Here is a 72,089-nt window from a genome sequence, read left to right on the forward strand (position 1 = left end):
TGTGTAACCCAAGACGAATATTACATTAGAGAGGCATTTGTTTTACATGAGAGATCAGAAATCACGGGAAACATTTGCAGCTTATATAACTGACTTGAGAAATAGAGCTAAAACATGTTGGTTTGGTGACTTAAAAGATGAGATGATACAGGACAGGCTTGTATGTGATATTAATACTGCTGCTGTGAGAAAGATTTTACTTCGTGACAGTGATTAAGCAAAGCCATAAAGATTTGTCACATCCATGAGGTGACAGAAAAACACACAAGTATGCTTGCTAGTGAAAAGAGCATGGTTTCTGTTGGCTCCAGAGCAAATGTAGATAGTATGCAACATGTGGCAAACAGAAGCAGGCCTAAGCACATGGCAGCTACAGGGTTTCCTGGGAAGGCATGTGGCTTTCCAGAAAGTTCTAAGAAAGCAGCACATTCAAGCTCTGTATAATACAAGCATGAATCAGCAAAACCAAAGTCTACCTTTATTGTTAACTGTCGCAACTGTGGTGCAAACCATGAATCTAAAAGAGAGAAGTCTTTAGCATTTGGCCAGCAATGTCACAAGTGTAAAAAATGGAACCATTCCCAAATGTTTTGCAAATCAAGTAAGCCCCACAGAGTTGCAAAGAAAGGTCGCACAAAAAATTGATCAAGTAGAGCTGAAGCAGTCAACTTTCTATGTAAATGGTGTACCAGTGCTTTGTGAAAGAGTTGATGCAGTGAATTTATTGACAATGAGTGAAGTGTTTGTATGGTCCGGATTAATGGAAAATCCACAGAGCTCAAAGCAGACCCTGGTTCAAAGTGTAATGTTATATCAGCAGGCACATTTGCTAAAGTGAGAATGAATGAACAACTCAATGTGGCCAGTAGTGGGAGACTTGTTGCTTATGGAGGTGAAGAAATTCAAACCGAAGGTTCCATGATGCTTTCATGTTATTTGGCTGAGAATTATTACAACTTGTTATTCTATGTAGTCTGAAGACCAGTGCAAGCTTTACTGGGTCTTAAAGATAGTTTAAGAATGAATCTGCTTTCTTTTGCTAAAGAAGTCCATCACATAAGTGCATTTCCAAGTTCTAATTTTTCTGAAGCCATTTTCTCAGAGTTTGTTGATGTTTTTGATGACGGGTTAGGCATACTTCCAATTGTATATTCCATGAAGTTAGACCCAGAGGTCACTCCCATACTTAGACCAGCAAGAACAGTTCCGATAGCTATGCAGCATAAAGTTAAAGCTCAGTTGGATAAAATGGTGCAGCAAGTGTGATTTGCCCAGTCACAGAGCCAACTGAATGGGTGTCATCCATGGTAGCTGCTCACAAAAAAGGCTCAGAAGAAATCGGAATATGTATTGATCCAAGAGATCTAAACAATCCATTAAATACACCGTATCACCCAATACATACAATCGAAGAAGTTGCAGCTCTAATCCCGAATGCTACTGTAGTTTCTGTCTTGGATACAAAGAATTCATTTTGGCAAGTGATGCTTGATCACAAATCCTCATTTCTAACTACTTTTGGTACTTCGTTTGGCAGATACACATTCCTAAGGATGCCAATGCCATTTGGAATACATTTTGCAAGTGAAGTCTTTCATCATGCAATGGAGCAAATGTTTTCAGGTTATCCTTTTGCCATAAGAGTAGATGATTTATTGGTTGGAGGCAATAGTCAAGCAGAGCATGACAGAAATCTCAAGAAAGTTCTAGACAGAGCACGAGAAGTAAACTTGAAGCTCAATCCTCTGAAGTGCAAATTCAGACTTCCAGAAGTTACATATGTAGGTCATTTGTTTACGAGTACAGGCTTGAGACCAGACCCGACCAAGCAAGCACCTATTCTTGAGATGTTAGCACCAGATAATGTACAAGCTTTACAGCATTTCCTAGGCATGGTTAGTTGACAGCACCTTTAAGAGAGCTAACATGCAAGCATGTTGCATAGTCATGGTTGGAACAGCACCAAAAGGTATTTGAAGATCTCAAGCAGAAAATTTCCACCCCACCTACATTAAGATATTATGATGTAAACAAACTTGTTACTCTTTCATGTGATGCTTCAAAATTTGGTCTTGGCGCAGTTATACTTCAAGAGGGCAGACTGGTAGCCTATGCATCTAGAACACTAACCCAAACTGAGATGCAGTACGCTCAAATTGAGAAGGAGCTTTTGGCAATAGTATTTGCATGTTCCAAGTTTCAAGATTACATTTATGGTCGAGCTATTCAGATTGAAACTGACCACCAACCTCTAGTTACTATTCTAAAGAAGCCTATGCATTCCACTCCAGTGTGATTACAAAGAATGATGCTCAAATTGCAAAAGTACAATTTCAAAATGATCTACACAAAACCAAATTGCTCTATCTGGCTGATACCTTATCCAGATTTCCCAGAAATATGACAGAACAGCTTGATGCAGAGAATTTTGACTTTGATGTGATGTCAGTGCATCATTTTTCCACCACTAGACATGATGAGTTAAGAGATCACACTCAGACCGATCCAATTTTGCAAAAGCTCAATCATTACATTAATGTCGGATGGCTGTCAAAGCACTCTAGTGTACCAACTGAAGTGCAAACCTATTTTCCTTACGGAGATGAATTGTTGATGGAAGATGGCATTATTTTCAAAGGTCCTAAAATTGTTGTTTCTGCTTCCTTACAACAAGAATATATCCAGATTTTGTATTGTGGTCACCCAGGATCCACATCCACTAAGAGAAGAGCTAGAGAATTAGTATTTTGGCCTTCATTACTGAAAGACATTGATAAGAGTACTTTCTTCTTGTTCAGTATGCAATAGTACTATACCACATTTGCAAAGAGAACTGCTTCAGCTAAGTTCAGTTCCTGAGCTTCCTTGGTCTACTGTAACAAATTATATGTTTGAGTGAAACAATCAATACTACTTGGTTTTGGTAGACTCATTTGAATTGGTTTGAGACTGATCTTCTACCTAACCTAACATCCACTGCTGTTTTTCCTAAGTTGAAACATAATTTCTCAGTTCATGGTAGTCCACACAAACTTCTTTCTGATAATGGTACTCAATTTACTAGCCAGTTGTTTCAGAAATTTGCAAAAGAATGGGACTTCATACATGTTACTAATAGTACTGAATGTCATCAGTCATATGGTCTAGCTGAACGTGCAGTGCAAAGTCAAAAGCAATTACATGAAAGGTCAAAGTGTGACAATACCGATGTGTTCTTGAATTTGCATAATCTCAGAAACATACCCCGTGACAATATTCTTGGCTCACATGCTCAAAGACTACTTTCCACTACGCTACTCACCACTTCTAGTTTATTGAAGCCTAAACCTAAGAACAATAAAACCATCAAGGTTCAATTGTTGAAGAAGCGTAATATCCAGAAATTTAGTTATGACAGATCAAGCTGATTACTTCGTTCATTGAGTGAAGGAGATATGGTACAAATCCACACAACAAAAGGTTTTGATCGAATGGATAGATTATAGTCATCTGTGCCAAGCCGAGATCCTACCTGGTAGACTCCAAGGGTGTGGCGTATAGGAAGAATCATAGACATCTTCCTGTACCAGAATCATCATCATCACCATCACAACATTGCTTCTGTGATGTAGACTCCAAATCAAAGAATGAATCAGACACTGTTTCCGTACCAGACTGTGTTCAAAATTCTGATTCCATTCCAGCAAATGATCCAAACATTCCACTGGTCAGCCATTTTGCAGAGAAAGTTCCAGTTGCTAAATCCCATTCCCAGTGTTATGTCACATGATATGGGCAAGTATCTAAGCCTAGTGTGAAATATGCAGCAACGTGGACTTGATTGTATTTATCTGTGTATTTAGTATTGTATAACACATGACCAAGAATTACTTGTGAATTCTGCATGGTAAATAGCCTTATAACGTTGCATGATCTATTTCTCAAAGATGGAGGATGTAGATCAGAGCGCAAGTGATGTGTATGCTGTATCTTTAAGAAGCATGTCAAGGCTATACATGCACATATAAATTGCTAACACGTGCAATCCCTAGTGCCATTTTGAAAGAGCAGCCAGGGAGAGAGCATACAAGATCACAGTTATTAGTATGTATATAAGTTGCTTAAGTTAATTCAGTAAACGTCTATAGTGATGCGTATGTATAAAGTAAAGCTGCTCAAACAGAACCCACAAAGACTCTTCTATTGTGTCCTAGATAGGATAGTGACAGGCACCAATCATTTGTCTGCAGTAACCTTGTCTGCAGTATATTAACATCATTGGAGGACTCAATGATTGCTCCCAATTTGCAATTGTTAGCAAACTTGGTCAGCCACAGGCCATCCGAGTTGCCTGGACTTTGGAGAAGTAAATTCTGAACAGTAAGGGCCCAGGACAGAACTCTGTGGTACACCACTGGTGACTGATCTTTTGCTAGAAGTGAAGTCACCCACTTTGACAGTATGTGCCTTGTCTGTGAGCCAGTTGGCTACCCATCTAGAAATGCTGGGGTTAATTCGCAATTGGGAGAGTTTATGTATAATACCAAAGTGGGGGGTTTGTGTGAAATGCCTTGGATAGGACAAGATAGGAGGTGTGCACTGTCTTTCCTTTGTCCAGGGTCTTGCAACTTTCTCAAAGAAGTCAACCATGTTTAACAGGCATGATCTACCTTTAATGAAGCCGAACTGGGTTGGGTCCAGAGTTTGGAGATTACCTATGTCCTTGATAATAAGGTCAATAATGATTCTATCCATGGCCTTGCAGATGAGGCTAGTCAAGCATATGGGTCTGTAATTCCTGGGGTTGGTTGATGGTCCCCTTTGTGCAGGGGGATTCATGTTACTGTCCTCCATTCCACTGGACCATACCCAGTTTGCAGTATGTGGTTAAACAGGGATCCAAGTGGATCTGCTAAGTCATGTTTTCAGTTGTTTAAAAGGCAACCTGGGATGTTGTTTTATCCCATTGATGCCATGTTTTTGGCATTGAAGAGTTATGAGATGACCTGCTAACTTAAGATGATAGGCTGAAAAATGGTGGCAGGTGTACTTTAGGGGATGACTGGAGGGGACAGGCGGGCGAAGTTACCTCCAAATCTGTCAGCTAGCGGGTTGGTTATTACCTCTGACTTAGTATGGGTGGTGCCATCCACTACCAATTCAGTGCATAGCTGGGTATTCCCTTTTAGATTTCAGATGTAGTTAAAGAATGCCTTGTGAATATCCTTAGCTATTATTCTTTGTAATTAACTTTAGAGGACTTGACAAGATCTCTAATTTGTTTGTTTAAGCTAGAGAGGGATTTTATCCTCTTCTGAGTAAGTTCCCTCTTGTTCTTAGACATTAGTTTCTTAGTCTTTTTGTACAGCCTGTTTATACAAGGGATCCACCAGGGTGGCTTGTTTTTTTCATAAAGACCTGGTTTTAATCCGGTAAGGTACAACTGATTCTATCCAACTGCTTAAGTGATTATACAGGGCATTGGTGCAGACTTCTGCAGAGGAATCAGTATTATCTGTATTTGAGGGGGCTTTAAAACTTCTTATGCCATCACTTAGTAGGAGGTAATTTGTCTCTGAAAAATTCTTAAGTGTTTTTGAGTTTGATGGGTACTGATTCATGGTCCGATCTTACCAGAAAGGACATCACATGGTGGGTGGGTGGGGGGTGCAATGCTCTCCTATGTTAGTGAGTACTGTGTCCAGGATATTTGAGCCTCCTGTGATTGAGCTGACTAGCTGTTCCAGAGCATTTGCTTTGACAAAGTATAAGGACCTCTGAGCTAGCATATTTGTGGTCATGTATGTTTCCCAGTCAGTGGTAGGATAATTAAAATCATCCATAAACAAGGTGTTGAGCTGTATGCCAAGTGACTCCAGTAAGCCCAGATATGCAGTACGCTTTTCTTGTTTCATGGTGGGGGACCTATAGCTAGTTAAGATGTGGTAGGGGGCTTTGCCCTTAGTTAATTGGATATGGACTAGATCAAGAGTCATACTGTTTGACCAGTCTCGAGGTGTAGTTATCCTTAATGAAGGTGGATGCACCTCCTCCTTTGGTTCTTTCACACTCTGTGGTCTGAACGTATGGAAGGCAGTGTAGCCCTGCATGGCTGGGGTGATTTCTGCACCTTTGAACCATGTGTCAATAGCTATACAAATGTCAGCATCTTCCAAAGTGAGGAGTGCTTCCAGGGAGTGCAGTTTCTTGTTTCGACTCCTAGCATTAAGCAGCAGTACCTTGAGTTTATCTATAGAGGATTTTGTTATATTGGGAATTTGGTAATTTTGACACTACCTAAAAAATGTACGATAGGGGTGGCTAATGCCTTTGCCAGTATTCAAAAGCATACAAATAAAAATATGTCCACCAAACTGGAGTGGATACATTACAAGAACAGCATCATTAAACTTTGTAAAAGTATAGTGTCATGTGCTTGAACCTTTTGATTTGATTGGTGCTGTTATTGTATTTTAAGCCTGTTGTTTTATGTAGGTCTGATGAAGTGGAAGTGCTGTGAAAGCGCTAACCTGTTCCATTCTCTTTAGCTTTGTTTTTGACATTAAAGTATATCAATATCTGCTCCAGCCTGGTGGACATCTTTTTATTTTATGTTTTGTATTTTTGGATTCGGTCCTTGGTCCTGTAAAGCATTTTTATTTTGTCACTATCCAAAAGCCTAGAGGAGACAGATGCAAACCATTTCTGACAAAGCAGCATGTCCTGTTGACCATGTCTTCCTAGGCTGATAGACATTGGATCCCCCTGGACAGACACCAGAAGCTAAGCTAATTGTTAAAGTCTATCAGTTTTTGTTTGTATTGTGGCATCATCCTTGGAGAAGCTAGAATGCTGCTTGAGGCTGGGTTTATACCTGCCTGTGAGACACATCTGAAAGCTCAGTCATATCTCTCTTCATTTAGTCTAGTGAGGAACATCTCAAGTCATTCACCCCCCAAATGGAATATCATGGAATCATACCAGTACTTGTGGTTGAGTGACTTGAGTGCTTGAGTGACTTGATGGATCCTGGCACTTGACAGGCAGCTAACCATAACCCGCTCCTTATCCAGCCTGGTGAGGGGAACATCCTTCTGTCTCACAATGGAGTCACCTATGACCAATACATTAGGTTTTGTGGTGTTATGACTTATGGGCTTATTTGTCAAGATACTGGTGTGTGTGTTATTATGTCCTGTGGTTGTTTTTTGCATTATTATGTGTGTAAGTGGTTTCCGTTTGGGAGGCCTCTGATCTTTTGGTAAGTTACTAGTGAGTACCTCCACATATGTGGGTTGGGTTTATGTGTCGTGTCCTTATTTACTGTGGGAAGTGTGTGTGTGTGTGTGTGTGTGTGTGTGTGTGTGTGTGTGTGTGTGTGTGTGTGTGTGTGTGTGTGTGTGTGTGTGTGTGTGTGTGTGTGTGTGTGCTGAAAACCTGTTTGGCATTAGATTTGCCCTTATGTGACAGTCTTGCCTCCAATTTCATAGTGTAACCAAATCTCTTACATAAAGTATTTGTTTGTTTCAGGAGTAAGTGGTTGTCAGTAAACATAAGACAATTGCTACATTGCCTCAGGATGCCCATGTCTATCAGGCTGACCAGAGAGATGATGGGAAACTGCCTATCCATGATAGCAGGCTCTTACTGTATGTTTTATTAGTGATAAGAATGGGTTAATTTGAAAGGACTGTGCTTGTTGTGCCGAGACTACAAGAAGGACCTATACCTTGTGTAGGCTAAGGAAGACAAATAAGGCAACACTGCTCAGTGTGCAACTAAGCTGCTACTAGAGCAGCAGAAAAACTTGGAAGGGTTTCACTGACAGCTGTTTAAGGTAAAACTGAGCTTCTAGGCTTTTGCATCTATACAGGACACTACTAACTGCTGCTGCTTGAAGAGCTGCACCACACAAATGTGAGGCTTAAATATGAGCAAAGATAAGTTTTAAGCTAACTACCAATCAGGAAAGCACACAATAAGCCTTCCTTCAGCTTATTATGCAGGTAACTATTTTACAAGAAATGAAGCTAAGTCTTAAAGTAATGGAAGGGTTGGTCATGGCAAGACCAGGTTATTCTGTGAAAAGGGTGGTATTAATTATTTTTCATGCCTCCCTAGGGTACTCCATATTGAAATCATGGGCTACAGTAAAAGCAGTATACCCTCTGCCAACATTAGGAAGTTATTATGCAGCTGATGTAGATGATCAGGGCCGGGCTTAGACCATTTGAACTGACTGGTGCCAGAACAGAAGGTTAAAAAAAGTCCCCACTCTCACCTCTCAACCCCACCAATCCCATCAATGAGAGAAACTTTATGGATCCATGGTAGCTGGTGCTTTGAGGTCTTTTAGAAAAGCTGATGGAGAGAAGAGCAACAGTATGGAAGCTAAAATGATTCTGCAGTGAATTTCTGGTAATAATCTTTTCATTTTTTTTTTCAGAAATGCTATTAATGGTGTGTGTGTGTGTGTGTGTGTGTGTGTGTGTGTGTGTGTGTGTGTGTGTGTGTGTGTGTGTGTGTGTGTGTGTGTGTGTGACTACTTGGTTCCTGTATCCTAGAGTACTTATAATATAAAAGAAGGGATTGGTTGCAGCAAACAGGAAGGTCATCATATGAGGCATGTCTTTTGGGTATGATCCTTGGTTTCCTTGGTTTCTTAACTGTTGAGATTGCATTTATTATTTGGCCGACAGCATGAAGTCTATGAGATTAACATTAAAATTTTAACTATGAATATATTTTTAATTTAGTTTTTTTTTTTTTTTTTTTTTTTTTTTGCAGTCACACAGCTGTGACATGCAGTGGACTTCATTCCAAAAGGCTTGATCTCAGTGCAAGTGACCATTTAGACTGAGAGCAAGCTGAGAGCAGGTGTTTTGGAATCTGGCCCCCAGTGTAAGCCTGTTGATAGCGAGGCCTTATGCAGAAATTCATAGGTTCGTAGGTTGTTACTAGGCTAATGACCACTAGGGCTCTTACAAGCCTACCCTCCCACCCCAAACCATTTGGGTTACAAGTATCATGTGCATCTATACAGGGGGTGATGTTATTAGGAAGATCACATAGGATTTGTGGGGAGGATGTTAGGATAATACTTTTCTTATTGACAACCTCTGTCCATAAGGGACATAGGGGCCAAACTGAGGTTAAATTTACGATTTCCCATCCAGTTGTCAAGATTTCATTTGAGTCAGGGATGAACTATGTTTTACATGGATAGGGAGCCTATTCAATAGTGCAGGGATCCTTTGGGATACATATCCATCTCTAAAGCATGTTCTGCTTATGTCACAAGCGAAGTTCAGATCCCTGGGTATAGTGTTTCTGGTGTTGTTTCTTTTCACATGTTCAACAGATCCATCAGGGCTGGTTCTGAGGAATACCTGTAAGCCAGGCAAGGATCTCATCTTAGCAGCATGTAGAAGATTAAATATAGAGACAAAGCCTTTAGGTGACCAGTGTAGAATAGAGTATTCATGCCCTGAATTCTCCTGGTGAGAAACCTTTGTGGGAGTTCTGACTGTTTCAAACGTGTGGTTAGATTCATGCCACATGGGGCATTATATTCAGTGATAGGTCTGATAAGGGCCTAGTAGAATCATACTATAACTTTCTTGGACCTGGATGCCACACCCTTACACATAAGTTGGGCGACATAGAATGATTTTCTTATTATCTTAGCTACCTGTTGGTCAAAGGCCAGATTGCTGTCTACATATGTTCTCAAATCCTTTACTACTGAGTTGACTCTTAGGAGTGTTTTATTGATGGAGTAATTAACTTGGGTTGACAGTTTCGTAAAGAGTATTTTAGTGTATTTTTTGGAGGGGACAGATCAATGATGTTGATGTATGCAGATGATGTGGCATTACAGGCAGACGCTTTGCAAGAACTTCAGCAAAGGCTAGGGGAATGGAATGCAAAACTAAAGGCACATGGGATGAAAGTACAGCTTCGACAGTGGTAATGGCAGAAAATTGGGAAAATAAGAAGAAGTTGACAATTGAGATTGAAGGGAAAACAAAGGAACATGTTAATAGCTTCAAATATCTGGGAGGGATGGTTGAGGAAAACGGAAATCTGAATGAAGATACCAAAGCTAGAATCAGAGGGGCTGCAGCCAACTGGCATAGATTGCCAGATGTAGCGTATGACAGAAGAATGCCAAAGAAACAGAAAAGTAAGATATACAAACAGTGGTGTGACCAGTACTACTATATGGTACAAAAAACTGGGCAGTAAAGGCAGAGCAGATGAGAAAGCTGGAGGTGATGGAAATTACGTGCCTGAGAAGGGTGGTAGGATGCATACTGCAGGACAGATGAAGAGATGAGGACATAATAGCAGAAACCAAAGTAGCTCCAATTACAGAAAAGATCAAAGAGAACAGATTACGGTGGTTCAGGCATATGTGCAGAAAAGCAGAAGGCAATCTGGTGAAGAAGATATGGGACAGACAGGAAGAAGGCAAGAGGAAATGAGGGCATCCAGCAAAGTGGTGGAAGGACTGTGCGAGAGATCTATGCAGTCAGACATGAGTGTTGAAGAAGGCAGGAGTGTGACACTGAATCGAGAGAGATGGTGACAGTTAACACAACACCCTGACCCCATGTAGGAAAATGGGGAAAAAGGGGGTTGATGATGATGATGATGATGATGATTTTAATGCATTTTTGGTGTACATTTTAGGCCATGGTTTTGGCACCAGTCATTTGTCTGTATTAAACCCACTGGCAAGATGTTGGTATCCTGGGGAGGATCTATAATAGCTCCCAATTTACAGTCATCTGTAAACTTGATGAGACAGAGGCCTTGAACATTAACCTTGACTTCTGAGAAGTAGATTCCAAACAGGGGCGGGCCCAGCATGGAGTACTGGGGTACACTTCTGGTTAACCAGTTTCTTGACAGAGATGGTCTTACTGATCCTGACTTCTTGAGTCCTGTCTCTGATTCAGCAGCAATTCAGTGAGTTATGTAAGTGTTTGCACCTAGCTCAGAGTGCTTGTCAACAACATCTGAGGGGGGTATTGCACTGAATGGCTTAGCTACGTCAAGATAAGTAGTGTGCACTGTTTTACCCTTGCCTATTGCTTTGGTGACCCTCTCAAAGAAGTCTGTAAGCATGGCCTTCCCTTAACAAAGTCATATTGGGATCATACCTTTCAGTCTCTTAGTGTAAGAAATCTGGACAAAGCCTAAAATAATGGGGGGGACAAAGGCCCAATAATAGGGACAGAATTTATATATTGATCTATAAATGTAGACATTTACTAGCATAACAGAATTGTTAGCTTGCATTTTCTGAAGGATATGAAGTTCAAAATTCAAATGTCTGTCATTACTTAGTGACTTCAATCTGCAGTGATTTGCCAGAAACCATAAATTTTATGAGGAACATACCAAATATATGAGGCAAAAATCTGCACATTCTGTGAAAATCTGGACATTTGAGGTCCAGTGTCTGTAAGTTGCCAATGTTCTTGGTTACCATTTCCATGAAAATTTGTTCCATGGCTTTTCCTGTTATGTGAAGTAGACTGATGAGTCTGTAGTTTCCTGGGTCATTTGATGGTCCACCCTTGTGGATGGGAATGACTATCATGGCCCTCCATTCACTTGGAAGGGAGCTGATGTGATGATGTGGGGTAGTGACAGCTATGCCAGACAGAGTAGGGCAGTGCATGTGTAAAATATACCAGCATAGCTAGCTGGAGTTTTGTAAAGAATTTTATGTCTCTTGCATTTCAAACTGATTTGTATACATGCTTATGTTAAAATGTATTTGTAAAGCTGCTTGTGTTAAAAATATATCAGCAGTGGGTCCTGTTGGACAGAAAATAAATATAATATAATAGATGTGTAAAGAATCTCCATAGCAATACCCAGATTTGCACTGAGCTACTGTACAATGGTACCTCCTATACTGAGCCAACAGATATTGCCAATATACTGGCCGACAGATTCAGTGCTGACTTTACCCCCCCAAAAGGACCTATCACAATACCAGTAGATTGCCAGACAACCAGAATTACTGCTGCACAGGTTAAAACAGCACTGTCCAAGGCCAAGAATACAGCTTCTATGGGACCTGACAATATCCCTGGCTGTGTTCTACATGCACTACAGAGTGAACTGGCACCTCACCTGTGTGCCCTGTTCAATCACAGCCTCATCTCAGGCTTTGCCCACACCAAATGGTGCACTGCTACAGTCATCCCTCTCCACAAAGGAGGAGCGACTACAGACCTCAGGAATTATCACCCAATTAGCCTGATGAGTCTCATATGCAAAGCTATGGAATGCATCATCATGGACCTAATAAACAAGGATATAGGGAATCTCCAAACTCTGGATCCTACACAGTTTGGTTTTGTGAAGAGTAGATCATGCCTGCTCAACTTGGTCAGCTTCTTTGTCAGTCACAAGAGCTGTGAATGAAAGCAAGGTGGTTCATACAACCTACCTTGATCTGGCTAAGGCCTTTGATACCATTCCTCACTTAGGAATCATAGAAAAACTCACTAAGCTAGGCATCAACCCAGATATCACTAGGTGGGTTGCAAACTGGCTCACAGATAGAACCCACAGTGTGAAAGTAGCTGACTTCAAGTCAGACTGCTGACCAGTCACGAGTGGAGTCCCACAGGGTTCGGTCCTGGGTCCTCTCCAGTTTGGTATCTACTTCTCTGAAGTCCAGGCCAACACGAAGGGACTCTGGCTGACAAAGTTTGCAGATGATTTCAAGTTGTGAGCTATTATTAACTTCCCAAGTGATGTTGACATCCTACAGAAAGTCCTCACTGAGACCAACGACTGGAGTCAGAACCATGGCCTTAAGCTCAATGCCAAAAAAGGTGTCATCATCCCCTTTGGGAAAAACCCAGTTCCCATGAATTACCATATCTATGGTAGATCACTGAACACAGAAGACGTTATAAGAGATCTGAGAACACAGGTTGACAGCAACCTCTCTTTTGATCACCATGTTGCCACTGTGGTCAGAAAGTCCATCTATGTGGCACATCTCATTACGAAGGGTTTTGCATCCAGGAAGAAAGAGGTCCTTGTGTCCCTTTACTCTTCCCTCATTAGGCCAGTCATTGAGTACAATGCCCCATTTAGCATGTAACTAATTAGACACCTGCAACAACTGGAGAGGCCACAAAAGTACCTCACAAAGAAGATCCTAGGCCTTAAATACTTGCCCTATATGGACAGACTCAAAAAACTCCAGCTATTCTCTATCTCATATCACCTACTTAGAGGTGATCTCTGTATGACTTACAAAGCCATGTCTGACCCAGCTCTGTTAGAAATGCTACATCTAAAGAAATCCCAAGCCTTCCGCACCACACACTCCAGAGACCTCAACCTCATTACCACAATCGACAGAACATGCTGGAGGGACAGATTCATAACCCAGAGACTGCCCATGCTGTGGAATAGACTTCCCATACATGTCAAGCAGAGCACCTCACTGGCCTTCTTCAAGAGAAATCTTGATGAGGGGATGGGAAATAGAAAATTCACCCCAGGTATCACTTCAGTGGCTCTACTCGACAGAGGCACTAGGAACTAAGGTCAGGTGGCACGATGCCAGAGTAATCCTATGGGCTAGGCTTGTAAAGGGTCCAGGGCCGTTAGCCTAGTACACACCTATGAACCTATGAACATTTATAGCAGAATGTACTATTGTACCTGAGAAAATGTATATATGTTAACAGAGGATGCTGGAAGGAAGGGGTTAAGCTCAGCCCATCTTACCTCAAGAAAAAATAGCTTGAAATTTAAATGACTTTTTATCTCACAGGTTTGAATACAGCCAGAGACAGAGGTCTGGGATCCTGTTCTTATTGTCCTTAGTGGTGAACTAATTGCTACTCCAGGGTGCCAGAGAAAGGCTGAGTAGTCTCTACAAGAAGGATGAAAGTATTGGAATTGTTTTGCAGTCTCAAAATGCCTTAAAGTAGCTGGCTATTGACTTTGAATCTGCCTTATAATCTGGGCAGAGGGGACATAGCTGGTAAATCTGTGCCAGCCTTTTCCAGGTGTGTGTGTGTGGTGTGTGTGTGTGTGTGTGTGTGTGTGTGTGTGTGTGTGTGTGTGTGTGTGTGTGTGTGTGTGTGTGTGCGTGCGCGCGCGCACGCGCCAGCTACTTGGAACAGGAGCACAGAGCACTGATTTCTGCAGAGAGAAAGGTGAAGTCTCATTTGAGACCTGTTGAGAAAAACTCAGTCCTAGGACTGAGTGCGCTCCCTGTGTGCTCTTAAGGGAAATTCTGCTTGGTGCAGAGAGCTGCATCTGAGAATACTGTGTGTATCCATTTTTGTTCTAGGTGAATGTCCCCCACTGGTGTCAATGCTGAGGATTGAGGCTCCTTGATTACTGACCCAGAGGAGGGATGCCACAGTTTGTTTCAAGCTTGTAATTGAGTACCTCAAATGGTCCAGATAGGTCATGTTTTAGACTGTTCAGGAGGCAACTGGGGATGTTGTCGATACCCATGGTGTCAGTGTTCTTGGCTTTTGCTGCCAGCACCTGGTCCTTGCTGATAGCTGGGGAAAGCATGTTGGAAGGGATTTCACCTGCTGGAGCTTGGAGGCAGTGGTGGGTGAAGTTTGATCAGGTTTACCAGCCAGCAGATTTGCTATGTCACCCTGACTGGTGAATGTAATATCATTCACTACCAGTTCAGCACACTGCTGTGTTTCACTTCTAAGTTTTCAGACATAGCTGAAGAAGGCCTTCTTATTTTCCAGAGTTAATGAGGCTATCATGACCTCATAGTTGGCCTTGCTGGACTTAATTATACCTCTTAGTTTCGTGTTTAGTTGTGTAAGAGAGCATTTGTCTTTAAGGGAGTTGCTCTTCATGAGTTTGGCCATGAGTGCTCTTCTTTCATTATATACTCATTTAGTGTTTGTTTTGGGTTTATTTATGATAGGTACAGCACCCTCTATGTAGCCATTCACATGTTTGTATAGGGACTTTGTCAAAAATTCTGCATAGGTAGCTGTGGTCTAGGGGTTGGGGGGAGCCTTTAATTTTGACAAACTGTCACTTAATAGGATGTCATTTTCCACTGGATAGTGACCCTCTCAAAGAAGTCTGGATTAGCTGGCTTTTCTGGAATGATTTTTTTCATTAAATGAGACAGCTTTGTGATCCAACATGACATGGGGGTGGGGGGTGTAACACTTTCCCATATTGGTGAGTAGCAAATCCAATATATTTGATCCACTCTTTGGAGAGAGTGTTCTATCTGATCAAGGGTGCTTGTGTTAATAAAGTCCAAGAAATATTGTGCCTGCAAGTTTGAGGCAGTGTACATTTCACAGTCTCTAGAGGAGTGGTTAAAGTCGCCCTTGTAGAGTGTGTTTGGTTGGATGATGGGCACCTCTAGTAGGTTTATGTAAGGGTAGTGAGACTCTAGGGGCATAAATGGTGACCTGTAGCTAGCCATGATATAGTGAGGGACCTTATCTATGGTGACTTGTAATCAGATGAGCTCTATGGTTTTATCCTGTTTAACCAACCTAGAGGTATGTTCATTGCTAATGTAGATCGAGACACCTTCACCTTTGGCCCTAATCTGTTTTGTTGTTGGTCTAAATGTGTGTAAGGCTCTGCAGTCTTGCACCTCTGGAGTACTTTCTATTGCTTTAAACCAAGTCTCAGTCATGGCACAGATATTTACATTCTCCAGAGTGATGAAGGCTTGGAGGGTGTGGAGTTTTTTGTTTAGGGTCTGAGCATTGAGCAATAACATCTTAAGATTGCGTGTAGACTTTTTCAATATGTTGGTCATTTTGTCTTTTTGACATTGTCTAAAAAGCTCTAAGAGGGTGGATAAGGTTTAAGCCAATATCTGAATTTCTGGGGGGGGGGGGGCAGGTGCAGCCCATACCTGACAAAGCAATGTGGTCTTTTAACCATGTCCTCCCATGATGACAGATATTAGATCCCTCTGGAGTGACACCAGATACTACGCCAGTTATTAAAATCAATCATTTTATGTTCATACTGTGGCATCATCCTTGGTGAAGGTTGAATGGTGCTCATTGCAAGACTCATACCTATCTGTGACACATATTCTGAGAGATCCATTATGTCTCCTTTCATATAGTCAGGTGAGGTATGTCTCAGGTCATTTACATTAAACAAGGATTAGCATAGAATCATATTGCTACCTGGGGTGCAGTAACTTGAGTACATGCATGATATTGCACATCTTGGTTCCTATTAGGCTACTAACCATTTTCTTCTGTTTGTCTAACCTGGTGAGTGGGAAAGCTGTTTGTCACAGAATGGAGTCTTCACTGACAACAGTATTAGGTAAAGTATATGCTTGCCTCATGGGTTTTGCTCTTGGGGGACCATTGGGTGTAGGCTTATGTTTGGCTTTGCTTTTGGTGTGTTTAAGTGATTGCTGAAAAGCAGTGTTGTTGTTAGATAGCTCTGAAGGTCATTGTCAACTGTTTTAAACTGTTTAAAGTTGTTTTTGCACCTGCGCTTTTAAAGTTTGTCCTGTTTGTTGCATTACCTGTTGAGGCTACACACTCAAGTGCGCTAGCCTGTGTTACATATTTATTGCATTTTCCTACTCTTTGCTGCCAAAAAGAAAAAAAAAATTATCCTTGTTTCCCGTCTATCCTGACCTAGAGTAGTCCAAATGCAGGCTTTGCTGTATTCTGGACTTTTGGAAAGTTCCTGTGTTGCCCATTTCCTTTCTTGGATAAAGGGAGGCTTCTTTGTTCACCAGTGGCAGTGGGGAGCTTAGAGCAGCCTATCTATCCCTGGAGGAGTGTTCCCAGCACAAGAATCTGGTAATCTATTGGCCGTTTTGGGCCAATTCCTAGCTCTTTCAAGTCCCCCTGTATAAAACCCGCTTTAGCGTGGCTTTGCGCGATTTTGCGCATAGCGCAGCATTCGGCAATGCCGCTTAATTGGGTTTAAACCATTCTCGGCTCCACAAAGTCTGCTCTTCACTTTTTCCCTTAGAACTGATCTAGTTCTCATAATAAACACCCTATTCCTACTCTAAAGCCTGGCACTTGCTCACTAAATCAATTATATAAGTCAGCACTAAAAAATTAAAAGCACTACACCCTCACAAACACCCCTTGAGTACCTTGTTCCCCACTGGCCCTTTTTTCAATTATAAAGGAATTCCCAATACTATTCTAGCATGTCCAAAGGTCAGTTGTCAATCTCCTCTCCGGTCCAGCTGGTGAATCTGGGAATCTTGAGGCAATGTTAAAAATGCCTCATGTACACAGACAACCCTCTCCTCCTCCCAACAAATTCCAACACATGTGAGAGATGCAACCATATAGCCAAACTGGAGGCTAAGCTCTCTCAACTCAGTACTGGCATAACCAGTCAGGAGGAGAAGGAAACCACACTCACTACAATTCCAGTCTCACATAGACCTACCATGACAGCAAACCAAACACATAAACACACAAAAACATACTCGGTGGCTCTAAATAAAAATCTGCCTAAGCAGCAGAGACCTCCAAAGCAGACACCCAGGTAACCGCTACCCCAAAACAAAACACGTGCAACACATATCTCACAAAGCCAGTGTGCCGAACAGTCACAGCCCTTAAGGCTAAACAACACACCTGATACACTTGTAATAGGTGACTCTATTGTCAGGCACACTGACGTCCCGCTCACCAGGCTGAACAAGGAGAAGGTCACGGTGAGCTGCCTGTCGGGCACTAGGATCCGCCACATAACACAAGCACTCAGGTCACTCCAAGGCAAGTACAAATATGACTCAGTCATTGTCCATGCTGGTGTGAATGACCTGAGACATACCTCCCTGGACTATATGAAAAGAGACATAGAGGAGCTCTCTGAGCATGTAGCCCAGGCCGGTATGACCCTGACCTTGAGTAGCATCTTACCCTCACCAAGAATGATGCCACAATATGAAAACAAGACAATCAATTTCAATAATTGGCTTAAGTATTGGTGTCATTCAAAGGGGATCCAATGCCTGTCAGCCTGGGATGACATGCTCGACAAGCCACGATGCTTCACTAGGGACAGCTTGCACCTGTCACCCCTGGGCTTTTGGATATTGGCAAAGGATCTTGCCACCCCCATAGTGCCTTTTTTTAGGCAAGGCTCAAAAGACAAACCCACCTCCATAGGTATCACAAGGGATAAGAAACTAAGAGTAATGCTACTCAATGCCAGAAGTCTAAACCTCAAGATGCACGCACTCAAAACTCTCCTTAGCATGGAGAACATCGATATCTGTGCAGTAACAGAAACCTGGTTCAAGGCTCCTGAGAGCACCACAGCACTACCAGGTTATACCTCATACCATGTTTTTTGTCCCCAAAACTTGGACCGAACCACAAAAGGAGGGGGAGTACCATTATTCGTCAAAGGTACCCACACCTCCAGGTTGCTGGCACAGCACGAAGCATCAGAGACTATTCACGTGCAACTAACAGTGGGTAAAACTGCCTTCCAGTTTATAGCCTGCTATGGACCACCCTCCCAAACCCAGGAACCCCACTCTGCCTTCCTGAGAACACTGGAAAATATGAAGGTCTCTCCAAACACCATTATATTGGGTGACTTCAACTACCCAAACATAGTCTGGGAGCATTACTCTAGCTCCAACACCCTAGCCCAAAGGTTCCTAGAATTTATAAACTCAAATGCTATGGGACAACTTGTTACCACTCCCACAAGAGGGGAAAACATACTGGACCTGATCATCACCAACATGGGGACTCTATGCTCCAGACCAAAAGTGTATCCCTCACTGGTAAGATCAGACCATAAACTAATCTCACTAGATATTCACATCCCGACCCCAGCCCCTGCCCAGAAAACCACAGTGAAAAACTTCTCTAAAGCAAATTTCACACTCCTCAAAACCTAGGTGGAATTCTTCAAAGCCCCCGGGCCTGTGGAAAATACGGCCCAGACCGCAGAATCCTTTATAAACGCATTCTATGAACAGCATCAGGAATGCATGGATCATGCAGTCCCAAACAAAACCAAGACCCAATCCTCCAAAGGCAGGCATCCTGTCTGGTGGACCCCAGCCATAAATAAACTATACAATAGAAGGAGGAAGCTACTACATGATAGAGCAAAATCCCAAAAAGGGAAGGCATCGCTGATCAGTATTAGCAAAAAACTACGGGCACTCATAAAATCGTCTAAGGGTAGCTTCGAGAGAAAAATTGCACAGGACACTAAGGATAATCACAAGGCTTTCTTTAGTTATGTTAGGAATCTGGGTGGGAATTCCCAGATATGCTCAGAATTAGTCCAAAATGACAAAAAATACACCGAACCCACAGACATTGCCAACATCCTAGCTGACAGGTTCAGCGCAAACTTCTCCCACCTTCCCCACCAAAAGGGCAAATATCTATCCCAGCAGAGTGATGCCCCCCTGACATCTCAGATGCTCAGGTAAGAGCCACCCTCTCCAAAGCAAAAAACACAGCATCAGTGGGAACAGACGGTGTCCCGGGCTGCATCCTACATGAACCCCAGAAAGAACTAAACCCAAACATAAAACTACTGTTCAATCTCAGCCTTATTACAGGATATGTACCCAAAGAGTGGCGTACAGCAACAGTGGTCCCTCTCCACAAAGGTGGTGCCTCAACGGATCCTGGAAACTATCGCCCCATAAGCCTGACTAGCTTGGTCTGCAAAGCTATGGAAAGGATCATCATGGACCTCATAAATAAAGATATTGGGGACCTACAGACACTGGATCCTACCCAGTTTGGCTTTGTTAAGGGCAGTTCCTGCCTCTTAAACCTGGTCAATTTCTTTGAAACAGTCACCAAGGCCATTGACGAGGGGAAGGTGATCCACACAGCCTACCTGGACCTTGCAAAAGCCTTCGATACAATACCCCACTCGGGCATTATAGATAAGCTCACCAGCTTAAATATAAACCCCTATGTCACTAGATGGGTTGCAAACTGGCTCAAGGACAGAACCCACATGGTTAGAATTGCTGGAGCCATGTCAGACTCCAAACCAGTTACAAGTGGCATCCACAAGGCTCAGTCCTGGGACATCTCTTGTTCGGTATATATTTCTCGGAGGTACAGGCCAACACGGAAGGACTGTGGCTGACCAAGTTCGCAGATGACTGCAAACTGGGCACCATAATCGACTCTCTAGCCGACACAAGCATCCTACAAAAGGGCCTCATAGAAACAGACAACTGGTGCTAGAGCCATGGCCTCAAGCTAAATGCCAAAAAATGTATAGTCATCCCCTTTGGCAAAAGCAAAGTGCCCACAAATTACCACATAGGTGGTAATCCATTATGTACGGAAGAAGTAATTATGGACCTGGGGACCCAAGTTGATAGCAATCTCTCATTCGACAACCACGTGGCCAAAGTGGTTAGAAAAACATTTTATATAGCCCACTTAATCATGAAGAGATTCACATCTAGATCGGGGGAGGTCATCGTGCCTCTTTACTCATCCCTCATCAGGCCCATAATTGAGTGCAATGCCTCTTTTGGGATGTACCTTACCAGACACCTGCAGCAACGGGAAAGACCCCAAAATTACCTCATCAAGAGGATCAAAGGGCTCAAACAGATGCCATATGCTGCCCGGTTAAAGAAACTCCAGCTCTACTCAGTGGCATACCACCTGCTCAGAGGCGATCTGTGCCTGACGTATAAGGCCATGTCCAACTCGGAATTAATGGACATGCTGCACCTCAGAAAATCCAAATCCCATCGAGCTACGCACTCGAGAGACTTGAACCTCAGCACTGAAATAAATAGGACATGCTGGAGGGACAGATTCATAACCCAGAGGCTCCCTTCTCTCTGGAATAAAATCCCAGTCTAGGTTAGGCAGAGTCCCTCATTGACTCTCTTCAAGAGGAATCTTGATGAGTGGATGGGAGATCGTAGATTTACCCCTAGTATCACTTCTGTATCACTAATAGACAGAGGCACAGTATACTGACCTCGAAATAGGGCATAGCAAAATTCATTTAAAATGGGTGGCGAAAGCCAAACACACTCTGGCTAGGCTTGTAAATGCCCTAGGGCAGATAGCCAAGTATGAACCAGCCAAGTATGAACCTATAAACCTATGAGATTTGGGAAGGTTTGTTTTAAGCACCTCAGCAAAGAAATTCTGTGTGTGTGTGGTGAGCCATATGAGTGTGGGAAGTGGTGTGGGTATTCTTGACAACTTCATTTGTATGAGAGATTTTTGCCTCCAAGGAAGTTGTGTAGTTACATCTCTTGCTTATTTTTTTTTCTTTAATGATTAAAATGCTGTCTGAAAACATGAAATGATTGTTTAACTGCCTTAGGATGCCCAAATCTACCAAGATGGCCACAGAGGCATTTGGAGATTACATATTGATGTTGTCTGGTTCTGTAATAGGGTGGGTTGTTTAGGATTAAGGACTAGGTTTTTATAGCAGTCTCCTAGGGTAGTTCCTAGGGTTAAGGGCAAGATGTTATATAATTCTAGAATATGTTAGTGTTATTCAATGCACAAGGTGGGTGCTCTAAGCCTCTTTCCACACATTGCCATAGTGTTTAACAGGTTTCAGATATAATCCTAACTTTATAGGGAAATTTTACTATTTAGACATTTGCTACCGTACAGGGCACTAGAAATCATTGCCTATTGGGCAGCTCTGTGCAAACTTGCCCGATTTAGAGCAGAGAGAAAAAAGCTTGAAAACTGACTTCTATGCCCTCCACTTAATAAACAACTACACTTTGAGCTACATGTAGTACTTCCTAACTCAGAGACCAGGTAAACACCTTCTGCCATGAGATGAACGATCCTGGAATTTCTTAATGTAAAATCACAGCAAAAGCAGCTTTCAAGCGCTGAATAAACAAGCAATTAAGTCCCTGGCTAATTTTCCCTTCTGCGAGGAGATTTGGAAGCAAACAGAACTAGAAAAAACAAAACCAACATAGGTTCATAGGTTCATAGGTTTATACTAGGCTATCTGCCCTAAGGCATTTATAAGCCTAGCCCAAAGTTTTGTGGCTTACACCACCCCTTATGTTAAAAAATACTGTGCCCATTAGTTTGTTGTGCCTCTGTCCAGCAGTGACACAGAGATGATTCCCGGGGTAAACCTACGATCTCCCATCCACCGGTCAAGATTTCTCTTGAACAGAGCCAGCGAGGTGCTCTGCCTCACATGGACCGGGATTTTATTCCACAGCATAGGGAGTCTCTGGGTGACAAATCTATCCCTCCAGCATGTCCTATTTATATCCGTGCTAAGGTTTAAGTCGCTTGCTCTAGTGGATCTGGTAGATTTGGATTTTTTGAGGTGGAGCATGTCCATTAATTGGTTGGATATGGCATTGTATGTCAGGCACAGGTCACCTCTGAGCAGGCGGTATGCGACTGAATAGAGCTGGAGTTTCTTCAGTCTGGCAGCATATGACAGATTTTGGAGTCCCTTTATCCTTTTGGTGAGGAACTTTTGGGGTCTCTCCAACTGCTGCAGGTGTTGGGTGAGATACATCCCGAATGGGGCATTTTACTCGATCATTGGTCTGATAAGTGAAGAGTACAGGGGAACAATGACCTCACTTGATCTGGATGTGAATCCCTTCATGATCAGGTGGGCAATGTAGAAGGTCTTTCTAACCACTTTAGCAATGTGAGTGTCAAAAGAAAGGCCACTGTCAACCTGGGTCCCCAGGTCCCTGATAACCTCTTCTGTGCTTAATGGATTGCCACCTATATTGTAGCCTGGGGTTACCTTGTTTTTCCCGAAGGGTATGACTATACATTTTTTGGCATTTAACTTCAGGCCATGGCTCTGGCACCAGCTATCAGTTTCCGTGAGACCCCTCTGAAGTATATCTGTGTCCGATGTACTTTCCACTATGGCGCCCAGTTTGCAGTCATCTGCAAACTTTGTCAGCCATAGTCCTCCTATGTTTGCCTGTACTTCTGAGAAGTAGATGCCAAACAACAGGGGGCCCAGAACTGAGCCCTGTGGGACACCACTTGTGACCGGCTTGGAGTCTGACATGGCGCCAGCAACTCTAACCCTGTGGGTTCTGTCCTTTAGCCAGTTTGCAACCCATCTTGTGACATATGGGTTTACATTTAAGCTGGTAAGTTTCTCTATAATACCCGAGTGGGGTATTGTGTCGAAAGCTTTTGCAAGGTCAAGGTAGGCTGTATGGACTGCCTTTCACTCATCAATGGCCTTGGTGACTGTTTCGAAGAAGTTGACCAAGTTCAAAAGGCATGATCTGCCCTTGACAAAGCCAAACTGGGTCGGGTCCAATGTCTGCAAGTCCCCTATGTCTTTGTTTATGAGTTCCATTATGATCCTCTCCATAGCTTTGCAGACCAGGCTTGTTAAGCTTATGGGGCGGTAATTACCAGGGTCCGTAGAGGCACCACCTTTGTGGAGTGGGACCACAGTTGCCGTACGCCACTCCTTGGGCACGTATCCTGTGGTAAGGCTAAAATTAAACAGCTGCCTTATATGCGGGTTTAGTTCCTCGTTGAGTTTGTGTAGCACACAGCCGGGGACACCATCCGGTCCCATTGATGCTGTGTTTTTAGCTTTAGAGAGAGCAGCTTTCACCTGCGCATTTGAGATTTCTGGGAGGCTACACTCCGCTGGGATAGTTACCTCTCCTTTTGGGGGGGAGAGGGGGTGAAGTTTGCACTGAACCTGTCTGCCAGTATGTTGGCAATGTCTGTGGGTTCAGTGATTTTTGTATCATTTTGGACTAATTCTGAGCATATCTGGGAGTTTTCACCCAGGTTTCTAACATAGCTGAAGAAGGCCTTATGATTGTCTTTTGAATCTATGGCAATTTTTCTCTCAAAGTTGGCCTTGGATGATTTTATGAGTGCTCGTATTTTTTACTAATAATGATCAAGGGTGTCTTCTCTTTTATGGATTTTGCTCTATCATGTAACAACTTTCTCCTCTTATTGTAAAGTTTGTTTATGGCTGGGGTCCACCAGACTGGACGTTTGCCCTTGGTGGAAAGAGTCTTGGTTTTATTAGGGATTGCCTGATCCATGCAGTCCTGGAGGTGTTCGTAGAAGGCATTTGTAAGGGCTTCCGCAGCTTGGGTTGTGGTTTCCACTGGCTCGGGGGCCTTGAAGGATACCACACCAGTCTTGAGTAGTGTGAAGTTTGCTTTAGAGAAGTTCTTCACTGTGGTCTTTTTTGTTTGGGGTGGGGGCGGGATGTGGATTTCCAGTGAGATTAGTTTGTGATCTGATTTCACCAATGAGGGATATACTTCCAGTGTGGAGCATTTTATCCCCATGTTTGGGAGAAATGTCTATTTTTGCCACAAAATTAAGTAAATGCTTTAAGAAATTCTCAGAAACAGCAATGATGGCTTCCAGTGTGGAGCATTTTATCCCCATGTTTGGGAGAAATGTCTATTTTTGCCACAAAATTAAGTAAATGCTTTAAGAAATTCTCAGAAACAGCAATGATGGCTGTAGAAAGCAAGTTCGAGTGCAGTAAATAAAGAAAATATTCTTAACTTAGTTTGGATGGCACTGGATGTAGCTGAAACACTGGATAAGCATTACAGAGTTCTTAAGTGAGCAAAGGGACTTGCAAAATTGCCTGATTTATAGTAGAGAAAGAGCTTGCAAAATGACTGCTATGCACTCTAGCCAGTAATCAACCACACTTGAGCTTCCTGCAGTGCCTCTCAGCTTAAAGAGACCAGGTAAACACATTCTTCCACAAGATGTATGATTCTGGAATTTCTTATTGTAAAATCACAGCAAAAGCATCTCTCAATTGCAGATCAAACAACAAACAACTGCCAAACTTAATCCCCTGGCTAATTAGCCCTTCTGCAAGGAGATTTGGAGACAAACAGGACTAGAAAAGCCAGCAAACAGAGAAATTGCTATTTTTGCTACAAAATTAAATAAATTATTTAATAAGTGCTCAAAAACAGTAGTGATCCCTGTATAAAACAAGTGCATGTGCAGTAAATCAAGAAAACATTATTAGCTTGAATGGCTCTGGACGCAGTTGAAACAGTGGAAAAACATTTTAGAGTTCTCTGTAAGTGTAAGTCAAGTTGTTCCGAATCAGAGCAGACTTACACTTACAGCAGGACTTTTGGAATCTCGCCCACTGTGTTTGGGTTGCAACAATTTGTCTGGCACTTTGTGCAGATGAATAAAGCTATGAGTTGTTCGTGAGATGCTTACTGTAGTGCAAAGTTTGATTCCTTTAGCCTTTGTTTGTCTTCTGTGTGACTCTTGTCACACCTATACACTCCTCCAGACTAAAGTGCAAATACTGCAATAATAGGAGGATGGGGAAAACTAGACACCAGGATAACTAACCCCTAAATCACTCCTAAATGCACTTAAAAAAGTAAAATAATGTTTTGCATCATGAAGATGTGAGGTAGAGGTAGAATGACACTATGCACAGGGGATTCTCTTTATAATATAATGTTAAGACACTTAGAAAGATTTAAACCCTGTGCACTCAAAGATAAGTTCCATATTGCTAGCACTCTGTACCACTATTAGACACCAGGGATACTTCTACATATTACATGAAAGTCTTTAACAATAATACATAAATAAATAAATAAACATTAAAACAAAAGCTGAGTCAAAGTTTCAAACCCTACACCCTTTACACAGAAAGCTGTTTACAAAGTAAGAGCCTTGATCCTCTACACTAACTGGGACATTAGCACTGCAGCATATTTTTACATTGCTTACTTAAGCTGTGTGTGAGTTACAAGGGACAGGGCAGTCTAAAGGACAACAGCAGTAGCTTTCTGTAAAATCAAGGACAGTTGAGTGGGATGGGGAGTTGTCAGTGTTGGTGGGAGGAACACTAAATGACCCCAGTGGACTTTTTAACCTATTAGGTGGACTCACTTAAGTACACTTTTATCTGCACTTTTTTCATATAGTACTGCATTTTATTTATTATTTTCACTGAATATTAATTTAATTGAATATTGTTGTGTCTCTACAGTTGGTTCCCCACCCCACCCCTCTCCTTGTTCTTGTTGTGGTGTTAATCTTGGTGGCTTTGAAATTGCATGGCCCTCTTGTAAATTTGTGTTTGCACACTCCTTCTTGGCCCATCTCATTTGCTCACTCAACTGAGTACAGTGATATCATATCTTGATTTCAGACACTCCAACTAGTCCCATCTTTATCTACTGTGTACAGAGAGAGCATTTGGGAAGGACAACCCCTGTAGCCTCTTAATCCTGCTCTGTTCCCCCCCACAAAAAAAAATATTATACTTTATTCAGCTGTTCTTACTGTAATTGTCTTAGTTTGCTGTTCTGTGTGCTCTTATCTGGTCGGTTTCCCTTACTCTGCACTTATTACTGTTTGTTAGTAGCCTCCTAATGTATTGCCTTCTGTGCTTGTTTTTAGTCATTTGTTAATTTAATTGCAAAAAAAAAAAATAAGTAAAAAAAAAAATTCTAAGCTTGTTTCCTGCCTTTCCTGTAGCTAGTCTAGTCCAGATGCAGATTTGCTGTATCCAGGACTGTTTGTAAGCTTCTGAGCCCTCCAAGCCTTTCTGTGTTGGAGGGAAGCCTTTTAGCTTTTCAGTGAGAGTGGTAAGCACTAGATAGCCTATCTACCACAAGAGTGGTTTCTAGCCCAGAAATTGTAGTTTATTGGCCATTTGGGCAATTTTTACATCTCTTTCAACTTTCTGGTCTAAAAGCCTGCATTTGCGCTTTTCCCGCCTTTCCTGTAACTAGTCTAGTGCAGATAGAGATTTGGTGTATCCAAGACTGTATGTAAGCTTCTGAGCCCCCCCAAGCCTTTCTGTGTTGGAGGGAAGCCTTCTAGCTTATCAGTGAGAGTGGTAAGCACTAGGTAGCCTATCTACCACAAGAGGAGTGGATTCTGGTCCAGAAATTGTAGTTTATTGGCCATTTTGGGCAGTCTTTCCATCTCTTTCAACTTTCTAGTTTAAAACCCTGCGTTTGTGCTTGTTTTCCACCTTTCCTTTAACTAGTCTAGTCCAGATACAGATTTGCTGTTTGTAGGCTTCTGAGTGGTGCCAAAGTGTGCTCTTCAATTTTTCCCTTAGATCTGCTAGGTCTCTCCTCTCCTGCACTTTTACTAGCTTATTAGTCTATCACTTTATCAGACTTCTTGTAGCAATTATTGTAGCACACAAAAGTGCTATCAGCAGTAAACGTTCTACAAGGAAACCGCTCCAGTACTTATTATTAATGCCCAACCCTACAGGCATGTCTAAAGGTCAGTTCCCTGTGCTTTCTCTTATTAACCTGGTGAACTTGGGCATCCTGAGGCAATGTAGCAACTGCCTCATGTACACCGACAACCATCTCCTATTACCTCCCAACACTCAGACTTGTGAGACATGCTCTTATATATCCAAACTGGAAGTCACGCACTATCCAGCTAAGACCAAAATAGCTGGTCAAGAGGAGAAGGTCAACACTTGCACCACACCACACCACATGGAACACATAGCCTTCCAGAACACACACTAGCACTGCCTTCACATAAAAACACAAACCACACCCCCACTTTCATGGAGGATCTCAATACATATCTACCCAAACAGCAGAGACCTCCAAGGCACCTCCAACACTAATCACGAGACACATAACTCTCCCAAAGAGTATGCCACTCAACCAAAGCCCCTAAGGCAAAACAGCATGCCCAACACACTAGTCTTAGGTGACTAGATAGTGAGGCACATTGATGTCCCACTCACCAGGATGAATAAGGAGAAAGTATCAGTCAGCTGCCTGTCAGTTACCAGGGTACACCACATAACGTATGCACTCAGGTCCCTCAACAACAGGTACAAATATGACTCAGTCATTGTACATGTGTGTGTGAATGACCTGAGACGTACCTGCCTGGACTACATGAAATGAGACATGGAGGAGCTCTTGAATTACATAGCCCAGGTGGGTATGACCCTAGCCCTGAGCAGCATCCTACCATCACTCAGAATTATACCACCGTAGAAGCAGAAACTAATTGATTTCAACAATTGGCTAAGTTTCTGGTGTCACTCTAAGGGGATCCAATATCTGTCTGCCTTGGATGACATGATTGACAGACCTTGATGTTTTGCCTAAGATAGCCTGCATCTGTCACCCCTGGGCTTCTAGATACCAGCCAAGGCTCTTGCCACTCATATAGTGCCTTTTTTAGGTGGTGTTCCAAAGACCAAATTACCACCTTAACAGCTACAAACAAATGAAATCTGAGGGTCATGCTGCTCAACGCTAGAAATCTAAATCTCAAAATGCAGTTGCTCGAAGCACTCCTTAAAATGGAGAATATCAACATCTGTGCTGTAACAGACACCTGGTTCAAGGCAGCAGAAAGCAGCCCTACACTACCAGGCTATAACTCTTTCCACACCTTTCTGCCCCAGAACATGGATCGAAGCTCCAAAGGCGGTGGTGTTTCCATATTCATAAAGAATGTGCACACCTTCAGACTGGTAGCCCAACGTAACGTATCAGAGAAACTTCAGGTGCAGCTAACGCTGGGTAAGACAATGATTCAGGTTGTAGCCTGCTATAGGTCCCCAACCATGTCACAAGACTCACACTCCACGTTCCTAAGCACCCTGGATAATATTAGGGTCCAAGCTAACACTCTAATACTAGGCGACTTCAACTACCCCTCCATTAACTGGGAAAACTACTCATGTACAAATACACTTGCTCAACGTTTCCTGGAGTTCTTAATTCCAGTGCCCTGGACCAGTTCGTTCTTGCCCCAGTAGAGGTAGCAACATCCTTGACGTGGTCATTACTAACATGGACGACCATTGATCTACACCAATAGTCAGCTCCTCCCTGGTTAGATCCGACCGCAAACTAATCACCTTGGAAATCCACATCACCCCCCCCCCCCCCACACACACACACACACAAAGGTAACCACCATGAAAAACTTCTCCAATGCTAACTTTGGGCTCCTAAAAACAGAGGTGGATAATTTCACGGCACCCATGCAAATGGAAAATAGTTGCATGACTGCCGAATCATACACCGATGCACTGTACAAACATGTATACAAATTTATTTATTTTATTTTTATTTTACATTTGTTAACCGGGCTAGTCTAGGTGGATATATATATCCATTTTCAGTAGAGGCCCGGGGAGAAAAGCTCCACACAGATATACAAATGTGTAAAAAATATTGTTACATGGTAAATATGGGATTAATAAACCAAATAAAACAGGTAGTTATAACATTTCAGAGATCAAAACACTTAAGAAAAGTAACAGTGAACATAATATTGCTTAAGAAAGCTAAAACAGATATAATACATTAAGTGTTATGTACAATAGTTCGCATCAGGTTGAAGGATTTAAGCAATAAGTTGATTAGAGTTTAAATAGTGTCAGTCTTAATTACAAGACTAAGAATTTAAATGTTTGGAAGTATGGTTAGAAGAGGAAGAAACGGGTGAAAGACGGTTGTTAGTCAGGGTTACTACAAGGGCATAGCCAGTGCCTTTGGAGGTGTTTTTTTAGTTTTTGTTTAAAGAGTGGCAAGGATGTAATTAGTGTTAGTTCATTGGGTAACAGGTTCCAGTTTTTTCCTGCTGTGTTAGTAAACAGAGAGTCACCAGCTGTATTATTAGACTTTGTTAAGGTATCAAGGAGTTTGTTAGAAGAGCGTAAGGAGTTCAGATTATTATATGGGATTAAGAGTTTTAAGAGTATAGGGGTATTATTGGTTGGTAAAATATTTTGTGGGCAATTGTGAGTTGGGGGATTATCAGATGGTTTTGGAATTCCAGCCAGTCTAGTTGCCTAAGATTAGAACAGTGGTGAGTTCTGAAGGGATTGCCAGTAGCGAATTTGGCAATATTATTGTAGGAAGTTGCTAATTTGTTGAGGTTAGTTTTCTTAAAGTTGGTAAGTATAGGTGAGGCATACAGAAGGGTTGAGATTAGATGGGAGTGAGCGATCTTGGCTCTGGCTGTTGAGGTTAAGAAAGGTTTTATCCTATATAAGGATTCTATTTTTCTGTTGACTATTTTAATGGTGTTGTTTATATGGTGATCAAATGAGAGATTATTGTCAATGGTTATTCCTAAAAGTTTGGTGGTAGAGTCAGGGAAAATGACAGTGCCATTATTTGAAGAGACTGAGAAGTCTAAGGGGGTGGACCTAGTAGTCGGTGTAAAGAGAAGGAGTTTTGTTTTTTTGGCATTAAGAAGGAGGCAACGTTTGGTAAACCATGTTTCTACAGTGTTGAAAACATTTTGAGTAAGAGAATATAGTTCAGTTGGAGAGGTTGCTGAGCATATTAGTGTGGAGTCATCTGCATATTGAATACAGATGGCTTGAGGAATTGCTACATGGAGATCATTAATAAATAAGGAGAAAAGAAGTGGTCCAAGAATGGAGCCCTGAGGGACCCTGATGGTGACAGGTAAAAAGGAAGAAATATGATTTTCCCAGAGAACTGCCTGTTGCCTATTGCTGAGGTATGATCTAAACCATTTAATGGCCAGAGAATCAAAGAAAAGAGATTCAAGAATATTAATTAGGAGGGTATGGTTAAACATGTCAAAGGCTTTGGAGAGGTCGATGAAGAGTGCAGATGAGAGGATGTTTTTGTTGCAGTTTTTATTGATGGTCTCTGTAAAGGATAGGAGGGCAGTGGTGGTACTATGTGATGGCCTAAAGCCATGTTGACAGCTTGCTATTAAGTTATTTAGAGAGAGATGATGTAAAAGTTGTTGGTGAATGCATTTCTCCATAATTTTTGCTAAGGGTGATAAGAGAGCAATTGGCCGATAGTTAGAATAATCATTGGAGTTCCCACCTTTATGTAAGGGGGTAATATGGGAGATTTTCCAGATATCTGGGATGGTTCCTTCTTGGATTGTCCTATTTATAAGTATAGATATGCGGTAGGCAATTACTTTGGCTGCTTTTTGGAGATATTGGGAAGGACGTTCGTCAGCAGATGGAGTACATGGCTTAAGTTTATGAATAAATTTATAGATGAGAGAAGTAGAAATGGGTTGTAGTTTGAATTTAGAGGAAGAGTGAGGTAAGTTGATGGGAAGGCTGGAGTTATCAGAGAAAAGTTGCCAAGCTAGAGATTGTATAGTCTCAGTGAAGAAAGAGTTAAAGGTATTGGCAGTTTGATGGGGAGTATTTGGATTTGCATCAAGTGGGGTGGGTGTTCCGGAGTTACCTGGGGAAAGGAGTTTATTTATGCAAGACCAGAACTTTTGTGGATTATTTTGATGAGTTTGTTGAAGTTTACAGCAGTAGTTTTTTTTGTCTGTAAGTATTGCCTTTTTTGTACTATTTCTAAGCTGCCTAAAATGGAGATGATCAGAGCTATTTCTATTAGATCTCCATTTAGCCCAGACTTTGTTCCTAAGTAGAATTTGATTTCTAGTTTCATTCGAGAGCCATGGGGCTGTGTTGGACTTCATTCTGATGGAACGTTTAGGAGCATGCTTATCAAGAATAGATAAGAAAGTAGTGTTAAAATACTTTACAGCCTCTTCAAGTGGAAGGGATTTTAAAGGGTTCCGGTTGCATGCTCTGAGATCAGTTTGAAATAATTCTGTGTTAAAGTGTTTGGTAGAGCACGCTATCCTAAAGGTGGGGGGGGGGTTTGGAAAATCTTTCTTTTCTCTTGTGATGTAGGTCAAAGAATGATCACTTACATCATCTGGCAGGGTTCCTACTTTGTAGGTTCATTTCACTTTGTTAATGAGTATCCAGTCTAAGGTACCCTCTTTTTTATTAGGTTTGTTAATTCTTGTTGTAGAGGTTATGGTTTGGGTAAAGCCATAGAGGTTGATATGAGAGGTAGGATTGTCAGCATTAACACTTTTCCAGTCAATGTTAAAGTCGCCTAGTATTATTGTTTCTTGGGGGTAAGTAGAAGACACCCAGCTAAGAAAAGCCTCTAATGTAGTTATATTATTGCCAGGTGGTATGTAAATACATATAATGTATACAGATTTGTTAGCATTGATTTGGAGCTTAGTTATGAGGACTTCTGTGTTGCTATCCTGGGTTGGATAAGATGGTAGGGTAGAGATATGAAGTCCATTTTTAAATAGAATTGCTACTCCACCACCTTTACATTTTGTTCGGTCTAGTCTCACTATATTATAGCCTTGGGGAATAATTTCATTGTCTTTCGTTTCTGGTTTCAACCAAGTCTCAGTGAGGCAGAGGATATCAAAGGAGTGAATGTCTAGGAGGGCATGAAGGTGAGGTACTTTATTATTCATGCTTTGGATATTCAGATGCCCTATTAGGAGAGAGCTATTGAGTTTAGGGTGAGATGTTTGGATAGTAGGGTTGGTAGGGCCAGGGTTGGGGTGGATGTCTCCATCTTTTAAGGAGGGATTATTTAGTTTTGTTACTGAATTATTTCTAAGGTAAGTTTGAATTTTCAATTTTTCTTCTGAGGGTAGGTCATATTTAATGTGGGAGAGTCTGTGGTATTTAGGTAGTAGGTAACTGGGAGTGGAAGTTATGTTAGAATGTCTACTTAGGGATATGTATGTATAAATTGTAGTTTGTTTGTGGGAATGGTTAAGCTGGAAATAGTGCAGTTTTTGAAAGGAGGTAAGAAGGTAGGCTGAGAAGAGGGTAGTTAAGAGTATAACTATAAGTGTTGGCTTGGCTAGATCAGGGAGAGGCATCTTAGAGGAAAAATAAAATAAGAACTTGAGTGTAGGGATAAAAAGAGGGAGTAAGATGTGGAGGAGAGGAAGATAAAGGAATACAAGAAGAGAAGAGAGGGGGCACTAAGATGTATGAGTTAAGAGTAGGAGGATATGGTAGAGGTCCCCTAAGGAGTGGATTATTGTGAGTGATTGTTAGAGGGTAGGGGTGTGGTTAAAGTATGTGGGGTAGGGTGAAGTATGGGATTGGTTGGAATCGAGAGAGGGTGTGGTTAGGGAAGTATAAGTGTAGGACCCCCGGGGGTGGGTGGGAATTGGGGGTAAGGTAGGGGAGTGGAGTGAGCCCGTAGGGCGAACGGAGCGTGTAAAGACAATTAAAGGAGAAGCTGGAGAAGAGACTATCAGAAATGCAGGTAACTATAGGTATGTGAGGTAGAACATGAGTAGGAAAGGTCTAGATTGACAGAAATCTAATTAATGTAAAATAGAGGAGAGTAAATTACTGTTTCACCACAAGGTGAATAAGAGGAGGAGCAGGTCAAGAATTAGAAGAGTATAGTACAGTTGCTGGGGTAAAACAGGGAGAAAGGCAGTAAGTACTGGACAGGATGCGGATGAAGGGAGATAAGAGGAAATATACTATAATTACAGAGGTGGGACACAGCGAGAGAGAGAGAGAAGCAGAGAAAAAGGGAAAAGATAAGGGTGCCACCTAGTGGAAAAACTAATAATTGAAGAAAGTGAATGGGAGAGATAACTGGAGAAGAGCTATGGAAGATCTAATACTTAGAGTGGGTTATTGTAAGTGAGGAGGTGAATTGGCTGTTGGGTAGCTGGAAAGGTGGGGTAAAGGCTGCTGGTTGCTCAAACTCAAAGCGAACTTTAAAACCCTGGTAAAAATAGTTGACAGAGGCCTACTGTACAAATGGGACTAAGTCCATAACCTACTTTCTTTCTTCCTTGATGGAGGGTGCAAAGAAAAGGAGTCAAGCAGATGCAGCCACTGGAGTTTGGACAGGTTCTTATGTCACCAGATAGGTTGTGGCTAGGGCAGGTTCAGAACAGTGTTGAGCTGGGTACTTTGGGGAGAAAAGGAGACAAATGAAGAGGATATAACAGAGTTAGCACAGGTATCAGGGCTATAAAGTTAGTAATAGTAAAATAAAACATTTACATTCAGTCATAGTTACTAATAAATGTATATGCAATTCTTGTAGGCATTATAAGCAAGAGTAAAATAATGAATATAAATGCAATTCTTGTGGCAAATGCATGGATCTCTCCATACCCAATAGAACTGATAAGCTCTCCTCCAAAAAAATGAAGCCACTCTACTCTACAACAGAAGGAGGAGGAAACTGATGCAGAATAAGGTGAAGTCCCAAGACTGGAAAAACTCCCTTACCAGCCTCAACAAAAAGTTGAGATCCCTCATCAGATTCTCTAAAGCTAGCTATGAAAACAGAATTGTAGCAGACAGTAAAGACAACCACAAGGCCTTCTATAGTTATGCAAAGAATCCCCACGACAATACCCAGATTTGCTCTGAGCTACTGCACAATGGTACCTCCTATACTGAGCCAGCAGATGTTGCCAATATACTGGCCGACAGATTCAGTGCTAACTTTACCCCCCCTAAAGACCAATCGCAATACCAGTAGATTGCCAGGCACCCAGTATTACTGCTGCACAGGTTAAAACAGCACTGTGCAAGGCCAAGAATACAGCTTCTATGGGACCTGATAATATTCCTGGCTGTGTTCTACATGAACTACACAGTGAACTGGCACTTCACTTGTGTGCCCTGTTCAATCACAGCCTCAACTCAGGCTTTGTCCGTACCAAATCACGCACTGCTACAGTCATCCCTCTCCACAAAGGAGGAGTGACTACAGACCCTGGGAACTATTGCCCCAGTAGCCTGATGAGTCTGATATGCAAAGCTATGGAATGCATCATCATGGATCTAATAAACAAGGATATAGGGAATCTCCAAACTGGATCCCACACATTTTGGTTTTGTGAAGGGTAAATCATGCCTGCTCAACTTGGTCGACTTCTTTGAGTCAGTCACCAGAGCTGTGGATGAAGGCAAGGTGGTTCATACATCCTACCTTGATCTGGCCAAGGCCTTTGATACCATTCCCCACTCAGGAATCATAGAAAAACTCACTAAGCTAGGCAACAACCCCTGTATCACTAGGTGGGTTGCAAACTGGCTCACAGATAGAACCACAGTGTGAAAGTAGCTGACTCCAAGTCAGACTGCCAACTAGTCACGAGTAGAGTCCCACAAAGTTCCATCCTGGGTCCTCTCCTGTTTGGTATCTACATCTCTGAAGTCCAGGCCAACACAAAGGGACTCTGGCTGACAAAGTTTGCAGACAATTGTAAGTTTGGAGCTATTATTAACTCCCCAAGTGATGTTGACATCCTACAGAATGGCCTCACTGAGACCAACGACTGGTGTCAGAACCATGGCCTTAAGCTCAATGCCAAAAATATGTTGTTATCCCCTTTGGTAAAAACCCACTTCCCATGAATTACCACATTGATGGTAGTCCACTGAATACAGAAGGTGTTATAAGAGATCTGGGAACACAGTTTGACAGCAACCTCTCGTTTGATCACCACATTGCCACTGTGTTCAGAAAGTCCTTCTATGTGGCACATCTCATTACTAATGGTTTTGCATCCAGGAAGAAAGAGGTCATTGTCTCCCGCTACTCTTCCCTCATTAGGCCAATCACTGAGTGCAATGGCCCATTTGACCTGCAACAACTGGAGAGGCTGCAAAAGTACCTCACAAAGAAGATCCTATTCCTTAAACACTTGTCCTATGTGGACAGACTCAAAAAGCTCCAATTATTCTCTGTCTCATGTCACCTACTTAGAGGCGATCTCTTCTTGACTTACAAAGCCATGTCTGACCCAGCTGTGTTAGAAATGCTTAAAGAAATCCCAGTCCCTCCACACCACATGCTCCAGAGACCTCAACCTCATTACCACAATCAACAGAACATACTGGAGGGACAGGTTCATAACCCAGAGACTGCCCATGCAATGGAATAGACTTCCCATACATGTCAAGCAGAGCACCTCACTGGTGCTTTTCAACAGAAATCTTGATGAGTGGATGGGAAATAGAAAATTCACCCCGGAGATAACTCCAGTGGCTCTACTCGACAGAGGTACTGGGAACTGAGGTCGGGTGGCACGATGCCAGGATAATCCTATGGCTATGCTTGCAAAGGCCCCAGGGTCATTAGCCTAGTACACACCTATGAACCAATAGGCCTCACATCAAAATGCACTTTACCGACAATAAGAGGAATGAAACTCTAGTTACCTTTATTGACTGACAGTAAGGATCTGTGATTTACAAGGGCAGGAACAAAGCATAAGAAAAGACTTTAAGGACATTCTGTCAAGTTGGGGACAGATAAGAGAAATGTCGATGTTTGTATGTGTGTGTGTGCGTGTGTGTGTGTGTGTGTGTGTGTGTGTGTGTGTGTGTGTGTGTGTGTGTGTGTGTGTGTGTGTGTGTGTGTGTTTGAGTGTGAGAGAGAGTGAGCGGAGGGATAATGGTGTCAATGCAATGCATGGTCCACCAGTGTTGACCACTACGAGGGAAAATGCTGATTTGCATTTGTGGTAGACATGAAATTAGCTGATAATGAGACCTTTCTTTATTACAGCTAACACGTCTTAGAATTGCAGTTTCCAGCACTGGGGAAACTGTCTCTTTTGTCTGCAGCTCATATTGCCAGAGTTTGGGTTCTTTCTGAATTCAAAGGCTTTTCTTTACATTTATGCTGATTATTGAATAAAGGTTCATGATGCATTTTAAATATAGGAACCTTTACTATTATATTTTACCAACACAATTTATGTATTAAGAAATATACCAAATCTTCTACACAACAAATGGCTAAGCAAATTAGAAAAACTGGCGTTTCCTGTATTTTATAAAGCAAATTTAATGAAGTTTGAGAATTTGAACTCTCTTGGTGAAATTAAAAAGGGAGATTTGGTGGTGCAGCGGTTAGCATTGCTGCCTCACAGCAAGAGGTTCTCCGGTTCGATCCACGGCTGGGGTGCCTTCTGTGCAGAATCTGCATGTCCTCCCTGTGGTCACGTGGGTTTCACCTGGGTGCATGGTCTTGCTCCATTGTGTACAAGTTGTTCCCTAAGAGCCAAGCAAAAATATACCCACCCCACAACTCTGTGGAATTTAGAACATGCACAATACTGTTGTACACGGTTCCCATAGCGCAACCTACAGGAATACAGTGGCATAGTAACAGGTGCTACAGTGTCAGTGGCCATAGTGATCTGCCTTTCCTGCCACAATATTGCACAGTAGACAGTGCTGAGCAACACAGCAGCACTGTTATAACCTTACACTGCCCCAACACCTCCACTGCATGACAAGAAAATCCCTACCAATAATAGAGTTTTCTCTGGTGCAGAAAAACCTTCTCCCACACAATAAATACCCTTTCCTACCCCCTCACTGTGATGTTGGCAAACTCCGAACAATGGGAGCTTTCATAGCACCATAACCCCTCACTGTCTTAATATGGTTATGACTCAAGCACAGCAGTCTTTCATGCTGGTGGTGCATAGAAGGGTAGATAATAAAAAGAAGCAGAACTGCAGGTGCATTTGTCAAGTTAGATGCATGAAATTGACATGCACATGGAATATCTATTCATTTCAGATTCATCACCATGGGTATATGTGAGGTCATTTGTTAAAGTATTCAGAGTGATAGCATGCAATGATGTTCTGTCGGTCAGTCTAAGTGGAAGGACATATAGCTGGCTGCTCTTGGTATCCCTCTGCTTTACAATACAATCATCTGTGTGGCAACCATTGTAATGCTTATACTGAATAACCCAAAGGTAAAAGTGATGTCAGCAGATAATGCTGGTAAGAAGTTATCCCATAAAATACAATAGTTTGAATGAGCTCCGACTCAGCATGATGCACAGTGAGAGAATGGCCAAGCAATGTGGTACTCAGGCGAAGTCATTCAAGGTATCAACATGTCCATTTGGAAAACAGTGACAGGAGAAAGTTTGTGCTGAACCTTTGTTCACTATGATAAACAGCAAGACAGGATTATGGACCTTCATAGAAGATATATATATATATATATATATATATATATATATATATATATATATATAAATGGATCCGTATCACAACACCGACATGCCACAAACCCGACACCCAAAACACCGAAAACGCACAAAACCGACAACTCACAAAACCGAACACCATAACACTGACACCCAAAACGCCGACACACAAAACGTAAACTACACATTACACGACACTACCGCACACTTACCTTACCCGCACCCTAACCCTAACTCACTTAACCCGCCCCTAACCCAAAGAATGTCACTATTGCACACTCACCTAACCCGCGCCCTAACCCTAACTCACTTAACCCGCCCCTAACCCAAAGACTGTCACTATCGCACACTCATCTAACCCGCGCCCTAACCCTAACTCACCTAACCCACCCCTATCCCTAGACTCCGTCAATATCGCACACTTACCTTACTCGCACCCTAACATCCGTCACTACCGCATACTTACACAGCCTTTTCACATGTCGTTGTTCTCAGCGTCGGGGTTTTCATCTGTCGGTCATCTCAGTTTTCGATCTTCTGGTGTCAGTGTTCTCATCGTCGGCGTTCTCAGTTTTCGACGTTGTCAGGTAGACCCATATATATATATATATATATATATATAAGCTAAAGCTTTGCATGTGGAAAGATGTCTCTGGTGAACATATCTGGTTCCTCAAGCACAGGACCACATGCTACTCTAATGCATATCAGGCACTGCCATGCACCTTTCAACAAGGCAGAAATGTGCATGTTCACCCCTGGGGACTACCATGTTTCATGTTTGTGAACCAGAGGTTCCTGTTAGCATACTGAGTACAGGGGATGGGATACATGTATACAGCATCACTCTCTGTTTATGAATATTTGGGAATAACTGTATGGAAAAAGTGCTGTATGTGAGTAGACCTTGAAATTAGGCCACACTGAACAGCATCAGCATTAGCCCCCTTTTCACATCACGTACGTGAGGTCAGGAAGTCACATTAACTGTGAACACATAAAAACTGCTCATTTAGTGTAATAATACTGGAATACTGGGACAAAAGCACTTAATCATTTTTGTAAATTGTTATTGCCATTTTTAAGTGAACATTGTGTATTAAATAAATCACATAATTTGCACGAACAAGCAGTCTGTGTTTTGACTTCTACCGCCTGCAATTAACACTACTTGAGCAGTTTTTACATGTTCCTGGTTTATTCATTTGCTGTACAGTCACACACCCTGAACTATTTTTTGTCACATCAGCTGTGACCATCATCTAGAACCAATGTCCACACTGCTGGGTAGCCATCCCTGCTGCAGTCATTCTTCCATACCACATACATGCCAATTTAGAGCCTAAAGTCCATCAACTGCATGACTTCAGAATATGGTGGAGAGAACAGAATACCCCCTAAAAACACATGAACACAGGGAGGGCACGCAGAATATCTACAGAAGGCACCCCAACTGAGAATCAAACCTCTTGCTCTTTGGTGACAATGCTAATCTGCATCACTGTGCCATACCATGCATTTTCACAACAAACATTCCTTTTTATTGAATGAAATAAATAAAACAGCAGAACAAAATCTAAGTTATGCATTTAAATAAATTAAAAAAAATCACAGATTTATAAAACAATAAGATCAAAGAATGATACACTGCTTCACAATAATTGGGATAAATGAATTCTTGAAATAAACAAAACATTTTATTCTTACCATGTTAACAAAAGTCTTACATGAATAACTTAAATTGAAGGTGTTCCATATTGGCATACTATGCGCTTAAAATTGCTTAACAAGGTCCCTTTACTATCATATTCTATAATGGAGAAAAAATGTTTTAAAGGCCTTAACATTCTGGCTTTGCACAGTTTCTCATCGTGCTTTACATGAATCATCACATTTCTGGTTATTGAATATATTCCCATCTGTATAAACAAAAAAGCCAAACCACAATACATAGATGATTTGTACACATTTTTGTATAAAAATGCTAATAATAACAAAATGGTCTGAATAGAATGAGGCCATCATACAAAACATGCCTTTCTTAAGAATATCATTATTCTCAAAATACGTCACAGTGCTAGAAAACAATAAAAGTAGCTATTATAAATTATGGTTGTTTCTAATGCTGCTTGTTTTCATAAGAAATTGTTTAAGGGAAAATAAATAAAAGACTATATTCCAAGACTACTATATGCAAACGAAAGAGTAAAAAGGTCACATAGTGAAACCAATTAGTAAAAACTACAAAAAAAAAACAAACAAAAAAAAAAAATAGCCAAGCTACAGTTTTCTCTGTATGATACCATAAATCTCCTGTACTATGTATGTATACATTTTTTTAATTACATCTACACTACTTTTTTACTTGATGTTATCTAACTCTTTTGAGCTTTTCTCTCTAGGCCTCCACTGAAAATGGTTATTTATTACTCATGTCGACTTTCCCGGTAAACAAATGTCAATAAATAAATAACATTTGATTGCCTATGTCATAAGTGATGGTTTAATAAAGATGTTTCTTGTTTAAAAAAACATTTTGTGAAATAAATATTTGCATCCATTCTTTGTTCTTTTACAAAAAAATGGAGTAGGTCACAGGAGTTTGTCTGTATTGTGTACATGTGCTTTGCAGACTTAGGATATGACCCTGTGACTCAGGCAGTACTTTATACGTGTGTTTTGTAGACTTGGGATATGACCTGCACCATGGACAGTAAAATCAACGTGTTTCTGCGGACTTGAGATCTGACCGTGTATCACAGACAATACTTTTATGTTCAGGGTGATTCCATTTTAAACAGTCCCACAACTTCTGGGAAGTAATGTTTGTACTTATTTTATATGTTAGAGTGTGCTTGTGCCCTTTTAAATGTCTTATTTGGAGGTGTAGTGATTTTAACCTGAAAATGGTTTAGCTTGATTCCCCCCACAGTAGCAGAAGGTGTTACTGCTGTTTTACGGCTGAATTACTATCGATTACCTCATCATCGTCATCAACCCCCTTTTTCCTATTTTCAACATGGGTCAGGGTGTCATGTCAACTGTTGCCATCTTTCTCTGTTCAGTGCCACTCTCCTACCTTCTTCAACACTCACGCCTACCTGCTGCAGGTCTTTTCTCATGCAATCTATCTTTGCTGGGTGTACTTGTTTCCTCCTGCCTTCTTTCTATCTGTCCCAAATCGTCTTCACCAGATTGTCTGCTTTTCTGCACGTGTCCAAACCACTGTTATCTGTTCTCTTTGACCTTTTCTGCAATTGGATCTGTTTTGGCTTTTGTTCTGATGTCCTCATTTCTTCATCTGTTTCACAGTGTGCTTCCTACCAGACATCTCAGGCTCTTCATCTCTATTACCATTTAACTTATTTAACTGTTCTGCCCTTACTGCCCATGTTTCTGTACCATACAGTAGTACTGGGTGCACCACTGTTTTGTACACCTTACTTTTCAGCTTTGTTGGCATTCTTCTGTCATACCTTACCCCTGACACTCTGTGCCAGTTGGCTGTAGCCCCTCTGATTCTAGCTTTGACCTCTTCATTCAGACTAAACTTCTCCTCAACTGCCCCTTTCAGATACTTAAACCTGTTAACCCGTTCCACTATTTTCTCTTCTATCCAATTGTCAACTTATGATTTCCTCCATTTGCTTGCATTACAACTGCCTTATCTGGACCCAGTTTCATCCCATGTGCCTTCACCTTTGCATTCCATTGCCTTATCCTTTGCCAAAGTTCTTGCTCAGAGTCTGCCTGTAATGCCACATTGTCTGCAGACAGAAACTTTGTTGATCTGTCTTCTGCAACTTATTTGCTAATGTAGTCCATCACCAGTATGAACAGCAGTGCCCAGAGATCTGAACCCTAATGCACACCCACTCCCACTGGGAACCTCTCTGTGAGACTAAACACATTTTGTAATTGAGTCATTGGATTCTTGTACATAGCCTGCACTAATTCTACTAGTTGAGACTTCAAACCACTGCAGGATTGTCCAAATCAGCTTCCTTGGAACCTTGTCATATGCTTTCTCCAAGTCTAACAATACCCAGTTGGACTCCTACCTCATCTCTAGCTTCTTCTTCTCAATTATCTGTCTCACTGCAAACATCAGATCAGTTGTGCTGCATCCTGATCTTAATCCAAACTGCTCATCTCCTATCTTATGTTCTACTACTCTGCATGTAAGTTTATCAATCACCCTCTTCAGAACTCTCATGCTGTGTGACAGGAGTTTGATACCTCTGTACTGCCCACAGTAGTGAACGCTCCCTTTGTTCTTGAACACTGACACTAGTATGCTTGTTCTCCGGTCTTCTGAGATATGCCTTTCTCTCCATACTGCTATGAGTACCCTCAGGAGCCATTTCTAACCTATTTCACCCAACATCTTTATTGTGTCTGCTGTGAACTCGTCTGAACCTTCTGCTTTCCCTGATTTCATTTTTCTTACAGCTGTTATTACTAATGGGGGGGGGGGGCTCCTCTACTTCTCTCATTGTAGGCTGTGTCTGGGGCAGCACAGCCTCTGTGGGATTTTGTTCATTCAGAATCTGGTGGAATTACTCCTTGCATCTGCCTTTGATGTCCTGTGGATTGGTGAGCAGGTTGTTGCTGGTATCCCTTATGAAGGGTGTCTGACTATTTTCTTTATGTTTCTGTATTTGCCTTGTAACATGATAGAGCTTTTAGTGCCATCTACTGAGTCACATTCCAGAAGCTGGTATAGTGTCTCTAATGCCATGTTCTTTGCATTGCAACTCCTCTCTTAGCCTCTTTGATGGCCAACCAGTATTCCTTATTATCATGATCCATCTTTGCTATCTCCCACTTTTTCCACACTCCTTATCTGTTTTGATGACTTCATGGACTTCTGCATTCCACCATCATATTTCCATATGCACCTTTTTTCCATACCTGATTCAGCTGCATATCTGTTCTGTAGTCCTCACACATTCTGTTTCGAGACACTGCCATTCTTCTTCCACTCCAGCTATTTCCTCTTCTTCCTGAGGTGCTAGAGCCTAGAGTAATTTCTGGAATATGTGCTTTCTTTCCATTCACCTTCCAGGTATTCAGCCTGGTGTCTGTTGACCTTGGAGCCTTCTCTGACCACTGCTTGCAGCTGGTTGTGGCAACACTGGTTTATGCTGTGGAATGACTTGTCACTTGGAATGGCTTTGCAATCACTGATTCTACCCCAGCTTACTAGGAGAAAGTCTACCCGAGTTGCACGTTGGCCGCTCTTGTACGAATCTTCTGACTGTTTCTCTTGCTGAACCATGTGTTACTTACTATTAGGCTACTTGGTAGACAGAAGTATAGAATGGCTTCTCTTTCTTTATTCCTGTTGCCACAGTCATGTGGACCCAGCAGTCCTCATGTCCTGTTCTGTCTGTCCCAATATGTGCATTGAGGTTACGCATTATCAACACGAATTCATGTTGTCCTGCTTTACCTAGTAGGTCCTGCAACTGCTGTCTGATTGCACTCCTTTCCTTACTATCACAACCCTGCTGTGGGGCATAGGCTGAGATTATGAATACTGCCCTATCATTACACTGGAGTCTGATTGCCACAAGTCTTTCACTAATTCCGATGACATCCCTCACTGTTTTCTGAAGCAGCTCCCTCACCACAATTCTCACACCAATTATAGCCTGTCCTGTGCCTGAGTAGAAGACTCTGGATCTCAAGCCAAGTGGCTTTGCTGCACTGCCTTTCTATCATGTCTCCAGCCTCCTCCTTACCATCATGTCATCCACTTCCAAGCTCCAGCCTGTCAGTGAACCTACTTTGAGTGTAACAATTCTTAGTTCATGTTCGGTAGGTTGATCGACTTTATGCCCATCTTTTGCTCAACAGAGCTATGCCAGGTATCCCAAGCTGGGCAACTGTACACCAGCTGCCCAGTCTGTTACTAACCCTAGGCTGCTGGGCTTTATGGCAGGCACACACTGGCCAATATAGGCACATACACCTCTCCAACCTTTAGCATGGGTCCCTGGCATAGTTCTGAGTGCACTGGGTCCTCAACTCATCGATCACTGGCATATAGCCATACCCTTTTGCCGACATTAATCAACATGACTGCATCACCTAGAGCCATATTTTTTACACCATTGTATAACTAGCCCTACCACAGTGTGCAGTCTGTGATCTGTGTTCTGTCTTGAGGATAATGTGCATCACAGTCAGTGTATACAACTCTCCTTCCCATAGGGCACCATCTAGAGTCTGTGTTACTGCTGCCCATGATTCCATTCTTGGGTGAGTTTTAGATGGAAACCCTCAGGATATTTTTTGGGTGGTGGGAGGAACCCCCAGAGACAATGAGAGAGCAGCCAGAGATCAGGATTGAACCTTGTACCTTGTGCATAGACGGCAAAGAGTTTATTTTAATTGGCTTGTGTGTTTTTGTGATCTGCTTTAAATGTGTTGTATTTGGGGTGTGACATGATGAAGCTACCTTGAAGTCAGCTACCGAATTTGACTTATAAAATATCCCATACCATCTGGAAAGTGCTGTGCTTAGTGCAGCAGGTTTATTTATTTATTTTCATACAGTACCTCATTTTCCTTCAAGTTGTACCTCACTGCTGGCCCAAATAAGCCCACCCTCCTTCGCTCTGAGGGGTTAACTTACAGGTACTTGTTTCCTTTTTTCACTCATTAAAGGCATGGGCAAAGCATCGGGTGTGCTACTGCCAACCACAGGGTTTGGGGATTTTTTGCTGACCTGTGTGCCTAGCACAGCTACAACTGGCTGGGTTTAGGAAACTACAAAATGCACCACAGCCTGGCCTGAAGAGGCATGCACTAGGCCATCTATTTGCCCCCAAGCCTGACGTCTAACCTCCTTGAGTTCTATATCAGCACATATCTTCTCACCTTTTTTGATAAAAACATGCCAGTCTCTCTGCCAACCCTGTCGAGTACCCAAGCTGCTATTTGAGCTGGGGGTCACATGGGTTGCAGTCATGGCTATATTTCGGTACTCTAACAGAGCATAGAATAGAAGTCAATATTTATCTTGTTAACTGTCTTATTCTCCTATCCCCTATCCCCTATTCCCTAGACAAGTGTACACTAGTGTTCACCCATGCTAGGCTACACCTGGCTGCACTGATAATTATCACTCCCTGCTGTTTATTCCTCATCTGTGGCTAATTGGGTAATGCTCTGTTGTATTGTATCCTTATGCGATACTAAAACACAACTTGCTTCTTTAATTCTACTTTTCTTGCACTATTTTTTTATTGGGTCACTTTGACTTGGCCTGCTTTGGACACCGGGAGTACTGTATTGTACCATATTGTCTAGCTCATATAATTTTATGAAATTTTGCCTGTTGTATTAACCACCACATGAATTCTTGGAGATCATTGTATCTATGACTTCTGGATTATTATGTTGTGGCATCCATTTTTGGTTTCCAGTCAAACACTGATAAACTGGTATTGCACTGATTTCCACATTGTAATATCCCTGCCTATAACTTAATCACTTTGTAACACTGGGGCGCTTTGTGCTATACTGTACTGAGCTGTACTGGCTGCACTGTATAGGGAATGTATAGAGTTGCACTTTAGTGTATGGTATCATATTGTACTGTTTTGTGCTATGTTTTACAGAGCTGCACTTTTTTGAACTGCTGCATTATATTGTGTCATTCTGTTTTTACTCTGCTTCACTGTCTCTTTATAAATCATATGTCCTTCTCACTGTTATAGATTGACCAAGGATCGTCACATTTCATCCCATTGCATATAGTATGCTGCTTGACATATCTGGATCACTAGTGGGTTTTCAGTTTGCCTGTGTCCTTTACATTGCCATTCTTCTAGTAATAGGGACACTGTGGCAGTGTATAAACTGGTACATGATCACGTATAACTACTTGTTATTACCAGAGAATATGTCAACATGCTGCAGGTACAAATATTATAACGAGTCAAACTCTCACGCAAACTGGTTACCAATGCTCATATTAACACCACATCCATACACTGCAAGGCAAAGATAGAACCCTCCTGTGTTGAGGTGCTTCAAAAATAATTTCCAAAATTACACAGATCTGTGTGGCACTGGATATGCTCGCACTGAAACCAAACATTTGCAGTACACTAACAACCACCTTATACCACATTTCTTCCAACATCCCCCAGAGACAACAGTCACCAGAATGGATTGGTTAAGCCCTTTCAGGCTATAACAGCAGTCAGCTTACTCTGTTAATGTATTTGTTGTAGGTGACTCCATAGTCTGGCAGAAAGATTCAGCTGCCTCTCATGTACTAGAATCTGCCTTATCACAATGACATTCAGGTCCCTTCACTTCAAATATGAATAGGACAAAATCAATGTATATGTGAGTGTGAATGACCTGTGATGCACCACTTTAGACTATATGAGGAGGGACATGTTGGAACTCATTGGGTGCGTCTGTAATGCTGCAGAGAAATTAGACTTGAGTAGAATTTCTTCCATCACCAAGAATGATGCCGTAATATAAACAAAAGGTTACTGACTTTAATAACAAATAGCTATGTTATTAGTTTCATTCTTTGAGGTCCCAATGTGTATCAGCCCGGAAAGTGAGATGGAAAACAGTTGAGGATGGCCTGTACCTATCTCATGTGGGCTTTTGCATATTGTTTAAGATTTTCTCTGTCCCAATAAGGCCTTTTTATGGAATGCCAGTTTACTCAGCTTATTGTTGTTAGATCCTTTTCCACTTCCCACCAACCTGTGCAAGAATGTTCCACTAGGAGTAGAGGGAGATGCTCATATCACTTATGCTATTATCATCGAGGTGTCCAATTCAGTGTGACTTTAGCATTTGGGTTGATAAGGAATCCTTGAATCTTGATCATGATTTGTATTATGCAGGTATTCAGGTTTGCTTAGGTGATTACCTCTGCAACTCACAAATATGGGCATACATTGGATTTGGTGTTCATAGGATCATAGGAGGTTACTAGGCTATTGACCCTGAGGCCCTTATAAGCCTAGCCAAGAGATTAGCCCATGTTTTGATGGGTCTACTTTGTTTCATTGAAAGCTCATTTCACTGACTTTCACTTCACCCTGACCAAATCTCTGAAAGCTCAAATTACTGAAAACTCATTTCACCGATCCTCATTTCACTAAAGTGAAGTACTGGCACTGTGTAGAGTACTGTAAGGCAAGTAAAAGGTAAATGCCCATTTACCCACTGTAGTGCAATCCTGGAGTTAGTATATATAGTTGGGGGTGGGGGGGCACAGCCCCCAACATTGGGGGTTGTGGGTAGTGTAGCCCCCCACTTAGTTTGGGTATATATTGCCTTCTGGAAAGAGTTAGTCATTGGTGTTGTAAGTATGCATGTCTATGGTTTAAAATGTGTTATTTTGAAGGTTTCAATGAAATATAATATAAAACCAAACTAGGTGGGGTGCTACTCCCCCCACATCCACCAATGTGGGAAGCCCCCCCCCCAGCTATATATACTAACTCCAGGATCGCACTACAGTGGGGAAAAGGGCATACACCTTTTACATTACAATACTCTACACAGTGCCAGTACTTCTCTTCAGTGAAATGAGAATTGGTGAAATACGTTTTCAGTAATTTGAGCTTTCAGCAATTTGGTCAGTGTGAATTCAAATTCAGTGAAATGAGCTTTCAATGAAACAAAGTAGACCCATTTAGACAAATCACCACCTGATGCCCCTGTCCAGCAGAGACATGGGTGGAATCCCAGGGGTATATTTTGTGTTTCCCATGCAGTTATGCAGGTTAGGAGGTACACTGCTTGATATGGAGAGGGAGTCTATTCCACAGATGGGGGAGTCTCTGGGACACAAATCTGTCCCACCAACTTGTTGATGTCTCAGACCAGGTGTTGGCCACATGTGCGGGTTATTCGAAAGGAGCTTGACTTTGCGGATATGCACGAGTCCCATCAAGGTGGGGTCCATGATCACCTTGTACGCCAGACCGAGGTCACCTCTGAGGAGTCTGAATAAAACATAGTAGAGGGATATGGTGTTTAGCCTATCTGTGTATGGTAGATGTTTGAGGCCCTGGATTCTCTTATTGAGGAACCTTTGTGGTCTCTCTAGCTGCTGCATGTGCTTTGTGAGGTATATGCACAAAGGGGCATTGTACTCAATAATGTGTCTTATAAGGGAAGAATACAGGGATGTTATGACCTCCTTCTCCCTGGATGGGATACCTTTACTTATGAGGTGGGCCATTCAGAAGGCTTGCCATACAATGGAAGCAACGTGGTGGTCAAAAGTCATGTTGCTATCAACCTGGGTACCCAAATCCCTCACTACTGATTGCATGCTTAGGACATTGTTATTAATGTCATATTTGTGGGGATGTCACTCTCCCCAAAGAGGATGATGATGCATTTTTTGGTCTTCAGCTTGAGGCCATGTTTCTGGCACCAGTCATTTGTCTGAATGAGACCCTGGGGTATGTCACTTGTTATGGATCTACTGCTTGAGGTGGCTTCCCCTAATTTGATTAGGTGGGTTCTATCAGTGAGCCAGTTTGCTACCCATCTGGTAACATGGATTGATACCTAGTTGAGAGAGTTTATCTATTATGCCCAAGTTGGGAATAGTGTCAAAGCCTTTGACCATGTCAAGGTAGGAGATGTGCACTGTCTTCCCCTAGTCCATGGCTTTGGTGACTGTCTCAAAGAAGTTGACCAAATTTAGCAGACACAACCTCTCCTTGATGTAGCCAAACTGTGTGGGATTGAGTGTTTGGAGGTTCCCAATGTCCTTATTAATGATGTCCAAAATAATCCATTCCATGGCCTTGCAGATCAGGCTAGTTAGGCTGATGGGTCTATCATTTTCCAGATCGGTGGATGCTCCACCTTTGTGTAAAGGGATGACAGTGGCTGTCCTCCACTCAGCTGGGATGAAGCCAGTTCTCAGGCTTTGGTTGAATAAGGTGCCTAATTGTGTTGCAAGTTCCTGCCTTGGTTCACATAGGATGCATCCTGGGATGTTATTGGGTCCCATGGAGGCTCTATTTTTTGCCTTTGATAGACCAGTGATGACCTGTTCCCTAGATATACTGGGAAGGGGGCAGGTACTGGGGGTGCCCTGATTTACTGATGGGGAGGACAGAGGGGTGATGTTTTCATGGAATCTGTCAGCCAGCAAGTTTGCTATATCTACGGTGTTTGTATATGTGGTGTCCTTGACCACCAGTTCTGAACAGATCTGGGTGCTTCCTTTGAGGTTGGAGACATATGTGAAGAAGGCCTTATGATTGTCTCTAGTACATGTGGACAATTTGTACTCGAAGTTTGCTTTGGAGGATTTCACTAGTGCTTTTATTTGCTCGTTCAGGCTAAGGAGACATTGCTTCCAACTGGGCACCTACTCCTTCTTGGTCTTGGACAGCAAATTTTGTCTTTTGTTATAGAGTTTATTTATTGCATATGTCCACCAGACAGGTTTACTCTTCCTTGCGGAGGATGATTTAGTCATGTTGGGTATTCCTGATTTCATGCATCTATATAAATGGTGGTATAGTGCTTTGGTGTAGTTTTAGATATTGGTGCCAGTTCCTACAGAGGGGGAGGGGGCTGTGAAGCTGTTTATACCATCCCTCAAGAGGCTGTAATCAGCTTTGGAGAAGTTTTTATGTCTGATCTTAACTAGAGGGGGGTTGGGGGAGATGGTGACTTTGAAAGTGACCTCTTTATGGTCGGATCTTACCAGGGAGAATGATACTATAGAGATGCTACAGTGGTTACTCATGTTGGTTAATACCAAGTCCAAGATATTATCACCTCTTGTGGGGGTATCCACTAACTATTCCAAGGCATTTGCAGTGACAAAATCGAGGAATCTCTGGGCATTTATGTTCTGGCATGACTAGTTCTTCCAATCTATGTTTGGGAAGTTAGTCACCCAGGATCAGGGTAAAGGGTTGAAACTTGAGAGATTTAAACAGGTCCAAATAGGCAGATTGGGCATCTTGAGTCAGAGTTGGGGTCCGGTAGCTAGCTATGATTTGAATAGGGGTCTTGTCAATGGTTAACTGCACCTGAAGTGTCTCCTGTGCATCATACTGTTTGACCAGCCTGGAGGTGTGTATATCTTTAATGTGTATTGAAACTCCACCTCCTTTGTGTTTACTACCCACAGTTTGGGGTCTGAATGTATGGCAGGATGAGTAACAGGGTAAGGCTGGGGTGTTCTCCGCAGCTTTGAACCAGGTTTCTGTGTCTGCACAGATGTCAGCATTTTCCAGGGTTAAGCATGCTTGCATTGAGTGCAGTTTCATGTTTAGACTACTAACATTTAGCAGCATGACCTTTAATTTGTGCTTTGTTGAAAATTTTTATGTTGGTATTTTTAACCTCATCACTTTTCATAAAAGAGGCACTATAGGGGAGGTAAGAGCCTTTGCCAGAAGCCTGAAGCCCAGGTGAGACAGATGTAGGCCATTTCTGGCAAAGTATCGAGGTCTGTCGATCGTATCTTCACAGGCTGTCAGGTACTGGATCTCCCTGGAATGATTCCAGAAACTAAGCCAATTGTTAGTCAGTCATTTTCTGTTTGAATTGAGCCATCATTATGAGTGAAGGCAGAATGCTGCTTAAGGCTAGGGACATACCTGCCTGGGACGCAATCAGTGAGCTTAATCATGTCTCTCTTCATATAGTCCAGAGAGCTACATCTCAAGTCATTCATGCCATCATGGACTATGACAGAGTCATAACAGTACCTGTTGTTGGGAGACTTGATTGTGAATGTGATATGGTGGATTCTGGCACCTGACAATTAACTGTGACTTTCTCCTTATGCAGCCTGGTGAGGGGCACATCTGTGTGTCTCACAATGGAGTCTTCTATGACTAACATTTTGGGTTTATGTTGAAGCCTTAGTGGCTGTGAGAGACAGATGTGTGGACTGGTTTACCATCAAATGACTGAAACTCAAAAGACTGAATCCCAAAAAAGACTGAAAATTCAAAATATTGAATACATTTTTAATGCAAGGTGCAAGTTCCCCTGCTTCCCTCATGTGGGGTGCTGTGCCTCCCACACCCCCTGCTAAATATAAATACCAACTCCAAGATCGCACAACAGTGGAGAAGGGGCAAATTCCATCATTCAATATTTTGAACTTTCAGTCTTTTTTGGGATTCAGTCATTTGACAGCAAACCGTGTGGGCTATGAATGGTATGTGGTGCGGAGGGCTGTGGAGATTGTGTGTATTTTTGCCTCTGAGGTCTCTTTTGTTTGGGTATGTTTATGTGGAGGACCTTCACATATGTTGGTGTGTGTTGTGTAGGTGTGAGTGGTGTTTGAGGTGTAGTGATTGTGTTGACAACCTTTTCAATGCCAATTATACTGGGCTGAGGGAGAGAGAGCATGGACTCTAGGTTCCTAATGTAATTGCATCTCTCACAAATTGTGTTCCTAGGTGGTAGTAGTAGATGTCTGTCCGTGTACATGAGGCAGTTGTTACACTGTCTCAGGATGCCCATATCAACCAGACTGGCAGGAAAAACTGTAGGAAATTGTCCATCCATATTTGTCAGAATTTGAGGGAGAAAGGCCAGGGAGAGCTAAGGGGTGGGCCTAAAGCCCAAGTGCTTAAACCAAAACTAAAAGCTTAGAATAACACTTAACAATTTAAACAGGCTATAAACAAGCACTAATAAATGCAACAGATATAGTTGAACACTTTAGAGAACAAGCAGCAAGTAGCAGGAAAAAGCAAGATGAAGTAACAGAGTAGTAGGAAGAAACACAAATACAAAAAAATACAAGCAGCTGAATAAAGTGTCTTTTTTTTTTTTTCAGCAGGGTGTGATGATTAGCATCTTGTAGATGGAGCTGGTTGTATAGTCAGACCCTAGAGCTCTCTACTTCTTGATGGATCTCCATAGGATGGCACCTCCAGACCAAGGTTTTGTGGTTGGTGGGAACCTGAATTATGTAACTTCTGATTTAGTGTTACAATAGATTGGGCTGCTTCCTTTCTTCCAGAATAAGGACTTACATTCTACTCATCTGACGTTCAAGTGTCCAGGTTGCTAGTTGATCCCAGGTAACCTGAATGGAAATCAAACCTTTACCATTTTGTGCCATTGGACCAGCGCTCACAGATGACCATCCCTCCAGCTCACCTTAATTCCCCCACTGAAGTCCCAAACAGTTGTCTTTGTCCGTGGGATCTTACAACATCCCAGTCTGAGACTGTGATGGCATGATTACTACTGGCTAATAATGCCTTCACTCAGTTATCTTTGCCAAAAAGGACTTGAAATTAATATAATTTAAGCAAAATAATAAAGCAAATAAAAGAGAAAATGCATTAATGTACTCTGTATAAATCAACATCTATGAGCAAACTAAAAAATTAAACATGATCCTATATCTGCAAGAATAATTAGGGAATAATAACAGAAGAAGTTCAGTTGCAGAACTGTCTAGGGAAAATCTGTAACAAAAACTGCTAAAAAGGTACTGGTTGTATGTATACCAACAAACAGGCACTAGGGGTGCTAAAATAAATAATAAGATCATAGAGGTCAATAGAATGCATTTGGTCACAGCTGGCTGGAAACCACCTAAGTAAGCTCAGGCTGTATGATAAGAACATATAGAGCTTTCTGTCAAAAGAGCCTTTTGTAATGCAAATAACTAAGAAACACCGTGGTACTGAGCAGACATTTTGCAATAGCTGAACACGTCAGACAGGAAATGACTAACACATTTCCAAATTGAGCAGCATGAAAGCAAAGCTTACAAAAGCCTACCTACTGAATGTAGTACAAACTGAAAGGCTATGTTAGGGTCATCAGATATGGGAAAACTAAGAAATGTGTCAGTGATGAAGTATGTGGGAAATGTCATAGGAAAAATAAAACAGAAAGTCAGCAACTGATTTTAGAAAAAAGAGTAAATATGGCAACTGCAAGTAAATTGTAAAGTCTACTGATGATAATGAGTCAAAACAAGGAAATGACTACCAGAACAGTTATTTCAAGAATTAGAAACAGAAAAATGAAACCGCTGTAGTATATACATATTGAAGGGCAGGTTCACGTGTGCATGAGTTCCTAAACAGTTGTATCACTGTATTCCTAGCAGTATGTAAAGGATGCCAGAGCAGCTTTTACTTTGTACACTTGTCAGGAGCTAGGTACAGGTCCGAAATCCTGCCCTACTGTCACCAAATAATGTGATCAACAAATAGGGTCTCAGTCTCACTGCTGCCCAAAAACAATGTGGCATGTACAGAGTTGCAGCCTAAATCTGCACCATCAGCATCTATTATGTATGCAAGGCATGACTGACCTTAACAGCTTATGGCAAATGAGTACTGCTGCATTGGGTAATGACTGACACATTAGATAAACTTTACACCCCCCCCTCAATCCAAATAATAATGACTAAATGACTACCATCATTTCAGTTTTCAGTTTTCGGTTTTTCAGGTATAGAATAAACCCTCCAACATAAACTCCTTATCCCAACTAACATACTTAATCAAAAAATGGGTATTAGTCACCAAAAGCTCCTACCATCAAACAACCTATTTAACAGTGTTCCTATGTATCTCCAGTGACTTTACACTACCTCCATATTTCCAAATCTAAAAGACTGACTATAAACTTCTTTTTCAAATGTATTTTTTCCTTGTCTTTTTCACGTAATCCACTGGTTATATCATAGTTTACAACCAAACATGAGTCTTTTAGTTACCATTTAAATGTACCATAGCAAACAACAAAATCATTTATGCTTAATATAAATAATACAGTTTACATAATACAGCTATACTAAGATGATAACATATTGAACCTCTGCTCTTGCCTGCTTCTTAGGTTGTAATCTCATTTCATTAAGGAATGACAAAATAATTAACCCAGTAGTTAATCTAATCAGTAGAACAACACAATAATTAATCCAGTAGTTAATCCAATCAGAAGACTGACACAGTAATTAATCTGGTAGCTAATCCAATCACTTGAATGACACAATAATTAATACAGTAGTATATCCAATCACTGAATGACTTAAAGAGCATCCTTGCCTGAAACCATTGTTTATCTTTACTTCTTTTAACAAGTATACATTTATTGCATCTATTTGGAAGACATTTGCAGAAATCTGTGTTAACAAGCTGACAAATTCCTGTCCAGAACCATTATGCTTTACATTTGCTTATGACTAATATTGCTGCAAACTTTAGTTTCATCACACAAATTTATTTTTACATTCAATCCTTCTGTCAAAATAGTTGGCTGTTTATTTAACTAATAACAAAATTCCTCTAATTTCCTACCCTTTCCAATTCCATACACTTAAAGACATAAAACTATTAACAATCATAACCTAAGCTTTGAAATCTTCATAAATAATTTATTATCACAAAAAGCAGAGATGTATTCCTCCAATGAAAATATGTAATGTATCCTTTTCTTGTAAATAAACCGGACTATTAGTAGCAAAAAATCATCTGAATCAACCCATGCTTCAGTGGCACCCTACTTGAAGTTAAAAGCTCTAGACTCTAAAATGCGAGTTCAGAAACTCCCCAAAATAAAACTTTGTGCTACTCCTGTGACAGTGAAGTGCGAAACTCCTTGTTACACATCAAAACTTTTTTTTTTCAGAGGGGCAATCATCTTTAACCGCCTGATGTGAGAGACTGCACCCCTCCACAACTACTTATATATACTAACTCTAAGATCACTGTGCTTCAGAAATGAGGAATTCTGTGAGACACAGCAATTTCTGACAACATATATTTCACCATAATCAAGCTTAATTTCTCAACGTTTCTGGACTCATACTATTGGGTCTCAAACATGCAGTAGGAACAATTTCACTAAAACTGTTTTTAAACTGTAAAATAAAGGCAGGAAAAAGAAATATAAGTAATTTCATATTCCCCAGATGTACTATCTAAATCATTTTCCTTAAGACCACTTTGCAACTCACTTTACCTCCCTTTCTAGTTATTTTATTTTGTTTTCTGCATCATTCAGCATCGGAGCCTTTCAAAGTGATAAGACTCTCTCTTTAGCACTATACATGTTATTCTTGTATTTTTCATTAATGCTCAAGATATCACAGAGTATCCTACACACCTCATTTCATAATCCCCGCATAATCTTTTTTATCTTTTAAAACATATTCTAAGTAACTGATTCAACTTTCCTTCCATTCTGTCACTAGAAAACATGTGGTTATGAATCCATACCTTCCCTCTCTCATAAGGAAGGCGATAGAATTACCTTTACTGGCATAATATCGATTATCTTTTTTAAACTAATGATGAGCTCAATAAATAATTTCACCACACTAGCTCAATATTTTAAATTATATTTTTTTCTCAAATAAGTTACACATTTCTCATTTTCTTCATATGATATCCACCAAGAATACAAAGCAAAATAAAAAAATCCAAATGGTTATGCCTTAATAAAAGGGCCATCCCCCTTCTTTTTTTGTAAAGGCTTCATATCCTAACCAGTTTCATCTGTCTATGAGATTAACCAAATTCATATGAAATTGCTTTATGGTCTCAGAAAAATCTTACTCGTTCTTAACTAACCTTTAGCTTCATTTACAAAAATATAGTCAAAAACTGTTTTAAAGTTCTCTACTTATAAGTCTTAGTATGACTCAAGCAAATAAGTTAAAGTGTTAAATTTTAAAATTTCCTTTTTGGCTTACTTATGGTTCTTTCTTTTTCACCCTATTCCTGACACCCTAAAGATGTTATTGTATTAACCACTAAATATAGATTTGTTTTTGCAGACAGATGGTTCATACTCACAGTGTTAAATGTGTATAACACCTAAATGACATACCTAAATGAAAATTATGGCTCTTCTTCTTCAAAATAAGTAGAAATGATTTCCCTAAATATTCTTTAGGACTTAATGACCAATACATTTTCCAACCACCTTTCCTTAAAGATTATGTTTTAGACATATTAATAAATTATATCAGTTGGTATTCATTGTCCCAGACTTTATGGTTACTTAGTGGTCATCAGTGAAGAGCATTGCTACCCATATATGCATATAAGCGAAGCACAGATTACTCATCCTGAGTAAGGAAAAGTGAAGGTGTCCTACTTGTGACAAAAGTGTAAAGTACCTAAAATTAAGCATTAAGTATATGCAAAGCATTATGTGAAAGCCATAGGCTTCATATTACTTGCTATGTATATTGTGCATTGATGTAGCTAGTGATGCTTGTAAGACCTAAGGAAAGCAGAGGACTGTACAGCTTTTATTATTAATATTTAAAAAAAAAAGGGTTTAAAATGTTTTATATAGGGGTATCCATATGTGGACACCCTGTTGGTTACTTTAAAGAATAGAAAGGGGGAGACAGGAAAGACTGAAAAGGGGAGACAGAACCAAAGACAGAGACACAGCAGGAAGACATCAAGAGGGTTGAACTACAGGAGGTTGGAGAGGAGAGGCACAATATTTTTAGTGTGGGATATATCCCTAGCTTTTTAAAAAATGTTTAGATAAAAGGGTAGTGTGGGTGGGAAGTAGGTAAGAAGGTGCAGGAGAAAGGATAAGGGAACAAGGGGTGAGTACAAGTGACACCAGCAGGTAACCCTACTCCACAGAGGCTGAAATGTTTCCACTGCCAAATGGTGGTACAGTGGAAGACCCCAGTGTTGAGGAGGTAGGGGCTTGTGTTGGTGTGATGGTCAGCACCAAGTAGAATAGTGTGCCTTGAACATGCTGAAGAGAGGCTTCATCTGGCTTCATCTGTCTATCCATGATCTGCTCCAGCAAATCCTTAACCAAGCCCCCCATTCAGTGAGGCTTGCCAGGCTGCCATGTGTCAAGGTGCCTGCAGGACAAGTGCCACCTCCCTGGCCCTGTGAGGACCTGTCTGAATGGGCAGAGGGTGAGTGCTCCCTAACATGGGAGCTACGTGCTTGGGTTGCTCCCGAGGATTTCGGATCTGTAAGAAAATGAACATCAGTGGAAGAGAGAAAGAAAATAAAAAATGAGAAAGGAATGCATAATTAAAATAACAAAAACAGAGAAAAATGGGGGGGATAAAAGAGAAAATGCTAGCAATAAATTCACACATGATGATATAGCATTCTGGTTCTTACTTTAAACATTTTCATTTTTTTTATAAATCTTTATGGAAGTTAACAGGCTGTATGGGAAGTGTTTATACAAACATGGGACTACTGGTTTGAGAAGTGCTTGTGTGTACCTGGGAAGAATGGGATGAGAAGTGCTTCTAAATCCTTGGGATAAAATGATATGGGAAGTGCTTAGGTGTACCCATGAAGAATGGTATGAGAAGTGCTTCTACATCCTTGTGATAGAATGATATGGGAAGTGCTTAGGTGTACCTGTGAAGAATGGTATGAGAAGTGCTTCTACATCCTTGGGATAAAATGATATGGGAAGTGCTTATGTGTACCTTTGAAGAATGGTATGAGAAGTGCTTCTACATCCTTGGGGTAAAATGATATGGGAAGTGCTTATGTGTATCTGTGAAGAATGGTATGAGAAGTGCTTCTACATCCTTGGGATAAAATGACATGGGAAGTGCTTATGTGTACCTGTGAAGAATGGTATGAGAAGTGCTTCTACATCCTTGGGATAAAATGATATGGGAAGTGCTTATGTGTACCTGGGAAGAATGGGATGATAAATGCTTCTGCATCCTTGGGATAAAATGATATGTGAAGTGCTTAGGTGTACCTGTGAAGAATGGTATGAGAAGTGCTTCTACATCCTTGGGATAAAATTATATGGGAAGTGCTTATGTGTACCTGGGAAGAATGGGATAAGAAGTGCTTCTACATCCTTGGGATAAAATGATATGGGAAGTGCTTATGTGTACCTGGGAAGAATGGGATAAGAAGTGCTTCTACATCCTTGGGATAAAATGATATGGGAAGTGCTTAGGCGTACCTGTGAAGAATGGTATGAGAAGTGCTTCTACATCCTTGGGATAAAATGATATGAGAAGTGCTTACACATAATTGTGATAAAATGATATGGGAAATGCTTATACAAATTTGGGATAAAATTATATGGGAAGTGCTTATGCATACTTGGGAAGAGAGTGTATTGCTATCAAGTTTTGGTAGGGTTTACATTTTGCAGTCTATTACACAAACATAAATGATCATATTTGTGCCTGATATGCATTTGTTCGCAATATTGTATTGAAAACACCTGTTATAAATACTTACATCTTATAAAACCCATTATAGACAGAACAATCATGTTTTGTCATATCTTTTCCAATTGTTTGCAGTAATGTACTGAATACACTGTAATGCTTCGGTTACCATGCTTTTTAAATTATTTTACGTACATTAATGAAATCAGTTAAGCACACAGTGCTATTTATTACTTTATTCATGCTTAACAGCTTCTTTAACCAGCCTTGCATTTCTCCTTTCCTGCTGTCACATTACACCTCATTTAGAAAGAGAAGGCATAAGACACGTGCTGTTTACCTGTATTTCACCTGTGTTTTCCTTCATATTACTCATATCACTAGTAGTAACATGCTAGGCATTTCATTCTCTGCTACATTTGCTTTTATGCGTTGAATTAAATATTTATTAATATCTGAATTTTTACACTGTGCCAGTCTTCTCTTTAATGCAAATTATAAACAAATTGTTACACTTTTGGTGGTATGGTGTTTTAAAATATAATCTTTTGCATGTAACAGTGTGTGAATTGTGTTCAGGCAAGTGTTCACAAACAGAAAAATATAACAATTCAAGGAAGTTTTCAGTTACTTACCTGTATAAAAGTGTGTGCTTTGACCGTTTTCTGCCTAATAATTCTAAACATAGAAAGCGATGTTTTAAAAATGTATACAGAAGTAATACATAAGTAATACAGAAGTAATATAACTGGTCATTTCTCCCCAAAGCATATGCTGGTCATTCACTTGACAATGCAGTCCCACACCCTCTCCCAACCTCTACTCTGACTAGGGTACAGTGCCTGACTGAAAGTTCAGCCATCTTGTATGATCAGTTAATACTTAGCCTACACAAACAAAATCTCTTCTTTACAAAAACTTTCTACATGTAATTTAACTACTACCTAAGGTAATGAAATATTAAATTAAGTTATGTGGAAATGCAATTTTTTATTGCTTTCTGTATAAATACATGAACAAATAGTTGTAAGTGTACTCATACAGATGTATAGCTGTGATTTTCATATATATATATATATATATATATATATATATATATTTAGTAGATCTATGTCAGATGATCGAGTTTTCAGAAACTCAAAATTCATACGGATGAGACCATATGATCTAGTTTCCAAAAACCTGAACATTAAAACTAAAACAAATAAACTCCACAAAAATCTACCTTTTTTACATTTGTGCAGGGGGGCAAGCCCCACTCTACCCCGCAGCCCCCACACCCCCTGCGACTTATATATAACAACTCCAAGATTGCACTACAGTGAAGAAAATAATACATTTCCCGATCCTCACTGTACTGCTATCTCCATTCAAAAGCTTTGAGTTTTCAAAAACTCAATCATATGGTCTCGACCATATGAATTTTGAGTTTCTGAAAACTTGATCAACTGATAAGGATCAATATGCAGCACTAAGAGGTTGAAAGGTATGCTGCATATGAGAGGACACAGGTTCACAAATAAGAACAAGTTTTAAATATTGCTCTTATAAACTTAGGAAGTTACTAGAATAACAAGGATTTGTGTTAAAATTAATTTTCAGAAGGATATGAAATCTGAAACTCAAATATATGTCATTATTTAGTGACTTCAGTCTTCAGGGATCTAATTCAGGTATGACTCACTAAGAAGGCAGACCATAATTTTGGTCTCCTTATCTGTCCAGCCTTGTATCTTCACAAGTGCTGCCATCATTCAGAGTGTCAGAACCAGATTAAAGAAAGTATGTAGACTTGTGGTTTAATTGAAACCAATTGCATTTTAATTATTCATTTATAAAATAAATGTCTTTGGAAGTGTATGTGTCTGAAGAAGTGCACGTAGTACTGTGCATGAAAGCACTCACACAATAAACTTTTTACAGTGGGCTGTATCATTTGTTTTGCCACTCTTTTGGGTTTTATTCAGTTGCTTTCATAGAGTTTAAGTTTTTATGGCGGTTAGTAGTGGCAACACAGAGTCTCAGTCCCTGTTTGATACCAGTCCTAATGGTTCTGGTATGAATACTCGTGATGATTATCCTATCGGTAACCTTACAGCATTAATACAACAGCTGATGCAACGAGTTGATGATCTGGCGAGGAGAATGTCCGACCAGACAAAAGACGGTGAAGCCGTTGTACGACCTAGACCTGGAGTTACTTTTAATACTTCTCACACTATTTCCCACAATTTACCTGTTCCTGTACCGGTACCTGTTCCTGTACCGGTTTCTACATCTAGTTTAACAGGGAATGGTGAGCCGACATCTACATCTTTGTTGGGTAACTATGTACAGTGAACAATATTCCAATTAACAGTGCTAACTATAGCAATACAAATGCAGCAAGTAGTCGGATACATGGATTACGTAATTTAAATGACTTTATTCATACGCCTACCATTTTTTCAGTACCTGATACTAGTGCTGTTCCAAGCAATTCCATAAACCAAGCAAATAGTAACAATAATAACATTGTTCTGAAGTTGAAACAGTTCGATCAGTGTTTAATGAAATATAAAAAATTGCAGATCGAAATTTTATATTTCAAAGAATGTATCAGGTTAGCTATTGTCCCTAAAGGTTTACGCCAATGGAAATTTCCATCAGGCGTTATTAAAGACTCGGATTTTCATTTACAACTAATCCAGTTTTTTAACAAACAAGGCTTGGATTTTCTGAATCTTCTCATCGACCAGTATGACAAACAAATGGTAGAATTAAAACACCAATTAGACAATTTGGACAATTACATCATTTCCGATTCTGAGTTTACTAAGTACGAGTATGATTATAGGAGAATTTTCTCCAGTATTGATGCTTTAGTTACAAAAATCACAGAAACCAAAAAACGTAAAATGAGCCGTGATCAGTTGGGGCATATCAACAAAATCAAGCGTACCCTGATCCACCTTTAAGATATGCTGAGCTTGCTCAGAACATAGCAGTGTCTTCAGTTACTATGGTTACAAGTGATAATTCTAGGGCACTAGTTGATGGCATCATTGAACTTACTCTTATTAATAACAGAGGGTCTAATGGTGAAATACGTCGAAGTGAACGTATTTCCAAACAAAACCAAAATAACCAACATCCGGTTCAACAAGATAATAATCAGGGTTTTCAGAGGAACAATCCCAAGTCCACAACCTCCAGGATGAACACCAGTTGGAATCAACGTCCACAGCGGAAGAGGAACAACCGATGCAGGAGGTAATCCCAGTTGAGCATTCAAGACATTTTTGCATATTGCAGAGTAATAACCATGACTTTAATGTGTATAATGTTCAACACCGGAAGTATATCCCTCACTGGTGAGATCAGATCATAAACTAATCTCGCTGGAGGTCCTCATCCCGCCCCTACCTGAAATAAAAAAGACCACAGTGAAAAACTTCTCAAAAGCCGACTTCACACTTCTAAAAACTAGTGTGGTCTCCTTTAAGGCCCCTGAGCCAGTGGTAAACATTACTCAAACCACTGAATCACTTACAAATGCCTTCTACCAGCACCTACAGGACTGCATGGATCAGGCAATCCCAAACAAAACTAAGACTCTTTGTACCAAAGGCAAGCGTCCAGTCTGGTGGACCCCAGCCATAAACAAGCTCTACAACAAAAGGAGGAAGCTACTACAAGATAGAGCAAAATCCTTGAAAGGTAAGACACCTTTGATCATTATAAGTAAAAAACTAAGAGCTCTCATAAAATCATCCAAGGCAAATTTTGAGAGAAAAATCGCCAAGGACTCAAAAGACAATCATAAGGCCTTCTTTAGCTATGTTAGAAACCTAGGAGGAAACTCCCAGATATGCTCAGAATTAGTTCAAAATGATGTGAAGATTACTGAACCTACACACATTGCCAACATACTGGCTGACAGGTTCAGTGCCAACCCCCCCCTCCCCCCCAAAAGGAGAGATATCTATACCAGAGGAATGTAGCCCCCCAAACATCTCCAACGCCCAGGTGAGAACTGCTCTCTCCAAGGCAAAAAACACAGCATCCATGGGACCGGATAGTGTCCCCGGCTGTGTGCTCCACGAACTCAATGAGGAATTAAACCCGCAGTTAGGACAGCTGTTTAATCTTAGCCTCACCTCAGGATACGTACCCAAGGAGTGGTGCACGGTGACTGTGGTCCCACTTCACAAGGGCGGTGCCTCCACCGACCCTGGAAATTACCGTCCCATTAGCTTGACAAGCCTTATCTGCAAAGCCATGGAGAGGATCATAATGGAACTCATAAATAAAGACATAGGGAACTTGCAGACTTTGGATCCATCCCAGTTTGGCTTTGTCAAAGGCAGATCATGCCTTTTAAACTTGGTTGACTTTTTCGAAACAGTCACCAAGGCCATTGATGAGGGCAAGGCAGTCCATACAGCCTACCTCGACCTGGCAAAGGCCTTCGACACAATACCCCACTCAGGTATCATCGAAAAACTCATCAGCTTGAATGTAAACCCATACATCACAAGATGGGTTGCAAACTGGCTAAGTGACAGAACCTACAGGGTCAGAGTTGCTGGCGCCATGTCAGACTCAAAGCCTGTCACAAGTGGTGTCCCACAGGGCTCAGTCCTGGGACCACTCTTGTTCGGCATCTACTTTTCTGAAGTACAAGCAAACACAGGAGGGTTATGGCTGACAAAGTTTGCAGATGACTGCAAACTGGGCGCCATAGTCGAAAACACATCTGACACAGATATCCTTCAGAAGGGCCTCACAGAAACGGATAACTGGTGCCAGAGCCATGGCCTAATGTTAAACGCCAAGAAATGCATAGTCATACCCTTCGGGAAAAACAAGGTTACCCCTATCTACCATATAGGTGGCAATCCACTGAGCACAGAAGAAGTCATCAGGGATCTGGGGACCCAGGTTGACAGTAACCTTTCGTTTGACACTCATGTTGCCAAAGTAGTTAGGAAAACCTTCTACATTGCCCACCTGATCATGAAGGGATTCACATCTAGATCTAGGGAGGTCATCGTCCCCCTGTACTTATCACTCATTAGACCTATGATTGAGTACAATGCCCCATTCGGAATGTATCTGACCCGACACCTGCAGCAGCTGGAAGGCCCCAAAAGTTCCTCACCAAAAGGATAAAGGGTCTCAAAAATATGTCTTATGCTGCCCGACTGAAAGAACTCCAGCTCTATTCAGTCGCATACCGATTGCTCAGAGGTGACCTGCGCCTGACATATAAGGCCATGTCAAACCCAGATTTGATGAATATGCTTCACCTCAAAAAAATCTAGATCCCTCAGAACCACAAGGGCGGGAGACTTAAACCTTGACACGGTTATTAATAGAACGTGCTGGAGGGACAGATTCATCACCCAGAGACTCCCTATGCTGTGGAACAAAATCCCGGTACATGTTAGGCAGAGCACCTCGCTGGCCTTGTTCAAGAGGAATCTTGACCAATGGATGGGAGATCGCAGATATACCCCAGGGATTACTTCAGTGTCACTGCTTGACAGAGGCACAGCAAAATAATAGGCATAGTTTTCTTCAAACTAAAGGGGTGGCGAAAGCCACATAACTATGGGCTAGGCTTATAAATGCCCTTGGGCAGATAGCCTAGTATGAACCTATGAACCTATAATTTTACTCAATTGGCCATTTCCCAGCAATTAGTCGAGTTTTTGGCTAAAGGTTTTAACTTTGTACCACACTGTAAGCCGAATTTAGCTCGGCTATTATGTGATCTTATGGTATATACACACAAGTTGAATTTAAAAGCTATGTTCGGTACGTTTAGTGGTGCGCTCTCTGATGAGAGAGTCACAAGTACTTTCAACCCCCCCTTAGATATCAATTTAGCATTATTTGAACGAATGTCAGAGATTCATTTTAGAGCTGCTATTACTGATTATCATTGTAATATGTCTAGATGTGTTAGCAATTTTTCTAAAGATGAGATGCAGTTCATTGAATATATCAAAATACATAGGATTCGCGTGATGCAACCAGATAAGGGTGGGGGGGGGGCATTTTCGTGACCGAATGCGAGTACATTGATAGGATGCGGAAGATGCTTTTAACGTCGAATTATAATAAAATTTCACTCAATGAGTTAAGTCAAGCGTATCAACGCATAAAAAATTATTTAAGTGATTTATTTATCGAAGCAAGCATCTCTCTAGAATTGTACCATTATCTAACCATGCCAGCACCTTTGACTCCAGTTATTTTTGGAGTTCCGAAACTTCACAAGAGCATGGTAGATCCTCCTTTCAGGCCCATCATTGATGGACGTAAATCTATTACTTATGCGTGTGCTAAATGGGTAGATGGCAAGTTAAAAGATGTCTTGAAAACTGAGTCTCAAATATGCCGTGATTCATGGCATGTGTTAAATCATTTGAATTATATTCCATTCAATGTCTCCTACGGGTTTTTAACAGTGGATATTAAAGATCTATACACTGTTATTCCCCAGAATTTAGGGATGGAATGGGTAAGGGAATTTTTACATATTAAACATCTCCCAGGATTGGACATCGATCTGATTATCTCTCTCTTAGATGTTTTAAAAAATAATTTTTTTATGTTTCAGGGTGAGTATTTTTTGCAGATGTCAGGCATAGCTATGGGCTCCCCTTGTGGGAAGAGCTTTGCTAATGCCGTAATGGCATATTGGGAACACACTTATTTGTTCCCTCACCCCATTTTTAACAACATGGTGGTTTGGTATACCTGTTACCAAGACGATATTTTTATCATCTTGAAAGGTTCTAAGCATGATGCTCAAATTTTGATTGATGTCATGACTTCATTTACCTCATTTTTAGAATTTACATATCAGTATGATGATAATAATATTAATTTTCTGGATATCCAATTATACAAGGATGTAGTTAATCATAGGTTTAGATCTTTGATTTATCGGAAACATTTTTATAGTAATTCTTTTTTACATTTTTCTAGTCATCACCCATTTTTTCAAAAGAGAGGGATAGTCAAAGGCCAACTCGTGAGGGCATCTAGAATGTGTTCAGATGAAGACGATTTTCAGCAAGAATGTGATAAATTAAAAGCTATGTTCCTTAGTCGAGAATATCCCATAAGGTTGATTCAAAACTTAATTAAAGAAGTTCAGGACAAGAGATCTCGAGGTATTCTAGGTCCTCTGTTAGTTAATCATGAAGTGGTCCCCATAAGTGATAATGAACAGGTAAAATTAGCGAAAACTAAAGATAATAGTTATGTTACTAGCTTTTTAACCCAGTTTAATGATATGTTGGCATGCCTTAGGGACATTTTAAACTATAATTGGGATATTATCTCACAACAACAGGTTCTTAACAAGACCCTAGGTAATAGACCTATAATTGTTTTTTAAAAAAGGTGCAAATTTGAAATCATTGCTCGAATTGCCACTTAAACAGCATAAACAACAGAAAGGCATGTACAAATGTGGCAGATGCAATTATTGCAAGTACATCCTAACTGGCAATTCCTTTAATGTTAAAGGAATGAAATATTCCATCTATGATAAGTTTAATTGTGAAAGCCAGGGTGTGGTGTACGCAGCTTTGTGCCAACTATGCCCTGCATTTTATTTTGGCAAGACCGAGCACCAATTGAAACATAGGATTTATGAGCATATCTATGCTATTTCTAAAGGCACGAGTACAAATGGCTTAGCAAAGCACATATTATAAAATAATACATATTTTTTTTAATTCGTAGTTGTTCAGTTGGTGGCAAAAAATCCTAGAGGTGGACCTTGGCACTTGAAATTGGAGGAACAGGAGTTGTTGTGGCAGTTAAAAACTAATGCCCATATTTACCCAGGAATTAATGATGTTTGTTCCATTAAATGTTTACTCAAACTCAAGGCATTGGAACTTTAATTTTTCATAATAGATAATTTTTTATAATAGATGTCTTCAAATGTTTTTCTAACTGTGATCCAGTTATGAAGTTTAGGTTTTATTTGTTTAGTTATATTTATTGTGTATGTTTAATGTGATTTATGTTATGCAATTATATATATTTCTCCAGGTTAGGTGTTTTATATTTGAATATACATTATTTTTATTAAGAGGACAGCTGTCTTTTTAAATTGTAGACTTGTGGTTTAATTGAAACCAATTGCGTTTTAATTATTCATTTATAAAATAAATGTCTTTGGAAGTGTATATGTCTGAAGAAGTGCACGTATTACTGTGCATGAAAACGCTCACACAATAAACTTTTTACACATCTTATTTATTGTTCTGGTGAGGTTTAGATCCCTGGAGCATGTGGCTCGAGGGGATATGGTTTTCTTTAGGTGGAGCATGTCCATCAGTTCTGGGTTGGACATGGCCTTGTATGTCAGGCAGAGATCACCTCTGAGTAGGCGGTATGCAACCAAGTATAGCTGGAGTTTCTTTACTTGAGCTGCATAGGGCATCTTCTTGAGGCCAGTGATCCTTTTGGTGAGGTATTTCTGTGGTCTTTCCAGTTGTTGCAGGTGTCTTGTAAGGTACATCCCAAATGGGGCTTTGTACTCTATGATGGGTCTAATGAGTGATGATTAGAGGGGCCTAATGACCTCTTTCGAGCTAGATGCAAACCCTTTTGCAATTAGGTGGGCCACATAGAAGGATTTTCTAACCACTTTGGCAATGTGATTACCAAAGGAGAGGTTACTATCTACTTGGGCCCCCAGATCCCTTATTACATCTTCCGTATTTAGGGGGCTACCACCTATGTGGTAGTTTGTGGGTACTTTGTTTTTTCCAGAGGGGATGACTATGCACTTTATTTAGCTTGAGGCCATAGTTTTGACACCAGGTATCTGTCTCAGTGATACCCTTTTGGAAGATGTCTGTGTCGGCCGGAGTGTCAATTATAGCCCCTAGTTTGCAGTCGTCTGCAAACTTGGTCACCCATAGTCCTCCTGTGCTTGCCTGTACCTCTGAGAATATATGCCGAACAGGAGGGGTCCTAGGACTGAGCCCCGGGGAACTCCACTTGTAACCAGTTTAAAGTCAGACCTAGCTCCCGTAACTCTTACCATGTGGGTTCTGTCCATGAGCCAGTTGGCAACCCATCTCATGACATTGGTGTTTATGTTCAGGCTGGTGAGCTTGTCTATAATACCTGAGTGGGGAATGGCGTCAAAGGCCTTTGCAAGGTCTAGGTAGGCTGTGTGGGCTACCTTTCCCTCATCTATAGCCTTGATAACTGTCTCAAAGAAGTCCACCAGGTTTAGGAAGCATGATCTGCCCTTAGCAAAACTGAACTGGGTAGGGTCCAATGTTTGGAGGTTCCCAATGTCTCTGTTAATGAGATCCATGATGATGTGCTCCATAGCATTGCAGACCAAGCTAGTCAGGCTTATAGGGAGATAGTTCCCTGGGTCTTTTGTGGCTCCACCGTTGTGGAAAGAAATAACCGTTGCTGTGCACCACTCTGTGGGCACATAGCCTGTGGAGAGGCTGAGTTTAAACAGTGTGTTTAGGTGAGGGGTTAGTTCATCTTTGAGCTCGTGTAGGACGTAGCCTGGGACACCGTCCAGTTCCATTGATGCTGTGTTTTTGGCTTTGGAGAGGGTTGTTTTAACCTGAGTGTCTGTGATTTCAGGGGCACTACATTCTTCTGGTATAGTTATGGGCCCTTTTGGGGGTGAGAGGGGGTGAAGTTTGCACTGAACCTGTCTGCCAGGATGTTGGCTATATCGGTCGGTTCTATGTATTTTGTGCCATTCTGCACGAACTCCGAGCAGATCTGAGAATTGCCACTTAGATTCTTGACATAGCTAAAGAATGCCTTGTGATTATCTTTGGAGTCCATGGCAATTTTTCTTTCTTCACTTCTTTTCTTTTTCTGATTTTAGATGGGGAAAGATTATATTTCATGGGTTGTGCAAACTGTTATGCATATAACTCCATTTTGTTTTTTTCTAAATATATTCACTTGAGGCTATCCAATTATTCTAGCAAATTACATGCATAAGTGGCTGTACACATTTGCTTATAACTGTGGTTCATAAAGCTAAATATAAAATTGCCTAATCTGTATACAAAATGCATAAATGGACCTGAATTTACTTGAAATACTTTAACACTGCCGTATTAACTTGCAATTACTTGAGTTAGGTTGCAAATGACTTAGGAAACTGTGGACTTTTTTAAAGTAAGGAAAAAATAGTAGAAATATGTAAACTAATATGAAACACTTTTAAAATGATGTAAAGTTAGTAAGTTCACTTCAAGAAATGTTTGTTACTGATATGATGGGCACATTGCAATGGCTTTAGTCACTACTGCAAAGTTGCCATTTGTAAATGAAAAATCATTACAGCAGCAGTGGAAATGACTGATGATCAATTAGAAAATTACTTTGGTCTCATTTAGTGCTTGCACACACATGGTAGAAATGCAGTGATTTAAGTGTGAAGTATGAAGTGCTAAGGATGTTTTGTTGGATGAACATGCATGTGTTTTTACATGGAAATGTCTGAGTGTCACTGAAGAATGAAAAATGACAGTATTATGCATACATGACAGTGATAGGGCTGGGGAAGGATGACTGTTAAACCGATTGTTTTACTAATGTGAATGTATTTATTATAAAGCAAGCATTACTGCAGCGCAAATTTATTTGGCTGCACTGAGATTTTTTATGTGTATATAATTATGGGGGTTGTGTCACCTACCTTTTTTATGAAGATGACAGGTATGCTGTCATTATTGTGTAGTTTAAACTGATGAGTACATCCATTTTTTGTGTATGATTGTGGCATATTTTATGTACATTAATGATACAGAACAAGGGATCAATGCAGTGAAAGGAAAGCTTCAGCCATGAGGAAAGTCACATTGTCTAATAGCCCTGAGGACATATGGTAAACGCCTGTTGATAAAGGGGAGCCCAAACAAGCGGAGATGACAAAAGCTTGGAATCAAGTTGTTCTGGACATTAATAGAGTGAGTGGAAGAAACTGCACATTAACACAATGCAAGAAGAAGGCAAATGGCATGGTAGGATGTGCTAGAAAGAAAGTGAGTCAGCATGTAACTGCCTTTACCAGTGCTGGAAGGGGAGGGTGGCCCCATCATTTATCCCATTAACATCAGATGATGAATACCTCCTCTTCATCTATGGAGATAACTATGACACAGAAGATGATAACACTGGAATAATCAGAGATGGTGTGCACACTGGCTATTACCAACTTCTGCAGCAGCAACTCTCATCTGCTCAGGAAGGTTTGGTTTATGAACACTTACATATATTCATATAGAGAACTAAATGTTGACATGGAATGATTACATTAAACACATAAAGATTACTATTAGTAGGTGAACCTTCCACATCCGCACAGAATGACAATGAAGGCAGACAAACATACTTAGGATGATGGCAGGCATTCAGGGGCAACATTGTCCACATCGACATCTTTAGAAATGGAAGACAGGTGCAGGAATTCATTATAGCTACCATAGGAAACCCACACAGCATTGGCTGCCCAATGGCACAGAGTAGGGATAATGCCTAATCAGACTTATGTGTAGTACCATGGCACATCAAGCATTGGTGGTCACCTCTATTTGTACAGTAGTTAGGACTTGCCGGACTCAAGTAGGAGTCAGTTTTGGAAGGAGAAGATGATGGGTCACTGTTTGGACACATGGGGGCAGAACACATGAGGCTACAAGAGCTTCTCAAGAAAGTACTGTAGTTATCCAAGAGGAACATGCACAACAGCTTTCATGCATGACATGTCAGCATTTGTATACATCTAGCAGGACCTCTCATTCATGGTCCAGATCATGGTCCAACAGCACTGTTAGATCAGTGTTTGCAGGATCACCTGCATCAAGTAGGTCACAACATCAGACCAACTCACTATCCTGCTCTCATGACAGTTCCTCTTGAAAATCACTTACACCATCACCTAGCTTATATTTAGGAGATGTGTGGGGCACATTTGACCTTAGATGTGACTCAAGTGTGACATTTCTGTTACTTACAATATAACCTGCACAGGCACTGGTCAATGTTTAACACAAAAGAGAATAAGTTATTTAAAAAAAAAGATGGGGGGGGGGGTGGCTTAGGACACTTTTCAGCTGTATGCATTTTAATAAAACCTCATGGAGCTGTGGAAAGAAATCTGTGAATGCCATAACATATGAATGCAGTCATTAACACCAATGATATATGCATTATTACTGTTACAGCTGGCAGTTACCTACAACTTAAAAATAGTACTACACATGTTTTCATGGAAAAACAGTAAAGAGAAAATTCCAGATTAAAATGAGTTTCCTGCCATGTAAACAAACTCTGCTGCAACTTCACAATCACCACTGTAAAACTTATGATATTTTTGTCTCTAAGGCCACAGGTTATTGTGTATCACAAAATAAAGTAATTTGATGTGTAGTATCTCAACAGACAGAATACTTTAAACTAAGAAAACATTGCATAATATAAAATATATGATATGCCTTCATTCAAAATCAAGGTATAAAGTCATGTTAAACGCTAGCAGTTTTTAGTAACTGAACCACTTGAGAACAACCAGTAAGTGCATACATAGGTAAACCAGCTCATTAGATTTTATTGTATAAAACAGTTACACATTTGATTATTAGATGTTAAGTTGTCAATCTCGCCTTCATTCTTGCTGGATGGGTTCGGAGCCGACCTTCGGCTCCGACTTGGCCTATACTAAAGCTCGAGAGCTATTTATACCAGCTCGAGGCTACCCTATATCCCATAATGCTAGGCGCTAACTACCCAGATCTTGTTTGCCGCTTACAGCTGCGAGGTGCGTTTATTACCGGCTCTTCAGGTTAGAAGTTTTAATTAAAAAAATTTCTATCTTTTAGTCAGGGTTTTTCTTAGTTTTAGTTAGTGACCATCCCATTAGCTTCCCTTCATAGCCAATCCCCCTTCTGGTCCCTTTTTAATCCCTTTTAAGCCCTTTTTCAATCCCCTTAGTTTATAAGCTTAGGCCTTTGGGCCTATTCTGCCTTACTTGTCAGTTTTATTTTTTGTGTGACTGACTTTACTGTTAAAAGGGTACTGTGTGTGTGTGTATAATTTTTTGTACTTAGGATGTCAAAAGACACCAGGGTCTCAGGCTTCTAGAAGTGTGACTTGTGCTGTCAGAAAATGTCGCTGACAGACTGTCACACTTCTTGTGTTTATTGCCTGGGCCCTCTGCACCTGCAGGACTCTTGTTCGGTCTGTCATGCGTTCAACCCAAGAGTCCTGCAGGAATGCAGAAACAAGTTAATTTTGAGGGGCTTGTTAAAGCCTGAGGGTTCCCCGACCAAGTCTTCATTGGGGAAGCCTTCGAAGCCATCTAAGCCATTGGCTCCGAGCTCAGAGCCTTCGACTGGTGGTACTCGAACTGCTGTCACATCGGCTCCGGCTGGAGCCGATGTTTCCAAGACACAGTCTTCATCATCGGCTCTGGCTGGAGTTGAATGTTCCTCAGATTCAGGCTTCTACATCGGCTCGAACCGGAGCCGATGATTCCGAGGCTCAGTCAGCACTGATAGTGGTGTTGGCACCATCTGCTAGCCGTAAAAGGTCCAGATCTCCATCCTTGTAGTCTGTTCACTCGGCTCTGAGGTCTCCCTTACTCTCGGAGCGGAGTCATCGAACCCATTCCTCCAAGTCTTCCAGGCTCTCGGACCACGACCTCGAGAGGGTGGTTAGTAGACTTCTTAAGTCTCAGGCACAAGCCCAAATGCTTCATAGCCCTTCTCAACAGACAGTGGCTATCCCCACCCCATCTTTGATTCCTCCTCCGACTCTTCCTCTGAGTTCAGAGCCGGAGCTTGTGGGAGCCGTGGCCGTCGACACGCCAGAGCCGATACCTCACATTTCGGCTCCGTCGTCAGCTCTGGTCTCTTCCATGGTCCCATCCTTGGAGGGATCCGGGCACATGGACTTCCTCGTCGGCTCCGAGGGGGCGAGTGGCATCGGACCCTTGTCCGACCCCGTTCTCCCTCTCGGAGCTTCGGCGCCGGTAAGTTCGGCCCCGACATCGGCTTTGGAGCCATCCCTCTCGGTGCCGGGAGGGGTCCTTAT

The sequence above is a fragment of the Protopterus annectens genome, chromosome 9.part0, assembly GCF_019279795.1.
Source record: "Protopterus annectens isolate FY-2018-M chromosome 9.part0, PAN1.0, whole genome shotgun sequence".
Lineage (NCBI taxonomy): Eukaryota > Metazoa > Chordata > Ceratodontiformes > Protopteridae > Protopterus > Protopterus annectens.